This window comes from Mustela nigripes, chromosome 10 (assembly GCF_022355385.1).
Source record: "Mustela nigripes isolate SB6536 chromosome 10, MUSNIG.SB6536, whole genome shotgun sequence".
NCBI lineage: Eukaryota > Metazoa > Chordata > Mammalia > Carnivora > Mustelidae > Mustela > Mustela nigripes.
In genome coordinates, this window is record NC_081566.1 from 43227593 (window position 1) to 43298326 (window position 70734).

At 47.0% G+C, this 70734-nt stretch overlaps 2 protein-coding genes and 1 long non-coding RNA gene across 5 annotated transcripts; 2 read left to right on the forward strand and 1 right to left on the reverse strand.

The window, feature by feature from the left end:
- Positions 1–4115: 4115 nt before the first annotated feature.
- On the forward strand, positions 4116–21889 carry RHEX (regulator of hemoglobinization and erythroid cell expansion). Of its 2 annotated transcripts, XM_059414095.1 has the most exons (8): positions 4116–4182; positions 6068–6159; positions 14754–14859; positions 17461–17720; positions 17930–18030; positions 19100–19237; positions 20517–20587; positions 21125–21889. In XM_059414095.1, the coding sequence occupies exons 4-8, from the start codon at positions 17710–17712 to the stop codon at positions 21323–21325; spliced, it is 522 nt and encodes a 173-aa protein (XP_059270078.1). In that variant the 5' UTR covers positions 4116–4182; positions 6068–6159; positions 14754–14859; positions 17461–17709; the 3' UTR covers positions 21326–21889. The 2 variants fall into 2 exon arrangements, with proteins under 2 accessions (XP_059270078.1, XP_059270079.1); XM_059414096.1 differs by lacking the exon at positions 14754–14859.
- Positions 21890–28248: 6359 nt separating this feature from the next.
- Positions 28249–33175, reverse strand: AVPR1B (arginine vasopressin receptor 1B). The gene is made up of 2 exons (XM_059414097.1): positions 32236–33175; positions 28249–28575 (listed from the first exon to the last, which is right to left on the reverse strand). Exons 1-2 carry the CDS (start codon positions 33173–33175, stop codon positions 28250–28252), a joined length of 1266 nt encoding a protein of 421 aa, XP_059270080.1. The 3' UTR covers position 28249.
- On the forward strand, positions 32845–50255 carry LOC132026181 (uncharacterized). Of its 2 annotated transcripts, XR_009406816.1 has the most exons (4): positions 32845–32935; positions 40275–40338; positions 45560–45716; positions 49593–50255. It is a non-coding gene; the product is annotated as an uncharacterized LOC132026181 (long non-coding RNA). The 2 variants fall into 2 exon arrangements; XR_009406817.1 differs by lacking the exon at positions 40275–40338 and having other exon boundaries at positions 32852–32935.
- Positions 50256–70734: the final 20479 nt, after the last annotated feature.

The window sequence follows — 70734 nt, forward strand, 5'->3', positions numbered from 1 at the left end:
GAAACCTGGTTCTGCTTCTTACAACAGTCCTGAAGTTGAGAGCCTCCCCAGTTTTCAGTTTCTTTATTTTAAAACGGGATCCTCCGTGTAAGTTTGTTGTGAGGATTAAATGAATTCATGTATGGGAAGCAACTGGTACAGTTGCTGGCGCTCAATAAATACCAAAACATTTTATTACTAGTGGTGAGAAGATTTGAAAAAAATAAAACCCTTGTGGCAGGAACACTATCATTACTGAAAAATGATAATTCATTGCTCTCCAGATTGTAGATAAATGGACACGCTCAAATATTGCTAGTGGAACTTATCTTCTAAAAGCAGAAGGTCAATATGATGCAAGAACTGTAAGCACTTTCCTTGGACTTAGATATTCACTTCCAGAACTTAATCCTAAGGAAATAGTCTGAACTAAGGGGGGGGGAAATGTCTGTGTGTACAAAGTTATCCATGACGGTGATGGTGTTATCTGCACTAGTAAAAACACTGGAAACAACTGAGTAGATGACCCAGGGGATGGTTTGAGATTTAGGGTTAGACCAGCAAGGTGGGCTATTAGGTAGCCATTAAAAATGCAGTGAAGGGGCGCCTGGGTGGCTCAGTGATCTCTCTGCCTTCGGCTCAGATCATGAAATCAGGGTCCTGGGATCGAGCCCCGCATTGGGCTCTCTGCTCGTCAGGGAGCCTGCCTCTCCTCTCTCTGTGCCTGCCTCTCTGCCTACTTGTGATTTCTGTCTGTCAAATAAATAAATAAAATCTTTTTTTAAAAAATGCGGTGAAGGGGCACCTGGTTGCCTCAGTTGGTAAGCATGCAACTCTTGATCTCAGGGTTGTGAGTTCAAGCCCCACACTGGGTGTAGAGATTACTTAAAAATAAAATCATTTTTTAAAAAATAGCACAAATACCATTTAGTCACCGAGGAACTCCCTTAAGCAGACACCCTGAGGATAGAGGGGTCCTCGAAGAGGGTAAAAAGAGAAAAGCGAGAAAATATCCAAATATACAGCTTTAAAAGAGTAGGCAGCTGCCTGACAGTGCGAGCCTTATAGATCTTGTTCAAGATCTTGGATTTCATCCTACGTGTGGTGGGAAGCCGCAGGAGAGTTTTAGCAGAGGATGACATAACCAGAACTGTGGATTTTGAAAGCTCTTTTGTTATAATGTGGGAAACAATTTGGAAAAGTATTTTTTAAAAGCAAGTAAGGGGCGCCTGGGTGGCTCAGTGGGTTAAAGCCTCTGCCTTTGGCTCGGGTCATGATCCCAAGGTCCTGGGATCGAGCCCCACATCGGGATCTCTGCTCAGCAGGGAGCCTGCTTCCCCCTCTCTCTGCCTGTCTCTCAGCCTACTTGTGATCTCTACCTGTCAAATAAATAAATAAAATCTTAAAAAAAAAAAAAAAAGCAAGTAGGCAGGGGGAGTAGTAGGGGAAAATCTATTAGGGTGATTGCCTAGCGAGCAAGGTGTTTTCCCTTTGCCAGAACATCCCTACTCCTGTTGACACACCATTTTCCTCCCTTCAAGATGGAGAGAGAAAACAGTTTCTCCTGCAGAGAGTAGCTGTGTTCTCTGGGACACCCTGCATCCCGCAGCCGTTGGAGGCATTGCATGGGGAAAGGGCTTTGGAAGGGATGCGGTCTTATGAACCCCGGGGAGGGTAGGGGAAAGTGTGTTATCGACGTCCATCAGCCACTCCAGCAGGTGATAAACTATCAAAAATAGCTTCCTGTTGCTGTTACAGATGTTATGACTTCTTTATCACCGTTCTGATCTCCCCTCAGATCCTGCCTTTGGGGCTGGAGTCCGTCGAGCTCAAAGTAGAAAGAGGAGGGCCATATCATGTGGGGTTTAGCAAATGCTCCCTGGACGGGGGACCATGTGAGGAACCCATTCCCAGTGGCCTCGGGCAGGAGCAGGCTAAGTGCCCTTGTGGGTGAATCCTCAGCTTCTCTTCGGCAGGTGTCTGCCGTCAGGTTAGGGGGTGTGTGAGCCCGGGGTGTATCCCGGGCACGTGTAACAGAGCACTTGGCTTTAGTCCCTCTCTTTCCATGCCACCAACCTACTAAAGCATAGGGGCAGAAGGAGTTCTGGCCGCCCAGGACACAGAGACCCTCAATAATTCGTACTTGGCTCCGTAAAGCCCAGTCATGGGTGATCTAGTCAAAACTCCCTCCAATTCTGTATGAGAAAAATGCAGTCCAGAGAAGTCAAATGCCTCGAATCTCTAGGGCACTAACTTCCAAGTCAAGTGGATTTTCTATGGTTGCTTCACTGTCTAGTGAAAATGCACACACAAAAGACCCCGAATACGACCCGTTCAAACAAAGATCCTTAATAACGACACGGCACTCTGAGCCTCAGAGTGGTATCATGGAAGGTTCTGGTCCAAAAGTGGTCCACACAGAAGCACAGAGCTGCGTGAAGCTTACACAGCTCTGGCTGCCGCCATAGCTACACCAGGTTCACGTCCAAGGGTAATCGCAGAGTTGAGACTCCCTTTGATCCCCGTAAGTTAACTGTAGCTCAAGTTCATTACTTAGAGGTCACGGCAGAGACGGGAGAGGAGAGGAGTGTTTTTGACACTGGCAGGTGAACTGGGAGGGTGTGGAGAGCCTCATTAGGAAATCACTCTTGTGGGCTCTTCAATCTTGACTGATAACAGGGCTCGATGTTCTTAACACAACTCATGCGAAAGGGAAGAAACGGCAGCTCCAGCCACAGATGTATTTCCATGGTGAGCCAAGGACACATCAAGGACCACGGTGAGCCAAGGACACATCAAGGACCATAAAACACTGAGCAGGACTCAGCCTAAGGGAAGGCTTTCTAACGTCTTTAGAGAATATAAAGATAGATCACTGCCATTTGTTGTTTACCCCAGAAAGGAGCTTCTGTTAAGTGTTTTGCCTATTTATTTGTATTCTTTAACTTTAAACAAACTTATGAGGTTTTTTTTTCCCAAAAAATTGGGTATATATATATATATATATATTAAAAGATTTTATTTACTTATTTGACAGAGATCACAAGTAGGCAGAGAGGCAGGCAGAGAAAGAGGAAAGGAAGTAGACTCCCTGCTGAGCAGAGAGCCCGATGGGGGACTTGATCCCAGGACCCTGGGATCATGACCTGAGCTTTAACCCACTGAGCCACCCTGGCACCCCAATTGGGTATATATTATTAACCCAATTTTACAAGTGAAAAAACTGAGGATCAGAGAGGTTAAACAACTTTCCTCAAGTCACACAGCTACCAAGTAGTGTAGCAGGGTTTACATCTGAATATATCTGATTCTGAAGCCATGATTCTACGGTGATTAATCTGTCGTGAACGGGGAGGTGACATCCCAGAGACCTATAAAATTCTGCTTTCTTTGTTTGACAGTTTAAGATCATTTCACCCTCATGTCTTCTCCACTACCATATCTCAAGGGTTTTAGGTTGTGACCTGCCAAAAGCCTGCGGTTGACCTTCCTTGCCTTCCTGGTATGATCACAGAAACCGCAACAAGCGTCTTAGGTTGGTGTCATTTAAGGCTTAACAGCAAAGAAATTGTCCTTGCAAAATGGTCCTCATTCATTGACCTCTATCCTATCCACAATCCCTTAATCTAGGGCCACATCACACACAGATTCAAAGATGGGCCAGGCTGGAAGGGACCTTTGCCAATATTTAGAGACCTGCTTCTTCATTTTCTAGAGGAAGAGCAGGAGTTACCTGATGGGAACGTGGGTTGTCAGAACTCATGCAGCAAGTGAAAGCTCGAGGTGGGACTCGAACCCAGGCCTGTGGACTACCCTACCAGTGCTCTTTCCATGCTAGCAGGCCTCGTGCGTATTTGTGGTATTTAAATACGAGTTCACATGGAGATAAAGAAACTACTAATCTCCTCCATCTACGTAAACCGTCTGCAGAGAGGAGCAGGGTAGAGCCCTGCAGAGAAAGATAGAAGGTGCTATCTGCTGCTTCACTCCGCTCTCCGCAACTGAGCTAGATGATAATCTCTGAGCAGCGTGCCCCTGCCCGGCTGGAAATGGTGAAACATTTGTGACTGACCTCCAATGACCAAGAAGCTTCTGGGTGGGGCTGGCGCACGAGGTGGGGGGGCGGGGGTTGGTGGGGACGCTGTTTCCATTAGGACGGTGCCGAAACACAAGCTGGGGTCAGACGTTGCTTGTTGTCCTGCGGTAAGTAGCCTCTGGGGAGGTGGATTTTTAAATTAGTTGGAAGAGTGTGTGTCTGTGAACATAGAGTGCGGAGGTCTCGGAGGGGATTCTCTGCCTGTGTGCTGGGATTGCAGAGTGTGGAATTCACTTGTATTTGTCTTGGAGTGGACCTAAGATTGAACGGTTTGTACTAGATGGACATTAGTCTCTTGTTCCCGAGACCTAAGATGCGTGTGCAGTAACAGCTGTGGCAATCAGAGCTCCAGCTAGAAGCTGCGTAGACCTTGGATCCAGTCAGAGCTAGATCCAAGGAACTCTGCTAAACCTGTGTAAGCCTCAGTTTCTCCATCTGTAAAATGGATGTACAACCACCTACCTTCCACCATTGCTCTGAGGATAACAGACAAGTCGTACATTTGATGCCTAGTGAAGCAGTCACTCAATAATAGCTATTAATTAATCATTCTTGTTAAGTCAATGGGGAACTCAATCCCAGAGAATGTCGCCCTGTGGGAGAACTGTCTTTAAGATTTGTTCCAAGTTGCAAAAGACTGCCATATGTGGAGGGAAGGGACTGGGGTGGCAATTTGAACACGTTATGAGTGGGAGTCAGAGACTGCACACCGTCACAAGGAAAGTTGTGGAACAACGGCAAAGAGTGATACGTGACCCTTACGTAGAGTTTATCCTGCACCCAAAACCATCCTAAGAGCTTTACATGGACTAATTCATTTTGTCCACAGAGCAGCCCTGAAGATGCTGGTGCTATTAACAGCTTCTCTTACAGTTAAGGCAACTGAGGCACAGAGGAGTTAAGTGACTTGACTGAAGTCAAACAGGGAAAGAAAAGCTTCTGGAGAACATTAGCGCCCAAGAGCGTGCTTAGAGCCGTCCTCTGGGAGTTCAGGAGGTGCAGCGCTCACGAGTGCCCATGAGGCTCTCACAGAGGACTTGTTGATGGGACAATCTGTTTCTCACTCTGTATAGTGACCTTGTTGTTTGAGCTGTGGCAACTCTGCTCAAAACGATACAGTGAGTGGAATAGGCTGTGCAATTGGCGGGACCCAGGGCAAATGAAAATCTGGGGTTCCTTGTTAAAAAATGATTAAGGATCTAGAGATGGCAAGAGCAGAGTCATAAACCAATCCAGGGACCCTCGCCCAGCTAGACTCCATAGGTGGCAGGCCCTGAGACCCAACTGTGAGGCAGAGACAGTGGAAGCTTCCACAGTCTCACCCGCTGTGATAAACTCTAGGAGGGAGACATTTGACTTCCCAATTAGCAGGGGGGAAACTGAGACTCAGGGACGTTGCGTGGCTCCTCCAAGGTTAAATAGTGTTTCTTCTAGATAAATGGCTTGAATTGCAGTGTGTACAGAATGTGACAAAACGCGACAGAATGATTTGGCCCTTTCACTTTACCAGGAGCTTCGTGGGGTCAGCAAAACAAATCTATGAATACTGCTGAAGTTGCTTGCGAATCCCCGGGTACTTGCTGATTTAGGCTTAGAACTAAGTCGCATTCAGGTTGCATTGATCTCAAGTCATTGCTGATAGAAAATGCCTTCCCCCAGACTACGAATTTGAGATTTTGAGTAATCTGTTTTCCTTCTTAAAACTTGGCTGTGCCTGTCCCTATAAATGTGTACTACCAGAGATGCGGCAAATCTGGTGAAACTCAGACTTGCTATTTCTGGTTGACTTGAGTCTCTCATCATTGATGTCCGTGTTACACTCAGGGAATTCTAGAACAACAACACATCGGAACTGGATCTATTTAGCACACCACCCCCCTCGGTTTTAGACCGAGAAACTGAGGCTCAGAAAGAAGTGACATGCCCAAGGCGGCTGAATTGGCAAAGTCACCAAGCTGGACAGTTGGTTGGGGTTTTCCTTTCTCGTTCCAGATTATGTCCCAGCCTCCTGGGGTGAGCCCCCTGCCATGGTAACCAGCGCTGGAGGGAATCCAGAAAAGATCTTTCTGATGCCCAGGACAAAGGTGATGCCCTTACTCTCTGTTGTCCCCTTCCCCACGGTGTCTTGCAGACCTCACTCCTCCCTTCTCCCTGTTGGGTACTTTGGCCTTCTCTGTCCGCTGGTGCATGGACACGGCAATAGTCATGGGAGTAGGGACTGTTTAGGACTAAGGACTTCCCAGGACCATATGGCTTTGTATCTTCGGTTGCTTATAACTCTCATTTAAAAATCATGGCTGAAGGGCGCCTGGGTGGCTCAGTCGGCTAAAGCCTCTGCCTTCAGCTCAGGTCATGATCCCAGGGTCCTGGCATCAAGCCCCGCATTGGGCTCTGTGCTCAGCATGGAGCCTGCTTCTACTCACCCCCCGCACCTGCCTCTCTGCCTACTTGTGATCTCTAATAAATAAATAAAATCTCTAAAAAAAAATTTTTAAAAAGTAAAAATCATGGGGGAGCCCTGTTTTCTTACAGGGCCTATTAAAAATGGGTGCATTGTAATAGGTAAGCCGGTGTGTGTTCAAACCTCTGTTTGGCTCTGAGGATCCCTCCCTGTTGAGCACCTCTACATGCAGCACTTGACTAACCTTCTTAAATATTGCGTGCAGTATGGTAAAGGCTCTGGCCCCAAAATAGGGTTTGAATTCTGTCCTCTCCGTGGGGGATGAAAGTCCGGTTTTCTCATATGTAAAATTGGGACAACAACAGTTGCTACCTTGTAAGTTTGTTATCCTGATGTTTAAGCAAGATAATTTATAGGGCCATCTGGCTGGCTCATCTGGCTGGCTCGTGACTCTCAATCTGGGGTCCTGAGTTCGAGCCCCACATTGGGCACAGAGCCTCCTTTACAAAAATTCAAAAAATAAAAAACAGTAAGATAATTTATGCCAAGTGTTTTGCATGATGCTAGCATATAACAAGCCCCCATAACGTGTGTGAGTTAAGAAAATGAAGCAGGTGCTGTCCCCATTTTTCAGATAGAACACTGAGGCCCAGGGAGAGAAAGCAGTTCATAGCCAGGAAGGTCAGAGCTTAAATTCCAAACCGAAGCCATCTAGCCACCAAGTCCCTACTCCTCACCGTCTGCCTGTACCTACCCTTGCAGTGCATCCAGCTTCCTCCCACAGTATCTTATTTACGTGCGGCCAAATCTGTGTGGAAGCCTGCCGAAGACAGTGGCTTCCCCTGCAGTCAGGGCTGACAGACGCATTTCGCTGGACTGCTCCGTCCCTACTTCTCCATCATCCATTGCCTGTTCTTCGAAGTTCCCCCTTGGCCTCCTCTCTGAGTGTTCTGTGCAGGGGGGATCAATTTCTCCTCCAAGACAGTACATATTACAGACATCATGCCTTCCTCCAACTTTGTTGTGACGTCTCTTCTGCTTTTCGATTTTTTTTGTATGTTAATGTCTTGGTTTTTCAGGTACAATGAGAGCTTTTGAATGTTCAGATGGCATTCTCCCGTTCATCCTGTCCGTCAGACTACTTCACACAGAGCCACACACCTAGACCACTCACTATATATTTAATTGGAACTCACACATGGAGCTGATCTCTCAATGTTTTATTAACACAGTAAGACACAACTTATGTAAATAAACTTTTTATGTAGATAAATTTAGTACTAGGCTAATTGAGGGACTCAGAGTTTCTGGGCTTATTTCAATATTTTTAAAGTGGTTTTTTTTCCTGGGGCACCTCAGTGGCTCAGCCGTTAAGCGTATGCCTCAGGGTCATGATCTCAGGGTCCTGGGATTGAACCCCACTTCCGGCTCCCTGCTTAGCAGGAAGCCTGCTTCTCCCTCTCCCACTCCCCCTGCTTGTGTTCCCTCTCTCGCTGTGTCTCTCTCTGTCAAATAAATAAATGTAAGTAAAATCTTTTTTTAAAAAGTATTCTTTTTCTGATTAGAAAAAAGATACGTTAACTACCGAAAACTTTGACAGTGACAGATAGTATAAAGAGTTAAATAAAACACCACCCACAATACCCAGTTTTGTTAACATTTAAGTATATTTTCTTCTACTTCCCCTTTTCAAACAAAGTACATTTAAATGAAATCCATGATTCAATTTCCATAAGTTTATATTTGTGAACAAATCTATATTTGATATGCAAAATTACTGTCAATGAACTATTCTGGATTTGATGAACCGAATCAGGTGACTGGGGGCTATTACTAAACTAATGTAAAAGACAAAAGAGTTGAATGACCCCAAATGTTCTTTTTTGTACAAGGTTTTATTCTTTTAATATTTTTAATATGTTTTGTATGTAGCTAAATATAAGTGCATGATATATCTTCATGGAATGGACTCCTTCCCCAGATTAATTTTTTCTCAATGTAATTTTAAATGTTGATGTAACATTCCATTCTGTACCTTCACCGTGATTTATTTAATCTTTGTTTTTCAATGAAATAGTTTCCCATTTTCACTTTTATAATTGGTAGTGGTAAGACTACCTTGTAATAGCAGCTTTGGTCCCATTCCGGATTGTTTGTAAATTGTTCCATGCCTTTTACCCATGTACCAATTGGGGGTTTAAGGGTTTTTCTTAAGAATTTTTGGGAAGAGGGGCGCCTGGGTGGCTCAGTGGGTTAAGCCGCTGCCTTCGGCTCAGGTCATGATCTCAGAGTCCTGGGATCAAGTCCCGCATCGGGCTCTCTGCTCAGCAGAGAGCCTGCTTCCCTCTCTCTCTCTCTGCCTGCCTCTCCATCTACTTGTGATTTCTCTCTGTCAAATAAATAAATAAAAATCTTTAAAAAAAAAAAAAGAATTTTTGGGAAGAAAAATCTGAAACCTTTTAAAGTTATACATAGTACACGCTCGTTCTAGTGTTTTTATCTATTTGCCTTTAAATTTTATTTGACTTAAACATATGAAGTCTTAATATTTTCGAGTCAAATCTATTTTTCCTGTTGCTTTGTGATTTCTTCCATTGCATATAAGCTGAGAAAGTTTTCTCTCATGTAGGATTTAAGAACTATTACTGAATTTGTGAACATCCAACCTACTTCCTTCTACTTAATGTCTACTTGAAAATATTAACTTCTTTAATTCCTTTGGAATTATTTTGTTACATCCCATCTGGATGCAAGCTATTTTTTGTTTTTCTTATAGGTAGCGAATTCAGTATTCTGTGCGTGACATTTCTAAATGACGCTTTCCTTTCACGGCTTTGTGAGCCACCTTTGTGATTTATTTATTATACATCCTAGCCAATTTTTTTCAAGTCTATACCACCCTTTAAAAGTGGTATGTTAGGGGCACCTGGGTGACTCAGTGGGTTAGGCCGCTGCCTTCAGCCTGCCTCTCTATCTACTTGTGATCTCTCTCTCTGTCAAATAAATAAATAAATAATCTTTAAAAAAAAAAAATAAAAGGTGGTATGTTAGGAGGTTCCTGGGTGGCTCAGGCCTTAGGCATCGGTCTTCGGCTCAGGTCATGATCCCAGGGTACTGGGATAGAGCCCCGTGTCGGGCTCCGTGCTCAGTGTGAAGCCTCCTCTGTCTCTCCCACTCCTTCTACTTCTGTTCCCTCTCTTGCTATCTCTCTCTCTGTGTCAGATAAATAAATAAAATCTTTAAAAAATAAAAAAAAAGATTTTTTTTAAGTGGTATGTCACGGGGCACCCGGGAGATGCAGTCGACTGAACGACCAGCTCTTGGTTTGGGCTCAGGTCGTGATCTCAGGGTGGCGAGATGGAGCTCCATGAGTTTCTCTCTCTCTCTCTGTTCCCCCTACGCTCTCTCCCTCTCTCTCTCTCTCTCTCACACACACTCAGATAAATAAATAAATCTTTTTTAAAAAAAAGTGGTATGTCAGGAACCTGCCTGGTCACAATTCCTTTTCACATATGTTTTAGCTCTTCTCAACTGTTATTCTTCCCCCTGGAAAAATTTGAGATTTCATTTGGAGTTGTAAAAAATTCTCACTGTAGTTTTGATTGCAGTTATTCAGAACCAACAAATTCATTTCAAAGTGATCTTTTTCAGTCTTCCAGATTCCTGATCTGAAATATCATGTGTCTATTAGTTTATGTCTTTTTAAATTTTTTATTTCTTTTTTTAAAAGATTTTATTTTTAAGTTTCTGCACCCAACGTGGGGCTCAAACTCACAACCCTGAGCTTAAGAGTTTTGTGTTCCGCTGAACGAGCCAGTCGGATGCCCCAATTTTTAGATATCTCAGTACATTTTTATTACTTTCTTCAAATTATTCTTCAAATTCTTCTCAGCTCTATCTGGTGTGATGGCTGCTGAGGCTCCTGGTTCTCGCTCCCTGCAATTCCATTTCCTAACTGGTTATGGCTGATCTAATAGGGAGAAGAACTGATAATTTTAGAATATTACCGTGCCTGGGTGTGCCTGGGTGGCTCAGCGGGTTAAAGCCTCTGCCTTTGGGTCAGGTCATGATCCCAGGGTCTTGAGATCAAGCCCCACATTGGGCTCTCTGCTCGGCGGGGAGCCTGCTTCCTCCTCTCTCTCTGCCTGTCTCTCTGCCTACTTGTGATTTGTCTGTCAAATAAATAAAATAAAATCTTTAAAAAAAAAAAAAAGAATATTACCGTGCCCTCAGGACTTTCTCAAGTACTCTCATCAATTCCACTACTTTTTCAATCAGTTCTTTGGGGATTTCTAGGTATATAATCACGTCTTTTGCAAATAAGGATGCATTTGACTTGCCTTTGCCCCAAACCATGACTTTATTGCTTTCATGTATCAGTTAATAGCTCAGCTCCAGCACGAGCCTGCCTGGGCACCAAGCCCTGTTACCTCTTCTTATAGTCTTGAGCAAGTTATTTAACCTCTCCTTGTCTTCATTTTGCCCTCTGTAAAACGGAAATAATAATTATACCTGAATTTTTTAAAAAAGAAAAGGAAAAGGAAAAAATAGTACCTTCCTCTTTGGTGGCTGTGAGAATTAGACGAATGATATATAGAAAAGTGTCCCCAAGCCTGCCCCGTAACTATTCCAGACCCTTATGATTATTGGAGGTTGGAGGCTGGAAGGACTTCCTACTTCCCAGAGTTATAATTGCGAAGATTAATTTTTTTAAATGGTTACAGCAGACATCCTCGTTCTCAAATAACCGCTAAAACATTTTACCGCTTGGTAAGATGTTGATTATTGGTATAGAAGAGATAGTCTTTATTATGGCAAGAAATAAGTCTCATATTCTTATTTTATCAACTTATGAAAAAAGAAACGAGTATCTGACTTCATCCGACGATGGTGTTTGTATATTATGGAGATCATCATTGCAAAAACTCCATTTACTGATGCTCTCTTCATATTCTGTAACAGGCAGTTCCCTGTAATGACTGAGAGCTGAGCTTGGTTTGCTGTTTGGCTCTTCCAGCAGCGGGGGAGGGGGTGTGAGGAAGGGGGGTGGGGACCAGCGAAAATTGCTCACCCTTCCCAAGCCTTTTATGGTCCCACTAGGAAATCGGGATCATGTCTATTCTTGCAGAGCGAGAGCTCAAAAGAGCATGGTAAATACTCAACACCAGTTTTCATTATTGTCATAGTTGACTTCCTGGATGTCCCTGGAGTAACTTCTTAATATTATCTTATATTTACTTCTGTATTCATAAGTGACATGATCCGGCAGAGTCTTCCATCTTTTTCTGTGCCCTGGATCTGTATAATAGCACGGAAATTACATGTTCCTTAGAAGTTTAAAATAACTCTGGGGCACCTGGGTGGCTCAGTGGGTTAAGGCCTCTGCCTTCAGCTCAGGTCATGATCTCAAGGTCCTGGGATTGAGTCCTGCATCGGGCTTTCTGCTCAGTGGGGGGAGCTTGCTTCCCGCCCGCCCCTGCCTGCCTCTCTGCCTACTTGTGATCTCTATCTAATAAATAGATAAAATCTTTAAAAAATAAAAAAGAAGTTTAAAATAACTTATTTTCTAATACTATTTGGACACAAATTTTGAGTCGATTAATTGCAATAATGCTTTTATTTTCTAGAGTCATTTATTGCATGCTTATTATTATTATGTGACAAAAGCTATAATAAGTACTTCACATAGCTCCTCTTGTCATCCTCAGAAGTATCATTTATATTTGTCTTACTGAAACCTGGGAACTAGTTATTATTGGTCCCATGATACAGATAAGAAAACTGAGGCTTTGAAGAGTTCAAGAACTAGACCAAGTTCATGCAGGAATGAGCGGGGATGTGAACCCAAGCTGACTGCCGTTCTGTGCTTTTTGTGGCTAAATAGCACGCTGCCTCCAGAAGTCTTTCTTGTTACTTTGTTTTGATTTTGGTCTCTAAGTTTCCTGTGCCTTATGGAATCAATTTTTCTAATTTATATTTTTCTAGGAAATCATTATTTTTATTGATATTTCATTTTTAAAAAACACCTTAGTAACCTCAAAATCTTAGATCTCCTCTGTTTCTGTGGCTTTATTCATTATGAGTTTGGCTTATATATGTTACCTCCTTTTCTTGATTATTCCAAAGTGCATTTTAAGTTAGGGGATTAAAGTCTAGTAATGTGAAGGAGAATGGATGATATTATAAAATGGAAACAGATTTTTTTCTTTTAAAATATCCCATTTCTATCCAAATTTGTTTCTCTTCCCCGCTTCCTTACTTCAGTCTTTTTTTTTTTTTTTTTAAGATTTCATTAACTTATTTGACAGATAGAACACAAGGAAGGAGCGTGGCAGGCAAAGTGAGAAGCAGGCTCCCCACTGAGCAGGGAGGCTAATGTGGGGCTCAATCCCAGGACCCTGGAATCATGATCTGAGCTGAAGGCAGACGCTTAACTGACTGAGCCACCCAGGCACCCCTTACTTCAGTCTTTAAAAAAACAGAATACTTGGATCTCAAAAGAGCCCGAGGAGCACTTTCGAGTGTCCGGCCGTTCATTCACCAGGGCCTAGAAAGAACGTCTACTTGTCTCAGCTCCACAGTGAGGGAGCGGCAGGGCTGGGAGAAGCAGCTCGGCTCTCATCTCTTTGGCTTTGTTCTCTCTCCACACCATTCAGCTATGCTATGGCTCAAAATTTTAATTTTAAAAATAAGCTAATGAAGATTGCAGAAAAAGTCTTTTTAAGGGATGCCTGGGTGGGTCAGTCAGTTAAGTGTCTGCCTTTTGCTCTGGTCATGATCCCAGGATCCTGGGATCGAGTCCCCGGGCATTGGGCTCTGCTCAGTGGAGACACTGCTTCCTCCTCTCCCTCTGCCTGTTGCTTCCCCTGCTTCTGCTCACTCTCTCTCTCTGTCAAAAAAAAAAAAAAAAAAAAAAAATCAATAAAGCCCTAACTATATTGATAGCAATTATTGATTATTGCAATCTGTGTGGTTTTCATAGAAATCTTCTATTGTGCTCTTGTTTTAAACCACTCTTCATAGAGTGACTCTCTCCAAAGAAAGCATGTCAGGCAGGAACGCAGTGTGTCCCTACTATTTCACGTCAATGTTGGGTTGTACCAACTAAAGGCTCCTCTATCATTAGAAAGGGGAAGCAGAAAGATGGGATCCAGGTGTACTCGGAAGTCTTGGGATTTCCAGGCGGGCCTGAAGTGGACAGAAGAAATGCTTCCAGCACTCTTCTGGACTGTGGTGGGCAGGTCCTTGGCTGGAGGCTGCATTAGTGTTGGTTCATGTGTCAAAACTCAGCAGGTCAAAGAGGGCAAGACAGTCCCAATCTTGATGATGGGATGAGCCAGTGGCAAACTCTCTCATGGTCCAGGCACTGTTTTTCACAACCTAATTACCCTAATTTGCTCATTTCCTGGTTATTTGGTATGTGTGTGTGTGGGGGGAGGTGCAAATGAGCAGATGCTTTTGCCCACTGTCTGATCAGCAAATCTGCAATTAGACCCCAAGGAACAACCTGTTCATTGTGGTTAGGGGCCATTAGCCACTTAAATAATGACATCTGTCATCATTTTTGTACCTCATCCTGTCCCAGTTCTTATCTTCAAACTATACTCAACATGAGTGCCTGAGTTTCCTCAAATAGACCGGCTCAATTCTAATAGCTCTACTCTAGGCGCCATCTTGGTGAAGTGTTTCAGATCTTCCTCCATTTACAATGGGGTTAGGTCCCGATAATCCCACTGCAAATTGAAAGCGTTTGAAGCCTGAACTGCATTTACTCTACCTAACCTACCAAACATGGCTTCGCCTAGCCCATCTTAAACAAGCTCAGAACACTATGGTTGGGCAAAGATCATCCAACACAGAGCCTATTATATAATAAAGTGTTGAATATCTCATGTAGCTTATTGAACCCAGCACTGAAAGCAAACAACAGAATGCGTATGGGGGTGTGGAAGGGTCGTGAGTGTATCGGTTGTTGACCCTTGTGATGGCACAGCTGACTGGGAGCTGCCCAGCATCAGACAGGGTACCGCACCGTGCCTGGCCAGCCCGCAAACAGATCCAGATGCAAAATTCCAAGCATGATTTCTACTGAATGGGTGTCTTTTCCACCACTGTCACGTCTAAAAGCCAAGTCAAATTGTCAAGAGTGCCCAACCGTAATTACTGAGTGCTTCCCCCATGCCTGGCATTGTATACCGGTCTTTAGAAATAGCATAACACACCGAGCACACACAAGAACTCGGTGAGGCAGAGGCTGTCATTCTCCCCATCTCACAGGTACAGAGGCTGAGGTACTGAGAAGTTTAATAATTCCCAGTTGGAAGGGAAGAGAACTTGGACTCTATCCGACATCTGTTGGACTTTAGGCTTGATCCTCGCACAGGTACAGTGTGTCATTTGGCTGGTAAGATGTTTGTAATATATGAAAACGATGGAAGGAAGTAGAGGCACTATAATTTAATATAAAGAGCCAAAAGAAGGTATCGGTTTTAAAACAAGGGGGCATTGATTTAATGCAGTGATTCTCAACTGGGGGCAAGAATTGCTGCCTCGGGGTGAGGCTTTTGGAAATGTGTAGGGCCTTTCTCAGTCATTTTGGTTGTCCCATTAACCTATTAGGATGGTGGTCTCCTGGGATGTCGAAATGTGCAGCACAGAGGAAAAGAGTTCTAGACAACAATGAAAGATCTGTTGGAGCTAGATCTCAGAAAAAGTGCTCAGAAATACTGATAAAGAGGAATAGTAGTAACTCACAATGAAGCCATCGAACTCAAGAGTAGCACACTCAAATGGCTCAGGGGTCAGTCAGGGCCTCCAAATCCAACTCTTGAAAAAACCTCATCAAACAGAATCACCGAGGCACCAAATTTGGTCTGTGGGCCTCCAGTTTGGAGCTTTGTAATGGAGGTTTTTCTGATCTGGAAACATGTTTACGATACGTTCAGTGACGAGGAAAAGCTGCCGATCAGTACGATGCCGTGTTTAGAAAAGACTGTATACGTGTACACATGTATTTACACGTGTACACAGAAAGAGTACCTATAGTTATGAGAATATGTAGAAAATGTTACAGAATAAAATGCGGGTGATTTTGTGAAATGTTTTGCTTATTTGCATTTTAAATTCCACCACAAATGTCCGTTGGTTGTTTAATTTTTAATAAATAAGGAGAGAAAGGAGCCTTAAAAAAATATTAAAATTCGAGTGTGGTTTCAGAACACAGCCCTTAGTGGCTTTCTGGCCATTCCCTCTGATGAAAGAAAGAGAATAATTTCTGTGATTAAGGACAAATGAGACATTGAAGATGAGGTAATCAATACTAAAGCACTAGAGCGCCTTTGAAACTGGAACAACACTGCTGGTTTCCCAGACACACTGGTTTGGCTTCTAGCTCCTTCCTGTGATGTTCACGTCTTTTGTGATTCAATAAAGCTCTTCTGTCAAAGTCCAATCTCCCTTTTGCCACTGCCCCAGAAATCAATACTGGAATTGGCTTCAGGAAATCAATACCTGTCAAAATTTTAGGCGGGCTTATCCAAAATAAGTCAAGAGCAAGGCATTAAAACTCTCATCTGTGCCTTTTTTCAAATCAAGTTGCCCCCACCTCTTGAAGATCATTGTTTTTTCCTGAAAAACCCCCATTTTGCTTCATCTCCATCATTTTTGTGTTTTGTGGTTTTGTTTTTTTCCAGCTCTGTAAATTTTATTTTGTGCACAAGTCACTTTTAACTGAGCTTTCTTTCTGGAGTTTGCTGATCACTGGGGGCAGGGGGTGGGGGCGATACTGGATTTTCTACGCACTTGTCTATGGACTTTGGGAACTGCCTGGAGTGTTTTCTCACCTGCCCTTCTGGGTTGTGTCTACTTCCCGCTCCCCTGAACCCCTTCTAACCAGCGCATGATACTCATAAGGCAACCCACCACGTTCAACTTGAAAAGCAAAGGGTAATATTAGGTGCTTTTGGGAGAAGTAGCTAGAACTTATTATATAGGAAACAGGATGGGTTAAGGACGTAGGATGAATAAATTGGATATGTGTTGTTTCCAACATTTTGATCTTGTAAAGTCACGGCCAAGGACTAGCTTGATACTGTGTGAAAGAAGATGGTGGTATTTTTCTCTCTGGAAACTTCCAACTGGCCAACACCTACAGCCCTGGAGAGGCCTTCATGGCAAACCCCACACATCTTCCTGCCCAACACGGCCTTCTCTCTCTTTTGACTCTTGGTCCCAGTTCTGATCTTAGAAAGCCCCTGTGTGAGAACCACAATCAAAACAAAAGTTTTCAGGACTTTCCACAGCACCCTTAGCCCTTGGAAATCTTAATGACAGTAAAAGTCTTATAAAGGTTTACAGTGTACAGCAGGACAACTGGGGGGGTGTGCCCCTCATCTCAGGACAGTGTAAGTAAGTATCCTTTCAAAAGTTTTGAAGTTGTCCTGCCTTTGTCTTAGAGTAAACACCATATTCAGCAAAATGCTGATGAAATCCATACGCTGATTTTTTAAAATCCGCATATCTGTGGGCATACATTCAGATTCTTGGTCCTAAAACCCCACGAAGCCACACCCGGTGTGCGTGTGGGTGTGTGTGCGTATGTGTGTGTATTTAAGATTTGGGTTTCTTCCATGACTCCCTCTTGTTGCATTTGCTTGAGTGGAACCCTTGGCACTTCCAGCGGCAGGCTCCCCGGGAGCCGGGACCAGTGGTGGGACTTGTAGGCTTGAGTTTAGAGCCCAAAGCTAGGCCCGGCCGCGTACTGGCTGCGTGACCTCAGCTGTGTCCCTCTGCTCTCTGAATCCCACAAGTTTGTTATTGGGGGGGGGGGTGTCTCACAATCTCTCAGCCCTGGGCCGCGGGAAAGCGGTAGGAGGGGCTCAGCACTATGGCCGGCATCGAGTGGCTGCCCCATGACCTCCACCCCGCTGCCCACTGTTGGGTACAAATACCTAACGACCAGTTACTCCTTCTTTTGTATATTCAGAAACTGCAATCTGGGGAGAGGAAAGCCAGTGCCCCCCCACCCCCAGCAGCCAAGTTTGCCTGAGTGGAGCTGGGGGTAGAGCCCCTGAGTCCTAGCAGCCGCCTTGCCTCCTGTGTTTCTCCTGGACGATCCTGAGGGTGCCCTGCGTGCAGACCAGGTGCCCAGCCTGGTGCCCCGCACGTCTCCTCCTCCTGCCCCTGGAAGAGCCCGAGCCTCACTGGCGACCCGCGGCCGCCCTGCAAGCTCATCATGCTGACAGAGTGAGTGGGGTTTTCCAATCAGACTCACAGGCGTAGCTGACTTCGGAGCACGCACACCACCCTCCCTGGCTGCCCAGAGAGGCAAAGGCACTGGCTCTGAGACACACAGCATCAACCGATGGCTGTCTCTGGCTGGGGGCCGGGATGGGTGTGTGGCTCTATGAGAATCTCTGCAGCCTCTGACTCCGACCCTTCTCCTGTCCCAACAGAGACATGAAGCTCTGGCACGGCTTAGTGATTGCAGCGGTTTCCCTCATCCTACAGGCCTGCCTCTTTGCGGCCATCAGCTACCTGCTCAGCAGGCACATGGGTAGGTGGCCTTGCATTCCCTTCTCTCCTAGCCACTTGCAGGGACCATACCCAAGCCTCCAGCAAGACAAGCCCCTGAACACCCCTGGAATACCTACTTGAGAATCCACTGGCCAGATCACCCCTTACTGGGGAATCCCCACTCTGACCCGACCTGTTTCTGGTTGGGGATGGCGGCCCACAGTCCTTCCACTATCCAGACCTTCTACCCAGAGACCAGCTCCTGCAGTGCTCTCGGGGGTGGGCGCATTCAGCCGGGGTCTGACTCATCTTCTTCATCGCCGCGGAAGGACTCAAGGGCGAAGACATGGCTCTGGGTATGACTGGACTAAGAGACTGGCTTGCATTCTTGAAGTGATTGTCGATGGAAAATAGAGAAATTCTGTTCTGGGATGGCATTATAATTAGGGAAAGTAAAATAAAGGCAGTCTAAAATAAAGAAATAAAGGAAGTAAATAATGAAAGGCTTTTCAAGCCATCCATCCCAGCCAGCCAGCCAGCCATTCGTTCATTCATCACAACAGGGAACAAAACAAAATTCCCCGTCCTTCTATAACTTGCATTCATGGGGGGAACAGACAACAAACCAGATAAACAGGTAATACACACGCGTGTTGGATTATGGTGAATGCTAGGGAAGAAGACGATGAAGCAAGGCCAGGAGATAGGACAGGGATGATGGCCAGCATCACTGACACTGACATGCCGACATTTGCATATAAATCTCTGGAAGTGAGGGATCGAGATGCATCTGCAAAGGCCCTGAGACAGCGAGATGCATCTGCAAAGGCCCTGAGGCAGAAACGTGTTTGATAGCGAACAGCAGGAGCAGAGAGGCCAAGGTGGCCGGAACTGAGAGGGATAGTGACGCCATGGAGGTCCTTGGAGGCTGGGACTTCAGCTTGTACTCTGAGCTAGGCGAGGGCTGCTGCAGGGTTTTGAATGGAGGCCTGAGCTTTGAAGAGGTCCCTCCAAATGTTTTTGCCCTATTGAGGGCAGTGCTCAGAGACAGTGTGTGCTTGCTTGACCTAGAGAGCTGCCACTGTTGACCCTTGCCTTGTCCCCTTTAGCCAAGGAGAGTGAGCGGCTACTGAAAGGGACCAGGCTCCAGGCCCCGAACCCCAGCCCTGCCCACCATCAGCCACTTGCTGCCAAGGAGGAGACTCCCAGCACTTCTGTGTCTGAGCCCCATTACAGGCGTTATAGGCGTGAGTAATGGGGAGGAAGAAGCGGGGATGGGAGGGAGCGAACTTGTCCTAAAGCTTCTTCTGCTCTGTCTGGGCGCCCAGGGAGCCACCCTACAGTGGCTCTGCTCTGTCCCCGTCTGCCCGACCCCCAGCTGGAGGATTTCTTGCACCCACATCAGGGAAGGCCTTGCCAAGCCTACCTTTTGCAGTAAGCTGCTCTTCCTATCACACGGGGCGCATCTCGCTGGGTTTGTGTGGATCTGGGTTTGGTCCAGTGTAAGCCACTGCAGAAGGGGTTTGGGGCTGTCTCTGTTCTGTCTCTGTAATACTATGGCGCCGGTCAGTGGGGCGGCCAAGATATCAACTGCCTCTGGCCATGGGATCTGGGTGCTTTAATAAACACGAGTCTTGGTGATGGTTCAAATCCCCATTCCCCATGGGCAAGTGAACCAACAGGGACACCACCCTCTTGCTTTCTCTCAGGGCTGGGGAGATGCACCAGGCCACCGTTCACACAGTGGAAATGGCTGCTTCCACAGCAAGACCACAGCCCCGCTCTACTCACTCCCCAGAGATCACACTGTTTCTTATGGTTTATCGCTTGGCTGATTTGCATTTGCTCCATCTAATTTTAGTTTTTCAGTTGGAGGGATCTGGTGGTCAGGCTTCCCCCCGGCGCTGAGATAAGAGCCTGTGGGGACCAGAAGAGAGCACTCATGTGAACTGAGTGTTTCTGTGGGAGCGGAGGGGCCCTGGTGTCGCTGGGACCCTGGCCGGAGAGCTTCACTGGAGCCCTGGCCAGAGACTCAGCGACGCTTTGGCTCTCAGGGACCTGAGAGGAGTCATCCAACCCTCTTGCTTCACAGGAAGCAAAACCAGACACAAAGAGGGATGTCACCTGCCTAGCTAGAGCTAGGCGGGTCTAGATCAAAGCCTGAGCCGGTGAGGTCACCACGGAGGCCCCCGAGCTGTTTGCCAGGGGCTGCTCTGTGTCCGCATGTCTCTGCTTGCCCCTCCCGACACAGCCCAGCCCTGGGGTGTCAGCTACTGGTTTTAGATGGAACTGGACAGAGCAGTGGTGCCGGGACTCCTGGGCGCATTCCTGACTATTTTGGGGGACCCTTTCTCCTCCCCCTTTCTTCAGTTCCTTTTTTCTCTTTTAGGGGGGCTCTGTATTTCTCTTCCCCGCCTGGCTTCGCGAGGCTGGCTCTGCCTTTGTTTCCTTCTCCCTTCCATTGTGTCCATCCCCCCCCAACACTCCCTGGATCTCCCTGGAAGAACAGTTTCTATTTCTCCCTAGACGACAGCAACACATCCTCCGGTAGCTCTGACAGCTCGAACGGCTCAGGCAGCTCGTCTCCAACCTGCCAGGTAACAGACGCCCCCAGCAAGCCCAGCCCATCCTATGCCATTAGGGTCCTTGTTGCACAAGACTTAGCACCACCCAGGCTGCCCCAGCTACAGAGATGGGAGCAGGGCAGGCAGGCTTCTTGAATCTTTACAGCATCCTTAGGGGATGGGTGGGGGGGTGCGGGCAGGCTTACAGCAACGCAGATCTTCCACACAAAAGGGGGTCTGAGTGGGTTGTAAAAAGGCAAGTGCGAATGGGTCACCTCCTCCTCCCCGTACCCCAGTCACTGAGCCAAAGTCCCCTTTGAGTCCTGACCTCACTGGGATTCAGTCTCCACATCTTTGCTTAAACCCATGAATCCCCTACAGGCAGGAGGCACGAGCGGGCAGACCTCCCCAACTCCCCCTTCCCTGCTCTCCAACCCCGCGCCTTTCCCTTCCAGCTTGAGCTTGGGGAGCCAAGCCTCCTTGAGTGAGAGTTCTGTCCTGGGGTTCTCCCCTCCTCTGACCCTAGTAGGAATCTTGACCCCCATGCCTCTGCTTTTTCTCCCCTCTAAGGCCACGAAGAATATGAATTATGCACAAGTGGTCTTTTCCGCCACGAAAGGACTAAAAAGTGAATCTTCCCTGGACTATGAGAACATCAAGGAAACCACAGATTATGTGAACGTCAATCCAAAAAGCCACAAACCCAATTTCTGGACTTTTGCGAAGCCTGATGACTCTGAGCCGGTTGAGTACACGCAGGTGGCCCTGTGAGGTCTAGGTCTTTAAGGGGGTGCTGTTCTCTAGAAATTCTCACACTCACCTTGCAGGGGAATGACTATTTTTTAGCTCACTCAGCAAGAAAGAGCCAGCTATCAGGAAGAACTTCCACGATCAGTATGAACGAGGGGAGATAACAGTAGAGAAAGCAGGAACGTCTTTCTCCATTGAAAAGTGTGAAAAAAAAATTTTTTTTAATCAACTGTAATGGAGTTCTGTTTGGCAATCTTACCATTAAATGACTCTTGGAGCTCTTTACTGTTTGGCAACAAGCAACTTCCTTAAAAGTTTTAAATAAAATGGTCTTGGTTTCCTCTTGCCCAACCCGGGGAGCTGCCCCCTTCCAGAGCTGCATCTTGCTGAGTCGTGCTACCCTGCCCTCAGCACTTTAAAGTAGGTCACTTAGAAAGCTCCCCATCATTCAACCTTTGAATTCCCCGTTTCTTAGGAACGAAAGCTGACAGGGCCTTGGTAAATACCAACTAGCAGCCCAATCTGTGATTCCAGGGGACAAAAAAATCTCCCCCAATTCAACCCAATAAAGTGCAATCTTCTTTTCTGGTTTGTTGTTTTTGTTTGTATTAAAACAATGAGGAATAAAAAGGCACTTTCTTAACTGCATGAAGCCCAGCTTGTCTCAAATCAGCCGACGCCGTGGTATTTATGGGTAAGGTCCTAGACACAGTTTGACTGAGTCATGAATGGAGTAAAAGTGTCCACAAGCCTGTCATTTCCTTCCTCTGACACTGCCTAGAAGTTCTCATCGGTGAAACATCAGAGTCAACAAAAATAAGGACTATCCCTGTTGGAAAGAAGGATAAAATTCGTCATCATTTGTAGCTACAAAACCTCAGAGGATTTACCTCACAGGTTCTAAAATTGATGATAAGATACACATACAATATACTTTTTCCAACAGGCAATTAAGCCACGAAGTGAATTTTTTTTTTTTTTTTTGCTCACAACAGTTAAACATCTCAAACAGTGGACGCCCCAGGACCTCCCCTAACCAAATTCACAAACCCCAGAGGAGGGGCATGCAGGACTTCGAGAGGACTCTAGCGTTACCTGTGCTCCACCTGCTGGCAGCAAACGACCCTTTGCGTCGTGGCACGCTTTCATCTTCCCAGGCTCCTGGTCCCCAAGATGATCTGAAGACGGGGTTCTGGTTTGCGTTTCTGGGGCTGCGCAGTTCTGCCTGTTCATACATCCCTCCACCTCTTGGCTCTCATTGTGGTTCCTCTCCCGCTCCAATTCGGATGTCTGTGCCCCCTTAAATTCCTATGTCGAAATCGTAACCCCCACTGTGGTGGCATTAAGGGTGAGGCCTCTGGGTACGATTAGATGGGGAGGGTGGTGCTCTCCTGGATGGAATTAGTGCTTTTGTCAAAAAAAGACCCTGTAGAACTCCTTAGCTCCTTTTGCTTTGTGAGAATACAACCCACGTGACGGCTTCCACCCAGAAGACAGTCCTCACTCTGCCTCGCTGACACCCTGATTTTGGACTTCCAGCCTCCAAAGCTGAGAGAAAGAAAGTTCTGTTCTTTATAAGCCCCCCAGTTTGTGGCATTTTTTTTATGGTAACCGGAATGGACGAAGACATCTGCTTAGAGCGCTTTTCTTAGTGGGAAAAAGAATTTTTATTGATCAGAGGGGCAGAATGAGGAAGAAACACCAACAACATCACCACCAGCAACACTGTCTTTGTATCTAGAACTGAAACTCCACTTCTTATTGATCTCTTTTTTAAAAATAAAAAAAAGAGAGAGAGAGAGAGAATTTAAGGGTGTGCTGAAGAGGTTCAGATGAGTTATCATACACCCAAGGGAGGCTGGGCAGGCCCACCGCGGAGACAGGTCCCACACCAGGAGAGGGGACAAATGAAATAGTTGCAGGTAGAGGGTCTCCTTTCTGCAGGATTCTGGAAGGGCCCCGGAATCCAGAGAACCACACATTAAAAGAACACTTGAACATCTGGGTGGGTGAAGTCAAGGCACTTAGACCCAGCTGTGGGGACAGGTAAGAGCTTGTACCAAACATGTGACAGAAGGAAATGAACACAGAGCAATGAAAACAGACCTTATAAATGTTTGGGCAGATTGGGTAAGGAATGTTGAGACCTGACATCATCAGCAAAAATATCCCAGAGAAGGGTGACTTCTGACCTCAGTTTAGAATGAAGGCTGAAAAGTCAATTGAAGGGAGAAGAGGCAGAAGGAAAGGGAGCAGGCCTGCCCAGCGCTGGCTCTCCATAAATGCTCCAGGAACTGACCTGTCCTGAACCACAGGAGTCTGTGCCAGGGCTGCCTGGAGCGGGGAGCTGATGTCAGTGAACACAGAGATTTGAATGCCACTGACCATCTCATTAAGGTCTGTAAGGAACTCTGTTATGACTGGCTTCCAAGGTATGATACTTGTAGCAAATAAATATATCCTGGAGGTTAATTAGCCCCCGCCCCCATTGCTGGTCCATTCTCGGAGGGGCCTGTCTCTAACTAGGGTGGAACGTGCGACTGCCCAGTGACTAATGAAAATTGGTACCCATCGATGGTGCAGATGATTTCTCACATGCCCTGATAAGGGAAGAGGAGGGCTGATTTCCCGTCCTAAGGAGTTTGGGCCAACAAGCTGATGGCTGAGGCCAGCTAACAATGTGAAGTGACCCACAAGTTCATTACACCATGTTGCTGGAAAGACAGTGTCCTTTTTACCCCCGTGAACTTGGAAGGTCAGCTATGTAAATGTGTACGAACGGTCGCCTGTATGAGTAATCACCTTTTGAGGAGCTCAGTATTCAGCAAAACGAAGTCACTTTCTCCCATGTCATACACTAGCCATCGGGACATCCAAGAACGACCATACCGCCCCACTCTGGATTCCCCCGCAAGTGTGGACCGAATTAAAAATCTCTTCAACTTTATCTTACAAGATACAGAGAAACTGATCTGCTACCGGCAACGAGTGGTTGATGACATGCCAGTTATGAACTGGGACTCTCTAGTGGACCAGAATTAACATGACCTGTCATCAACGGAGTCTTGGTCTAACGGAGCTAGCATCCTAATGCCCACTACGACCACAGCCGAACTCCAGGAGCGATGCTGTGCTCCTGGCCAACGAGACCCACTAGAGTGAGGAGGTGTTTTGTGCCCACCATCAGTGGGCTTTTTGCTCCTGGGATCAGGATGCATTTCTGGGCCCAGGGGGCTCTCAAAAGGCCTCCTACCCCAAGCCCCAGCCTCTAAACTGAGGACATTATAATAACTTCAGTTCCTCTGTGTTTTTGAGGTCCTGTTCGCTCTCTCAAACACTCATCTTTTCAGGCAACAGTCTCTACACTCAGTCCCTCCCCTTGACCTTGTTCTTCGTCCTTTCTTTTTGTTGTTGTTGTTTAGAAGATTTTATTTATTTATTTACTTACTTATTTATTTAATAGAGAGAGCATGCAAGGAGAGAGGTCAGCGGGAGAAGCAGAATCCCGGCTGAGCAGGGAGCCCGATGTCGGCCTCTATGTCCGACTCGATCCGGGGACTCCAGGATCATGCCCTGAGCCAAAGGCAGTCGCTTAACCAACTGAGTCACCCAGGCGCCCTTCTTTGTGCTTTCTTGACAAATACATCCTCCATGAGTTTGACAGAGAGAAGCATGTGTCCAGGTTATCTCCGGAAAACTGGGTGAAATGGAGGAGACAGAACTCCGGAACTTGTATGGAAAGGTAGCGGGTGTGAGAGCGGAGAGGCGGGCTTCCCTGTGGGTCGGGTCAGCTTCGGACGCACTTTCAGCTCCATACTGCCACCTTGTGATCCACAGGGCAAATCCCGAGACACTCTTGTTTTCCTCTTTTTTTTTTTAAGATTTTATTTATTTATTTGTCAGGGAGAGAGGGAGAGAGAGAGAGTGAGCACAGGCAGACAGAGAGGCAGGCAGAGGCAGAGGGAGAAGCAGGCTCCCTGCCGAGCAAGGAGCCCAATGTGGGACCCGATCCCAGGACGCTGGGATCATGACCCGAGCGACTCTTGTTTTCCTCTTAAGTGGGTGAAGTTCCCTCCCCAGCCCCTCAAACTCTCTTCCCCATCGCCACCCCACTCAAGGGGAGCAAATCTTATTTCAGCTTGAATATCCCGTTGTCCCCGCTCCTAGGAAACAAACACGCCCAGAAACATCCTGGTTATGGAGTTTCATGGGCCACTTGTAACCCCATCTCCAGATTCCTGACCCAGCAGTAAGCTACTGCAGCCTGGGCTGAGTCTAGAGCCCCTTGATAAACAAAAGATCCATTTACATACAAAACACAGACCTGGACATCCGGAAACTCACTGGCCTATAAAAAAACCCATTCTGAGAAACCTTCAATCAACCAATTCCCTCTTGCCATTCTCTGCCCTGACCACCCCTTACCCCCCTGCTCCCATGCAGGTTCTCTGGGACTGAGCACTGTACTCCAGAGTCCACAGGAAGGCATAAACACTTCATCAAAGTGCCCAGCCCAGAGACAGCATGGTTCCATCTCTCCCGGGGTTTGCTGTCAAAGTGAGACTAACCCCAGACAACAGAGACCCTCTTTCATGCTTCCCACAGGAGGTTACTCACCAGGAGCAATCTGGAGCTGGGCCGTCATTATCTCCCCTATAGAGTCTTCTACGGTCTACTGTCTTACAGCCCACCTTCCCCTCCCCCAGAAAGGTAGGCATTGTTGTTTCTAGTTGATATGGAACCTGTGGCTCAGAGAGATTTGAGGACCTGCCCAAGATCATACAGATAGAAGAGGGACAAGAGCAGGACTCGAACCCAGGTCTTTGGAGTACAAAGGTGGTGTCCCTCCTACCTCCCAGTCATCACGATAAGCAACAGTTTACCCGGTACTGACTTGGGCACGAGGGACCGGACCTGTGGTGTGAAGAGGGGGGTGGCTTACACACACAGGCAGGAGAAACTTCTGCTGCACTTGCTGGTGTGGGAGGCTCCTAAGCCCAGCTCCACCAGGACAGTTGGACAAGGAAGAAGAGGCTGGGTGTCAGGGACTGACATGCGTGACAGAACGTGGTGAAGAGAGACTGTGGGCCCTCACCTCTGCCTTGAGCCTTGGTCCCATTAGGTTTAGGTCCCATTAGGTCTAGGTCCCACTGCCCGGTTGTTTAGTACTGAAGGCTAGGGACACTTTGCTCATTTACAACACAGTTCAGGGTCTTTTTAAGGAAGCCGAAGGAAGCTTCTCAGAGCTGAGAGACCCCTTAAAGCTCAAAGTTACAGCCATTTCCTGCAGTTCCATAGGAATAGAGGGCAGTCGACCTGGTCGCTGGGGCTGTTCTCAGAAGCTTTTCATTGCATCAGCAGCCCTGTCTTCTAGCAGAGAGCTCCTGGGTCTACCAACCACGTTTACACCCACAGTCCTATTTGACCCTCATAACAGAGATGGAGGATTAATCAGCATTCTCCCCACGGTGGCCATCAGTGGTGGCAGAACCGAGACACGATTCTCCTGACTTTCCATCTGATGCTCTTTCCATCACCAGGTCCATCTCTTAGATTAGAACTGAAATTTGGGAGGGGAAGTCACCCTGGGGTCTCAATCCCACTGGAGATAATGAGGAGGAACAGGGCAAAGCCCCAGAGTCCATGTGCTTGGCTGCCGCTCCTAGTTTCAACATCACAGAACTGAGAGCAAAAGTAGACAGCACAGCCACTGCAGGACCCACAGTCACCAGAATTGAGTCATTGTCATGAAAATCCAGCAATTCTTCTTCTAGAGCCTGTTGGTTAGAAAAGGCTCTACTGTAGCCCCAAGCCCAGTCTTGCAAAGTCATGACAGGGTAGAGATGGAAAAGATGAAGGCACATGATGATGCAAGTTGATCATCTCTGTCCTAACAGGTGAAAAGACAGAGGCCCAGAGAAGGGAGGGGTCTGCCCGGGGACACACAGGCACCTGAAGGCAGAGCTGAGTCTCAAACCCTGGGCTCCCAACTTCATCATGGCAGGCATGGCTCGCAGTAAAGCTGTGAAAAGCCTCAAGGAAATCCAGAGCATAGATCCAGCCAGACTTTCTGTAAGGATGTCTCCTCTGGGTGTCCCAGAGGAAGGCGCCGTGTGGGTCCGTTGGGGGAGGAAGGAGAGCCAACAAGCCATGCTGCCTCAGAGAAACTTCGTCCACTCTCTTACTGGGCTCATTTTTATCTTCTTTCCTCCCTCTCTCACCGGCTCTCTCCCAGCGTGCACCACCCCTGAGGGTCTGCTTTGCCCTGGCACCCATCCTATAAAGGTGAATGATGGGGGGCGGGGAGAGAAACACTAGCATCCATGGATTTTTTCTAGCTACAGGTGCTGCACTAAGCCCCCCATCCCCCTTCAGCAGACAGGCTGGCGCAGCGGGCAAGGCTGGTGCACCTGCCGTACCCATCTTCCTCATTGGTTTCCTTCCTGAAAGAAGCCTCCCCGTAGAAAACAAACAAATCCAGGATCTGGGTAGAGAAATAGGACCCTTCTCCGGGGTTTTCACTTCTCCCCACTCCTGGTTGCACCAAGTGTGCTCTTCAGGGTAGGATGGAGACAAACGGTCAAGGCGGGAGACCAGCCAAAGTCCCTGCCCCCTGCTGGACCCCCCCTTGCCGTCCTAAGCCTGCCTGAGACCTGGGGCACCACATGGACCACATGGGTGGGTTCCCAGGCACGCTGTGAATGCGCAGGGTCAGGGAAGCAGAAGCTTTGACTCTCCCCGATTCCCAAGGTGTGAGACTGGGAGCAAACGAGCGTCCGCCCGCATACCAGAGGCACCAGTAACGCCAAAGGTAGGGAAGCCATTCTGGCCCCCTGACCCTGCCTCAAAGTGGGCTCCCCCTAACTCCAACCCGGGCCCTCCTAGCTTTTACAGCCAGTGCTGACACAGGCAGAGATCCTCGCTAGCCCCGCGGGCGACGGTTCCCTAAAAGGCGATGGTCTCAGTGGAGGCTTTGCCATGCACCTGCACTGAGCCCTTCCGGGAGCCTTCGGACCCGGGGCCCCCACGGAGCCTGGGGCTGAGGATGAGGGTGGGCAGGCCGCTGGAGCAGGTCAGCAGCGTGGTGTGGCGGCCCGAGGGGCTGTCGCTGGAGAGCTGCGGGCAGGGCCGGGGCCGGGGTCCGCAGCAGGCCAGGCGGCGCAGGGGGCGTGGTCGCAGGTGGCTGTTGAAACCCATGTAGACCCAGGGGTTGCAACAGCTGCTCAGGTTGCCCAGGAGCATGGAGATGGTGAAGGCCACGTTGGTTGAATCTGCAGAAGGAGAAACACAAGAAGCCTGAGAATTACCAAGCTGGGTGGGACGTGGGACACATTCCAAGCCCCCACTGCACAGAACTGAGCTCCCAGAGGGGAGAAAGGACTCCCTCGGGTTCTGGAAGCAGAAAGGAGCACAGCGGGACTTGGAGCTGGGACTCCAGCTCCAGACGCAGATGTCACTGGATCTCATCTGCGACCACAGGGTAAGGGTATGAGCTAAGGTTGCTCCAAGGTTGACTTTTGAGGTGTACACAGAGTCAGGGACAGGACTAGTCCAAACAGGAGACGGTGTCATTGTTCCAAAACCCAGAAGTTGCCTCACTTAATGGAAAATAACTATGATTTTAGAGCAAGTTCAGGCCCCTTGGACCCACATTCTCATTTATGTTGAAGATATGGGTGCACACTGTCCAGCGCTGTTCATCCTGCCATTCAGGAGTAGGGCATGGGAGCCCTGACAGTGCCAGGCCTCTGCTGGGGGCCTGGGAGGGCAATCAACCCCATGGGCCGCTGTGCAGGTCCCACGGCCTCATCTCTAACTGCAGTGGAGGGGCAGCTGCTAGGAACGGGGCCCCCAAGCATCCCGTTCCAGACGAATACTTGCTTGGATCCTCAGGAGTTGTACCCAAGGAATGCACTGTCCTGCAGGGAAAAACTCATTTCTCTCTTGGACAGTCAAAATGGGAGCATGCATACTGATAAGATCTCTCCCAGACACGAAATTCGTTCTGATGACCACATGGAGCCCCACAGGCCAGTGGGACGGCTTCCAGGAGGGGCTCTGACCGCCTGCGGGTTGCCCTACGTCCTGACCGTGGCACAGGTTGCACACTGCGGAACCCTCTGCAGAGGCTATGGAATCACTGAAAGCAAGGTCAAAGCTCTACAGAATCTTAGGGGTTGTGGCACAGATGTGAAGCCGGCCCCACCAACTCCAAGGCAGCCAACCTGCACTCTTGTGCAGTTTCAGCCAACAAACTCAAAGGCAAAACTCAACTGCCTACTCTGTAAAGCACGATGAGACCTTCAGAGACTCTGGTTCCTTGGGCACCTGGCCCATAGCTGTGTTCCGGGGTATGGCCCCAGCAAAGGGAAGGTGCCGGGTCAGGACGCTGGGGTGAAGACATAAAGCACAATGGTGAGAAGCTAAAGGCATCTGGGCCTGGACTGACCCATGTAGGGCAGAGAGTCAAGGGCAGCAGGGAGCACCTAGACGTGCAGGAGGGACCAACAATGAACGAGCCTCCTTCATTTTCCCTACATTGGGGCCTGCTCCCCGGCTTACAACACCAGAAGCTGCAGAAGATGTGGGAAGCTGCTTTGGCTAAGGGGGTGGTGTTCACCCTATCCCTGCCCTCTTTGAGAACAGGGACTGAGGGTTTCCATGAGTGCCTTCGCCTGGGAAACATCTGTTTGACTGGGCCCCCTCGGAGCCAGGCCCAGTGCAGGGGCTGGAAATGGGGCCCGAGCGCCAGGGTCTGCAGAGCATCCACCACTCAGGCCTAGAGGGCAGACCCGGACTGACCCGGACTGCTTCCTGGCAGGACCTCAGCAGACAGTCGGGGGCAGAGCAAGGGCAAGCAGACGGGCTCCAACCAGAGACTCACAGACAGGAGGCCAGGAAGCCGGAAGGCTATAGAAAGGAACTGGGTGTCCTGGAAAGTATGTTTAAAGTAAGGGCGGATCTCAGCCCAACTAGAAGGGCCTCAAAGGGTTTCCAGTTTCCAGAGAGAGCACGTTGCCTTGTAAGGTAACACACTGTTCCTGCCCTCCCTGCTCAGAGCAACTCTGGGTTAGTGGTTAAGTCACTAGGCAGGTGAGGCGTGTAGGGACGTACTGAGGGGCAGGCTCAGGGGTAGGGACATGGGGGACAAGCAGGGAAGCCCACACCGACGGGGTGGCAGGGTCTCCATCTTCTGGGAGGTTCTTCGATGAAGGGACAAATGACTCTCCACCGCACCCACACCCCCACTGCCATTGGCTAAGCTGAATTGTTGGAAGTCAAGCCAGGTCTTGGCTAATGCTCGGACCATAATGACCTTGGTTCGGGTCCTGGCACCATGTCTTACTAGCAGTGGCACTATGGACGAGTTATTTTACCTCCTTGAGTCTCAGGTTACTCAGACATAAAGCAGAGAAGGCCTCTGGTAAGCACCGAGGACCAAATGTGTTTGGCACTATTCTTCTTTCTTCTATTCTGTGCTTGACTAGAGCGGGGGTGGGTGGGTTTCCTATGGTCAGTTAGAATCAATGCATTCATTGCTTAAAGGGTAATTTGCAAATAGCCTCCTGTCTGGAGGGATGTCCAAAAGAGGGGACATATTGGGACCGTAATAGTTGGTGTTGTTCTCACACTTCTCTTGCGGGCTTGTGTTTAATTCTTGAACAGTCTGGCCCTTATTTAGTCTCTCCAGAAAAACAAAGTATTTTTCTTGAGTGTGTCCTAAGATGAGCAAAATGAGATTAGAAACAAAAGCACACCGCAATGGGGATCCACTGGGAGCTGGTAGGAATTGGTAGCGTGGGTCTGCTGGTCAGCAAACTCTCAGGAAGCTTCCGGAAGAACCTGTGCTTATGACCTCTCTCGGGAGGGTTACATTTGCACCCATTATACATCCCAGGCCATGCACATGACTTGCACTGCATAGAACCCAGACACCCCCATTCACAAACACGCAGACGAGTTAACTTGCTCTTGTCCCCACATCCCACTCTTCTTAGGGGAGCAGGAAGGGACGTCTTTGAACACTGTCTTCAACATTTAAGCTGCCCACACACAGTCCTACCTCCCAGAGTACACACTCATCCTCAGAAGGCTGGACTGTCCTGCAGTGTCTAAAGCTCAGGAGGTTTCCCTCGACCTCACGCCAGAAAAATGACAGTAGCAAGGCCTCCTTTGTGCTCACCAGAACATGGTCTTCATGAAAGATCCCAGGATCCCATTTTGTTTTTCACGTAGGAAGAAGTCCTCGCTGCTCGCCATGTCCAGATCCAGGATTATGAGCAGAGCAGGAGGTGAGGGAAAAAAGACACAAGGGGATAGCAGGCCTACTTTCAACTTTTCACTTTGCTACCCCATGGCTATGTCCTGGGGGGTCCTGTGTCCCGGGCAAGTCACCTTTCCCCTCTGAGCTTCTCTGCCCTTTAGCAAAATGAAAGGGTTGAACTTGAAATTTCAGAGTTGCCATGTGCCAACAGGATAATTAATTGGAAGCGGTTGCTCAGAAGGAGTTCAAAGTCATGCCCAGGCTCAGGAGGGGAGAGTGCTAAGAGACACAGCTCTCGGCCGTGGTCGCCAATCGTCATCTCAGACAATTTGAAAATTTCAACCCGGTGATTCTATGATTCTAATGCTCTTCTGTGAAACTGGAGGTACTTGGTTGGCCAAATCTGCCAACAGTCAGATTTTGCTAAGACCACGTAATATTTTTAAATGTTTAAATAGGTTCCCAAAATTTAAACTATGGAAATTTTACATAAAAGATATTCACAGACATCCGAGGGCTGGATGGGAGTTGTAGCCGCCCCTTTGCGCAGGGGACAGGCATCACCTTTGATAATTCCTTCGCTCCTTCGTTACCGGCCAGGCCCTGGGAAGCCGTTCTCCCTTCCCTGTTCTTTTCCACTCCCCCTCCCCCACCAACACACACTTGCCTTCATCAGGGGCATTCTTGTCCCACACGGACCACATCTGGACGCTGAAGAAGGGCGCCCAGCAGGCGATGTATGCCAGCACGATGACAAAAGTCATTTTCACGGTTTGGATCTTGGCCCTGGAGATGGTGTTGATGCTGCTGACTCGGGATGGCAGCCCCCGTGTGGCCACAGCTGGGCCAGAAGGTGAGGTCCTGTCCCACGTCCTCCAGCCCCTTCCTTCCACCTTCCGGGCCTGTGTCTTGACTTTGAGGTTCTTACAGATCTCACGATAGATGAGGCTGTAGCAGGCCGTGAGCATGGCCACGGGCAGGACAAAGATGGCCAGGGTGGTCCAGGTGATGTAGACGCGAGGCCCCCAAGGGACGTGGAAGTGTGCCCAGCAGTCCAGCACCCCGGTGCCCTGGATCACCTCTCGCAGAGAAAAGATGAAGACTTGAGGCAGGCTGAAGACGGCAGCCAGCAGCCAGGGGGCAGCAATGAGTGGGTAAGCGGACTGGCTGGGCTGCTGGAGGCTGCGCAGTGGGTGACAAACCGCCAGGTAGCGGTCCAGCGTCATGGCCAGCAGCATGTAGGTGGAGGCAAACATGCTGAGCACCTGCAGGTACTTGACGGCCCGGCAGAGGAGGTCGGGGCCCTGGAAGCGGTAGGTGATGTCCCACAGCAGCTGGGGCAGCACCTGGAAGAGCGCCACGCCCAGGTCGGTCAGGGCCAGGTGCAGAACAAACAGGTGCATGCGGGAGCGCTTGCGGCTTCGCTGTCCCAGGGTCAGCAGCACGGTCAGATTGCCCCCTGTCGCCAGCACCAGGATGGTGGCCAGGACTCCGATCTCCGCCTTGGCCAGCTCCTCATCCCGGCCCAGCCAGGGTGTGGTGGCATTGGGGGCAGACAAGGTGCCCTGGGGAGTGGGGTTGGCAGCCCAGGCAGGCCCAGAATCCATGGTTGACTTTGCTGGGAGGGACGGGGAGGGGGAGAGGGAGGGGTGGACAGTGTGGGGGCAAGTGGAGGGGCTTGATGGGTGAAATGGAGTGGGAAGGGGAAGGTTTCCGTTGGCGAGAAAGCAGAAGGGGGAATGACAGGGAGAAGGGGACAATAGGGAGAAATAGAGACAGGGAGGGAGAAAGAGATAAGGAAGGAGAAGATGTTGATCACACAATGGGGGGAAGCTTAGGAGCAAAGGGCAAGAGGGCTCAGGGAGGGAGACAGGCTGTCAGGAAATGAGGCTGTGTGCAGTGTGAGACTTGGGGAAGGGAAGGAGCTGCCACCGCTGCCCAATCCACCCCAAATTCACTTTCTCCCAACTTTTCTGGAAGCGGAAAGTAATGTCCCTAAGCCTGCTTGGAGGCTAGGTCGAGGCCAGCGGCGCCGCCCTCTGGACTGCAAGCTCCAGGGAAAACCGCGCCTGGTCAGGCACCCTGACCGGTGGAGAAGGGAGCGCAGCGGCTGGAGCCAAGCGGGTTTTATGCGCTTGCCCGGGGAGCCCCGCGGCCCCTCCGCGCTGGTTGGCTCCTGCAGAGGAGGGCGGAGTGAGGATCCCCGGCACTCAGCCAGCAGGAGGACCGAGAGGCTGGGAAGAGGGGCGGGGCTGGGGCGACAGAAGGGACAGCGAGGCAGCGACAGAGCGAGAGAAGCAGAAGACAAGCACTCACAGGCCTGCCAGACCCTCCGGCCGCAGAGACTTTGCTTGCACCCCGGAGACCCTCGGACAGGTGCACACGCAGCGAGGGGGGGGGGGTCACTCCCGGAGGCCGGGCCCTAAGGCTGGCAGCGCTGTTAGAGGTGTCCCCTGACCCAGGCTTCCTGTTAGCTCACGAAGGGTCCAGAATCTGCAGGGGTGGACGGGTGGGCGAGTTGGCATCCCTAGACGGAGCCCTCAAGCCCTTGGCCGGAGGTCTGACCGCAGCCACTGGTGGGAAACTTGGAGCCATAAGGCAGAAAGTAAAAGGGAGGACGCGTGTGGAGAGGGAGGGAGCGCTGATGTGGATAGGACAGGGGCGCCGGGTGAAGGGGCTGGACCTGGAGGCCTGGGGCGCTGGGTGGGAGCAGCCCACGGAAGGAATTCCTGTGTGTGTCCGCAGAAGTCTTTTTTTTTTTTTTTTAAGATTTTATTTATTTGAGAGACAGTGAGAGAGCATGAGCAAGGAGAAGGTCAGAGAGAGAAGCAGACTCCCCGTGGAGCCGGGAGCCCTATGCGGAACTCGATCCCAGGACTCCAGGATCATGACCTGAGCCGAAGGCAGTCGTCCAACCAACTGAGCCACCCAGGCGTCCCTGTCCCCAGAAGTCTTAACCCGCGGCTTCCCCCACAGTGCTTCATGGGCAAAATCACAAACGCAGTTAACCACCCTGAGGGGGAAGAAAACAGGCCTAGAGAAGCGGTGGGACTTGCTCTAGAAGGTCCCGGAGCCAGAAGATCACAGAGGCAGGACTAACCCGAGCCCTGTGCCTTTCCCAGAGTGGACCTAACACCCAGTATGTGACAGGCACTGGTGCCCAGGGACAAATACACGAGGTAGATTATCGGGATTCTCTCTGGAACAGATTCCAAGTTCTTTGGGAGTGACAGCAGCATAGTCTGCCACCCTCCGAGAGCACGGGGTCCATCCTTGGTCAGAGGTCCTCTTGTCCCTCTCTTGAATCAAACCAGATGCCCTTTTAGAGTGTCACCCACCCACGCAGTTAGCATCACCTCTTAAAGACCCCCCCCCAGACACCTACAAACTCATCTCCACTTCGCCCCATTGCCATTGCTCAAACGCCATCTCTCCCCAAAATACTGTGGGGTTCTCTCGTGGACTTCAGCCCAGGATCCACCTTCTCCAGGATTTTGCTCTCTGTGAATGATAATTTTAAGTCTCTCTACTGGTTCGTTTCTGTCTGCAGACAAACAAGCTCTAGTGTTCATTAAAAAACAAGTCATAGGGTGCCTGGGTGGCTCAGTTGGTTAAGCGACTGCCTTCAGCTCAGGTCATGATCCCAGAGTGCTGGGATCGAGTCCTGCGTCAAGCTCCCTGCTCCATGGGGAGTCTGCTCCCTCTGACCTTCTCCCCTCTCATGCTCTCTCTCACTGTCTCTCTCTCAAATAAATAAATAAAATCTTAAAAAAAAAAGTCATAACCCTCCTCAGACACTATACCCCCACCCCTCGCTATAACTGTCTTTCCCCTTCACAGCAAAATTTTTATAAAGGGCTGCCTAGCTGGTCTCCATTTTCTTGTTCCCATTTATTCTTTGATGTATGCATTGATGTTACATATATTTACACGTTTTTAAAACATTATGTATTATATAAGTGATACCATACTAGAAATACCACTCTAGAACACACTTTTTAAATTCTAGTTGATTTTTGAGATCTGTCCATGATCATACATAGGACAGATCTAGTTCATTCGGCTTAATTACTGCATGGTATTCAAGCACGTGAACTTAATACATTTTATTTATCCTGAACCCCATTTTTATCATTGAGTTTCATTCCAGCTTTTTTTTTTTTTGCAATTTTTTTTTACAATATGTGTATTTATTTTTTTACAGATTTTATTTATTTTTTCAACAGAAAGAGATCACAAGTAGGCAGAGAGGCAGGCAGAGAGAGGGGGGAGCAGGCTCTCTGCTGAGCAGAGAGCCCGATGCAGGGCTCGATCCCAGGACCCTGGAATCATGACCTGAGCCAAAGGCAGAGGCTTTAACCCACTAAGCCACCCAGGCGCCCCTTTTTGCAATTTTTTAAAATGCTACAATGAATATTCTTATGTATGCCTCCTTGTATCCATATATGAGAATTTTCTGGGGTGTACTTCCAGAAGTGTATGCTGGGCATTGGTAGTCTTGGGTCATACAAAGTATGCATTTTCAATTAGGTGAGATATATCCTAACTTTTATCTCTAAATTCATTGTATTGATTTATTCTCCCACTGCCTACACACAGCTTTCCTGACAGACTCACAGTCAGACTTCTTCATTTTCACGAATCTGATTGGTGTAAAATAGAATCTCATTTTGCTTTTATTTTTTCTCTGATTCCTGATTATTGGAGTGTCTTTCCATATATTTATTTGCAGTTTGGGTTTCCTCTTCTGTGAATTGTTCTTATTCTCTGCATCATTTTTGACCAGGATATTTTTCATACTTATGTGCAGGACATTTACACATTCTGATATGAACTCTTATGTATTCTGATAAGTCACAGATATTTTCTTCTATTTGCCATTTATCTTTTAACTTTGTTTATGAGGACATTTGTGACCCAGAAAATTTAGATTTTAATGTCATCAATACTTTCTTTTTTTTTTTTAAGATTTTATTTATTTATTTGACAGAGAGAAATTACAAGTACACTGAGAGGCAGGCAGAGAGAGAGAGAAGGAAGCAGGCTCCCTGCTGAGCAGAGAGCCTGATTCGGGACTCAATCCCAGGACCCTGAGATCATGACCTGAGCCGAAGGCAGTGGCTTAACCCACTGAGCCACCCAGGCGCCCCTCATCAATACTTTCTTTAATCTTTACTGGTTTGTGTTCCCTATCTTGAGAACAGAGATATGCCCTCTATATTTCTTTCTAACATGTTTAACATTTGTTTTTCATATTTAGGTCTTTAATCCACCAGGCACTTATTTTTGTGTATGTGTCAGGTAAAAACCCAACTTCATTTTTTCCCCCACATGGCAAAGCGATTTCTTCATTGATTGAGTTGTACATCATTTCTCAATTATTACCTGTATAATAAATATATCGAGTTCAAAATATGTGTGAGCTTATCTCTGGGATCTCTGTTCTGTGCCATTGGTTTATTTTTTATCCCTGCTCTAATATTTCTTTCTTTTATTACTAAGGCTTTATAATAAACCTTAATATATGATAAAAACAAGCCTTCCTCTTTTTCTTATTTTCAAAATTCTTTTCACGGTCTTAAAAGCTGTGAAATTGATATCAGTTTTTCTAGTTCCACAAAAAGTTCTGTGAAGCTTTTGGTTGGAAGTATTGAGTTTAGAGAATAATTTCGGGAGAATTCACGTTTTTTATTTTAATCAGATCTATTACTATGTCCTTCTGTAATGTTTCATAATTTTCTTCGTAGATGTCCCATCTTTTGATAGAGCTCTTTCTCTATACCTAACAGTTTCTGTTGCCATTATATACAGAGTTTTGTTTTATCACATTTTCTGATTAGTTATGGGAACAATACTGATATTTGTCTCTTGCTCTTATATTCAGCAATTTTGTTACACACTTTTATAAGTAAATTATTTTGAATTATCTGTGCATTTAATATTGTCTGTAAACAATGATCATTCTTTGTCTTTTATTTCCAGTCCATTTCCTTTTCTTGTCTTATTGTGATGGCTAAGGCTCTACTACAAAGTTGAAAAGCAGGCATCATTGATATTTCTGACTTTAATGAGACTGCTTTTAAAGTTTCACCATTAAGTATTGTGTTCATGGTAGTCTTCTTCACTTTTAATTTTTAAATATACTTATTTTTACACATACATAGTATAAAGAGTCAAATAATTCTACAGTGGTTATGAAAAAAAGCAATCCCCCCAGAACTACTCTATTTTTTAACTCCTAGAGGTAGTAATTCTCTATTTTTAAAGATTTTTATTAAAAAATTTTTAACCATATACAAAAGTAGAGAGAATAGAGCTTCACAGGAGAACATAGTTGTTCCTCTTTCCTTTTTGCAATTGCTTGTCACTCCAATTTGTGGATTTACCAAACTCTAGGCATTGAATCCCCTTTGATGGGGATTTTTGTTGAATCCAGTTTTGCTATTACAAATAGTGCTTCAATAAATTGCCTTGTATATTTCCTTCTATACTTTGCCAGTATACCTTTGTTGTAGGCTTCTAGAAATGAGATTGCTGGGTTAAAGGGTATTTACATTAACAGTTTTACTATATATTGTCAAATTCTATTCTCTAGGAGGTGGACCAGTTGCATTCTCACTAGGAATGTATGAGGGTACCCATTTCCCCATAGTGTTGCCAACACTGTGTTCTTAAATTTTGGATTTTTTGACAATCTGGTAAGATAAAAACAGTATCTCAGTATTTTGTGTGCCTTTTATTATGAGTGAAGTTGAGTGTCTTAATGTCAAGAGCAATGCTTTTGTTAAGATTTGTTTTATTTTAAAAAGGGAAAGACAGAGAGAGAGAGAGAGTGAGCATGGACAAGCAAGGGGAAAGGACAGAGGGAGAAGGAGAGAAGCAGGCTCCCCACTGCCTCACAACTCTGAGATCACGACCTGTGCCGAAATCAAGAGTTAGATGCACCACTGACTGAGCCACCAAGGTGTCCCTGTCAAGAGCCATTCTTATTTCTTTTTCTAATGGTTATTGATATCTCTAGTGACTTTTTCTGTGATTGTTGATCTTTTTATTTTCTCTTTTGGAAACTTTATATACTTTGGTAATGAACCCTTGTCTGACATTCAAATTGCAAATATTTTTTCATGTTTTGTCATTGATTTTTTTTACTTGATTAATGGTGTTTCTTGACAGAGGTCACCTTTTATTTTATGTTTTGTTTTGTTTTGCTTTATTAATTATTTTTATTAACATATAATGTTTTATTTGCCCCAGGGGTACAGGTCTGTGAATCGTCAGGCTTACACATTTCACAGCACTCACCATAGCACATAGCCTCCCCAATGTCCATCACCGAACCTCCCTCTCCCTTTCTCCCTCCCCCCAGCAACCCTCAGTTTATTTTGTGAGATTAAGAGTCTCTTATGGTTTGTCTCCCTCCCAATCCCATCTTGTAGAGGCCACCTTTAAAAACTCATCATTAGCTCTATTTGCTATCAACCTCCATATTTCTAAGTAACAAACATACATTGCAATTTTTTCAGTTTTGCTTTTTAAGCATTACCTTCTGGCCTTCTGTTTGGTAGGTGAGCATATAGTAATCTCTCAAAACAGACCTACCACCCACCTACATACTTCCTGTATCCTCATCTTCCCAATGTAGTAATGGGAACAGTGACTTATGGGTCCCCACTGGAAACTGACCTTGTATAAATTGAAAGTTGAATCTTTAGGGAATAATAAAGATTTGTAAAACCTTTCACCAAAAATATTTTAAAATTTGAAAAAGAGATGACTTCTCAAATAATTAAATCTAATCCTTTACAAAAGGATTTGCTTCCTAGGATTTAAATGTCAGTTTCTACATTACTGACTAGTAGACTAAGATGCAGAGAAATCAGAATCAAAATTGATAGGTGCCACTTCAATTAAAGAAGAAAGAAATGTTCCATTTCCACACATTCAACTTAAACACAGTGTTTTCAGGAATAGAGCTATCATGAAAAATGAACATTTTCTTTATATATTTAACTATATTTCTTCTCTTAATAATCTTCCATTTTGGCCAAAAGGGTGAACTCAAAATCCTTCCTGCATTATTACTAGCCAGCAAAGAGAGGAGTGTATGTCTCTCTTACACCACACCATAACCTGAATGGAAGAAAGTGGATAAGGACATTTTTCTCTCACAACCTCTGGGTGCCTGGCCTGCAGAGGTCTCTTCTTGGTTGGGACTCAGAACACATTGAGTTAATTGCTAGAGCTGGGATTTCTCAGAGAGGCCTGGTCCCTTCTTGTCCTACTCATCATCCATCAGGCACTGGCATTTCTGCCTACCTGGGTAACCCTTGATTCACAGTCTCATAAATGTCTAGATGGAGGAAGCGGTCTGGGGAAGATGGGCCATTACTGGGACTAATGCATCTTTTACAGCCGGGAACGGGCCTTGCTGTTGCCACTGTCTTCTGTTAAGTTGGTTTAACTCCAAGATTTATGGAAAGCCAATGAGTAAAAGGGGCGGATGTAGAGGACAGGAGCGTAGACTAATCAGTGTTGATTTCAGGGACTCCCAGAAAGTCTCTATTTATTCCCCTTGCCGTAAAATAGCTGGTATAGTCACAGAATGTTGGTGTTGAAAGGGACTTCTTCTTTTGGTTCAGACCAAGAGGCTGAGGAGCAATGGAAAGGACCTCAGGGACAATCAAGTTCCATTCTCTCATTTTCCAGAAGGAAGTTCAACCTGAAAACCAAAGACACAAATGAGGTTCTCAACATCACATGGATATCGGAGGTGAGAGTCAGGACCCAAGCCCACCCATGTACGCTTTTCCCCAGCACCCTTTCAGGGCAGTGGCTCTCCACTCCGGCCGTACGTGGGAATCTCCCGATCAAAGTGTAAATGCTCAGGGCTCATCCCAAAGATCTCATCCACTGCTGAGAGGCAAAAGATCCAGCCCTGAAGCTGATAAGTCCAACTCGGTGTTTGGTGTATAAGAGAAGCTCAATAAACTTTTGTCAAATGTGAATCACAATTTAATGGGCACAAATGAGTGAATGAAATATCCCTGCTGGTTAATGTTCCTTCATTTTTTTTTCAACTTTATTGCAGAAAATTTGAAATATTCCCAAGAGTAGAAAAAGGAGTATAAATGATGTGCATAGTATATAATCTGCCTTTTGACGTTTTCTGGAGAGTAGACAGAAGGAGTGACTCTAATGCCACTAAGAATTCCAACAGCCCCACTAGGCCAGGCTCTTTGGGAACCTCTCAGACCACATCTCCCTGAACATGTCGCTGTGCAAAGTACAGGTGAGGACATCCAGTGTCCAGACATCCGGGTACCAAGAAACATAGCAGGCAGCTAAAAATGAGTGACCCTTCATAAGGTCTGGGTGTTCCCTTTGCCCAGCCCCAGGGCGGAGCACAGCTCCAAGTTAGTGCTGGACAGTGTCACTGGTGCTGGGATTAAGTCTCCAAGGCCTGCTTAGCTCTCTGGCATGGCTTCTTAGAACAGGAGATGACTCTATTACACTCAAATAACACCACCGTTGACTCCCTCTGCAGGACGGTTGAAACTTCTCCTATTTGTTATCATGAGTTCATGAGAAAATTTTAGCTTTTCTTTTAAGCTCATTGTAGCTATCAGATCTCATTAAGTGTTCTTGAAATTTAATAAAATGATGGCAATGTGGCAATGACTCCCAGAGAATCAAGTGCACAACATAGCCTCCTAGTTTCTGGGAAAGCTGGTCCCCCGCTGACTTAGTGGGCTTGAGTGTTTGAGGCTAGGAGCTGTGGAGAGAGTGGCCCTGGGGTGGGGACAAAAGTTAGGAGGGACACAGCTGCTGAGCCCGAGGTGGAGGATGGTGGGGGACAACTGTCAAGTGCCATTTTCTCCTCCAGGGATCCCCTTCCCCACCCCCAGAGAAGTAGTTTCAAGATGAATCCTTAGGAAGGCCCGTGTACCTGCCCACCACCTGCTTCATCTTATATGCAAGGTGTGGGGCCAGGGCGGAGGTTGTTCTCAGGGCCCTCACAAGCCTGTTTCCAGAGATCTGCCCTCTTTTTCTCTTCCTTCTTGCCTCACCCCCCCCTACATCCCAGTGTACTAACGTCATACCTGGCAGCCCAGGGACCCCCACGGCTTTATTGCCCAGGTTGGGCTGGTGGATGGGTAGACAGTAGTACGCATTAGAGACACTCCTCTCCATTTATCTTCTCATTCATCAACACGTCCCTATTCTGTGCCCCACTGGTAGGTGGGCAATGGAGAGAGCTCATTCATCTTTCCAACGTGTACAGGTAGGCAGCACGAAATGACCAAAGGGGTCTATTTCTCGCCCTCGATAATAGCATCCCCAGCTCTTACCATGGTTCTTGGCACATGGTGGGTTCTCCATAAACACTTGTTGGAAAGATGGATCAAGAAAGATCACTGGCTCTGAAGCTGGGAAACCCACTCTTCCCTCGTTAGCATCAGTAGTTCGGTGTGTCCGTGATGAGGTCCCCTCTTCACTCTGGCCTCAACTTCCTCTCATGTAAGCCGAGGTGGTTGGACTGGTTGAGCTCTCAGATACCTGTAGTGCCTCTTTTATGATTCCCTGGTGGAACAACTGCTCCCTATCCTGACCCATGTTAAGCCATTAAAGCCAAGTGCTACCCCTCTTGGGAGGTAGCTTATATTTGAAACAGGCCACCTGAGAAAGAGGACCTAACCCAAGAAATAGCTCTGATTCTGAACATTCAGAGTCAAGAGGGCTAAGAAATTCAAAGTCATGGGACCAGATTAGCCTCAGTCCCAATCAGTGGCTGGTCTTGGCAGCTGACCCTCAGAGGACATCAGCATGTCACACGAGGGACGAGACCGCAGGGTATTGTGGGAACGTGAGGTGATAGAGCTCATCCTGAAAGGCCATGCCCGTCTGTAAGACACCTCCCACCCTGGCTCTCACCCATATCCCCTGCCCAGGGTCAGACCTAAATTCACGCCTGGACTGAACATATTTTATTTTGGTCACCATGGAGGCCGAGCTGAAGACGTGCAATGAGCTCTGGGCCAGAACTCCACCATGAAGCCAGGCTGCCCGGGGTTGAGCAAGGGCTTCTGGACGTCACACAGTGTGTGGGCTCAGCATTCAGGCAACCTTCTCCAGACCCCGAGGAGCACATGCTTCTGCTGCTCACAAACTAAGTACAGAAGCCCCGAGCAGATCTCTTGGCCTCTGAAGGCCCCTCAAATGACCCCATGTTTTCTGCTGCCTGATTTCCTATCCCACTGTTCCCATCACAACCCTTCCCTGTGCATGTAGCCACATGGTTTTCTGCCTTTTAAAAAAAAATTTTTTTATTATTTATTTGATAGACAGAGATCACAAGTAGGCAGAGAGGCAGGCAGAGAGAGAGGAGGAAGCAGGCTCCCCGCTGGGCAGAGAGCCTGATGCGGGGCTCAATCCCAGGACCCTGGGATCATGACCTGAGCTGAAGGCAGAGGCTTTAACCCACTAAGCCACCCAGGCACCCTGGTTTTCTGCTGATTAAGTCACATGAAATTTCTTAAGCCTGGCCTCTGACACTATTGTTCACGAAGTTTCTGCTTTCCCCAGGCTGGCCTCCCATGGCTCTCCTGTCCACATGGCTGCCTTCATCCCCACGCCTTTGCTCTGATGCTTTCCTTACCTGAAAACGCTGTCTCCCTGCCCCCCGACTTATCCGAGCCCTACCAGCTTTCAAGGCTCCCCTCATCCCCAGCCGTGAACTGCAGAAAAGTCTCTCCTTTTCAGCCGAACCATGCAGGTTAACGGGTCTTGCCGGGAAATTGGTCCTGCTCGGTTGCCCATGCCTCCCCACCCAAGCAGTAAATGCCGCAGTAGCTGCAAAGAGCTGCTGATAGCTGTCTTGTGTGGCTTAACTAACTAAAGGCCACATGTCCCAGGCTTTCTGAGACATACTCAAATTCAAATGGTCTGCTTCTTAGATCACGCATCCTAATTTAGGATTCAGAGAACATAGGCTGTGTGCTAGCAGTGCAACTCAGTAAGTATACAGCAAGGGACACATTTGTATGCCCATGACCAATCTGGGCTGAGTGGCCTGGGTGTGGAATGGTAGGCTGGAGGCTCTGTTTGCTGGGGACCTTCACGGAGCGTTAATGGCTAGACCCACTGGGACTGATGGCTATTTGCAAGACTCAGACCCCGAGATGCTGGGGATCGATGACCTTTCCCAAGCTCCCAGACATTGTCCCCCATGGGAAGGAACTCCTCAAAGGAGGAAAGAGTGGCAGTCAATGCATGTGTATGAGCCTCTCGGAGCAGCACAGCAGAGTGGGCCCCAAAGCCAGCTGGGCAGGGAACCTCGGGAGATGAATATTTATGAAATCAAAGAGTAAGTTAAATGGAAGAGCCCTACCGCCAGACACGCTAGAGAACACAGAGCAGAGGCCACTCTGGCTGGGCACCTCGTGACAGATCCTAGCACTCAGGGGGTCACTCTGGAAGCCAAACAGGGAAGTGAACATGTCCACTTGGAAGCAGGAGTGACATCCTTGTCGTGCAACCGAGCATGTCAGTCCTGTGACAGGAGAGCCCAGGGTGGGGTGAGGCATGGAGGGGAGAAGGAGTGGGAAGGGTGGGAGGAGACACCAGGAAGCATCTGGGAGCCACCAGGTGAGTATGGGGAACCCCAGAGAGCGAACCTCACCAGGGGGCCAGAAAGACGACAACTCAGAAGTGTAGGTGAGGAAGACGCCCCAAGAGGAGCAGAGATTTCAAGCCTGGGGTGACAGCAATTCTGCGGATGGCTGGTCTGAGCCAGAGAGGTATTTTTATTCCTGAGATACAGAACCTTGATTGGTTAAATGGAATCAGGGCCTGAAGCAGGGCCAGTACCTTTAATAACTCGTCTTTCGCTGGTGATAAACAGAACAGATTATAGAGCCCCCAACGCGTCCACGCCTTTTGGGGGATATGGGTACATATGCAAGAAAAAGTCAGTCAGTGAACACTTAGGAACAGAAGGGCCATTTCCTATCTGTTTAGGAAGTGCCTTGAGACTGAGTTTTCCCTCCCTCTTTTGGCCCTTTCCTTTTGGAGCTTCATGACAGACGTGCCTAAGGGTTGACTCTGGAATACGAGGATATGTCTTTATGCCGTTTTTTTTGTTTGTTTGTTTTTTGGGTTTGTTTTTTTTTTTTTTTTTCCTAACTGCCCTTGCTTGAGTCATTGTGATGTCGTGGAAGGTAAGCAGGCAGTTTCTTTATCTATGCAATGGGGACACTTAATACCCCCTTGCAAGTTATTGTGAAGATTAAAGATTATGCGTGCGCAGGTGCTTACCAGAGCGTAGTACATAGTAAGTCCTCAGTGAAAATGCCCAGTGCTGCTCTCTGCAGTTCCTTCTGGCTCTGGCTTTCTTTTCTCTTTTTAAAAAGTGAACATTCGGATGGAAGATTAGGGCCTAAAACATATTTCCACAAACTATAGCTACTTTTGGAATTGTGCAGTGGAGGGACAAATGGTGACGGGGCAAGCAGAGACGGGAGGGACTTACAGCTGGAGGTCACAGATGATACCATGTGTCTCCTCACTACACCGCAGGGGTGCAGGGAAAGCCACGGAGATCCCCCCTCCTCCTCTTCCCTTCTCCGAATATTTTAAAAACTCACTTCAGCACGAGACTAATCAACACTCTACCAGATGCTGGGGAGAAGGAAATGGGGACAAATAATCCTTTTCAGGCTCCTGGGTGGCTCAGTTGGTTGAGCTGCCTTCCGGCTCAGGTCATGATCTCAGGGTCCTGGGATCGAGCCCCGCATCCGGCTCTCTGCTGAGTGGCTGCTCCCTCTGCCCTTCCTCTAGCTTGTGCTTTTCTCTCTCTCTCTCTCTCTCTCTCTCTGTGTGTCTCATAAATAAGTATTTTAAGAAAGGAAATAAAATCTTTTCAGGGCAGATAAAGTGAATTAATTTCAGAACAACTCAACTCAACTTCTATCCATTACCTATGTCCTGACCAGATTTCCAAGAAAACAGTTCTCAGCTTGTAGTCCATAGACCGCCAGCACCACGACTGCTGCAGGTACCAGCCTGGAAATCGAAGGCAGTGTCCCGACTTCAGCCTGGTCTCATCCGCCGAGCGTCTCTGGAGACGAGAACCAGGTGGTCACATTTGAAGTAAGCTCCCCTCTGAAGTCTGAGAGTCACCAGGATCTTGGAAACACAGAGAAGTGTAGCTTATGTCTTAGGCAGCCTGCCACGCAGGTGGAAATGACCCCAAAGCAGGAAGGTAATATAATTACTGTGTGTTTTAGGAAGATGACTCGGGCAGCTGTGCCCAGGATGGCCTCGCGAGGGACGCTGGGAACAGGAGGTCATTCAGAGGTGTTGGCACTACGCCTAGCTGGAGGTAAGGGTAGGGACGCCACACGGGAGGGACAGATGCCACATGGCAGTCCCCGTCATAGATGTGCTTTCTTTTATGGGAGGCTGTCACCAATTCCTTGTGGACGCTGGAAAGCTGTAGATGACAAACAAATAAAAATAGTCCAAAAATAACGATTCCATTTACACTGGCAGAGGCCCCAAGCCCTGAAAAGAAGATGGATGGTCTGCCTTCTCCGCGTATAATCTAAAATAAACAACACTGAAGGTTCATGTGGATGTTGACGTTTAAAAAACTTCTTTCCAGATTCTACAGTTGAAGTTTTCGGGATACGTTCACCAGAGCTGTGCTTTCCTTATCTTTTTGGTTTCTGCGTTGTGGGGCCCTCAGTATGGGCTTAGCCTTTCTGGGAGGTTATCAGAACCAGCGAGTGAGGCAGGGCGGGTGGAAGGAAGTCAGGAGGTGCTTTGGGAGGGGTTGGGGGTGATGAGATTTGAGGCAGATTTGACATGGGATGATGAACTTGGGATAAAAGCAAGAAGGAAGGAAGTCCTTGTGGGAGGGAAGACTGACTGGGGAAAAGGAACTGCAGCTTCTGGATGGAGACGAATTGTTCTAGAATCTAAAAAATTGAGCTGGGTAAGAAATGGGAGCATCCCTCCAGAATGGGGACAGGCTGTCTCTGACCTTGAGTTCCAATGCTGTCAGCATGCGTGCATAGCCTCTGAGACGTCAGAAAAATGTACCCCTTGACTCCGGGGAGAGGTCAGAAAGAGCCAGAGACCAACATGAAGCCAGAAGAGCAAACGTAAGTGGACACTCTTGGCCATCTTTAGACACTCATTTTGGACAATGCAGTGAGGCTGAGTTGGAGAGCCAAATAGACATCAGTACCTATCAGTATTTACCTATCTTATCAATATCTAAAAGGTCCTGTTAAGTTCTTTAAAAAAATTTTTTTTAAAGATTTTATTTATTTATTTGAGAGCCAGAGAGAGCCAGAACATGAGCAGGGGGTGAGTGGCAGAGAGAGAAGCAGACTCCGTGCTGAGCAGGGAGCCCACACAGGGCTCAATCCCAGGATCCCAGGAACCAAGACCCAAGCTGAAGGCAGAAGCTTAACCGACGAAGCTCCCCACGTGAAGGGCCCTGTGAAGTCCTATCATGAAACACCATCAAAAATCTGCTTGGTTTTTGCTGCTTATTTTACTTTTTTAAGCCAGCACTTTCTAAAACATGTCATCGTGGGATGACATGAGGCCACACGAGGCCCAAGTTTCAACTTAACTGACTGACAGAATCTAGCCCGGGCACGCTTACGGCAAAGTTGTAACCTTTCCAAAGGCTGTTATGTGGCTAACAAATGAATAGGTGTTCAGAAAGAAACTTTATCATGAAAAAAGTCGGCTCGAGGTGTTCTAGGTGTGGGGGGGCCTGAGCGGGGCTCTTCCTCTGTCTCTCCACTGCCGGAGTAAAACCTCCTTCTCCATCCGCCCCCTCTTTGGGCTGATTCTGGGCTCACCAAGCAACATCCTGGTTATAAATTCCATTCCGGCAAATGGGTGTCTCGGAAGGCAGGTGTGAATATCCTGGTTACCGGCCAGCCGCGCTCCTTTGTTACTCAGTTGCAAATTGGCCTCCTGCACCCCTGCTTCTTGGGAGGTGTGAGTCGCCTGTATCCCCAGAGACCTGAGCTCCTGACCTTGGACAGCTATGGAGCGGGATATTGACAAGCGGAATCCTCACCGAAGGGCAGAGTCACCTACCAGCCCCCAGCTCACCCCGCAGGGAGATGGGCCCGTCTGGGGTGGCACCAGCCAGCCGCAGGGAGACGTGCCTGCCGGGGGTGTCACCTATCAGCTGCAGGTCTACAGCTGGAGGCCAGGGCTTCTAAGTGTCCCTGGTTGCAGGAAGTCACTTGGGCGTTTCCTCCTGAGTTCTCACTGTCCCTGGGAGATACTACTGGCCTCTGACCCTGGGGAGCGCCCTGTGCTGTGCCCGACACAGAGAAACACCCTCTAAATGTCTGTGGGAAGGATTTCAAAAGGAAACATTTTGGCGGAAGTCGATGAAGCTGGGTGAATCCCGCGCCCCCCCAGCCCCCATCAGCGACATCCTGGGGGGACTCTTGCTCTGCTTGGGAAGCTGTATTTCTTGCTTCCACAAGGCCCTTTCCTCTCAGGCTCTACAAGTCGCCTCCTAGGCTGACGACAGCAGAGTGCGGGGCGAGGAGAATCGGGAATAGCGCTGGCTCCGGCCGGCGGCCGTCCAAAAGGAGTCTCTGAAGGGAAAGGGCAGTCTGGTCCCAGCAGACCTCTGGAAGCTTCCTGGTGACAAGAGCTGCTCTCCTTGGATCCCTGGATACCCAGGAGATGAAGAAAAGCCACACGGTGATCACGCAGCTCTCCTGTCAGTTCTCAGATGCCTGGTGAGAGCAGGGCACCCAGGGGCTCCTGCCGACTCAGAGGAGACAGGCAGGAGAGGCCCACGACCAGCAAGGACGCTCCTGGGGCTCAGCACTTCGTGTTATCCAATGCTGTGCATCCTTTACCTCAGGAGAGCTTCAGGGCGTCGTCTGGTGCCCTGCCAACACTGCGGGCAGTGAGTGGCTGGAGGGGATGCCAGACAACCGCTCCCCCCACCCCACATGGCCTCTGGGCACTGCTCTGCTCCTGGCCTCTGAGGCCTCAGAGGAGAACTCTGTGGGTAACCTCTTCCTTCCTTCTGTGATGCCTATGTCTGCCATAGCCAAAAAGATCGCTTTCGTGTTTTTCAGAAAGAATATTATGATAGTACCACCTGGTTGTAACATTATTTTCATGTTTCCACGTTTACTTCTTCTTTATGCAAACCCCAGACATCATGGGATAGGAATCTTTAAAAAAATAAGGACATTTTTCCCATAACTAGGATACCAATGACTTTCTCACAAAGCCATACCACCGTATCGTACCCAAGACAACGAGCAGTAAGTCCTTTGTTTCATCTAAGCCCCAGTCTACATCCCAGTTTCCCTGATGGTCGCACAAATGAGTCTGTGTGGTTGGTTTGTTGGCAGCAGAGCCTTTTCAACGTGTTCCCAGCGTCCTCGGGCTTCTGCCCAAATGTCTCAGAGACCAGCCCCAGCAAAGTAAGCCTGAGGAGGAAGGGCCAGGCCCCCTTGCCTGTTTTGGCCAGAGCAGATTTTATTATTAGGAACAAAAGGGGTTTTCTGTTAAGACAAAAAACAAAAAAAAATTTTTTTGAAAATCATTTCCATGAGGTATCACTTCTCTTGTACATTCAAGGAGAATGCCTATTGCCATAATTGCCTTAAATCAAAGGGACATTGGACACCCCAGGGGTGGGATCGTGGGAACTCAGGATTGGGGCAGGGAGGTTTGGCAGAGTCAAACAGTTATAGAAGGAGAGAGATTTTATTCCCATTGGACATGAACCTGGACTCACAACGTGGAATTTTCCAGAACCTGGAATACATTGTGTCCACTTGGTCGTTTCTCCCCTAGGTACTCACACACCTAACACTGTCACTCTTTCCTATCCAGGTACCTAGATCCTGCTCTGTGCACCCCACCTCATTCTGGCTTATTCCTAGGGCAGACTGGCCTGTTCAGAGCCAATGAATTTTGAAACCTCCCCTGCTCAGGTCATACTTCTGCTTGTTCTAGGTGAACTCTAAAGCACATGACCTCAGAGGAATGGCCTTCCAGAATTTTCATCATTACAGTTTGGCATTACCAGAACAAGAGGACCACAGGCAGCTGCACCACAGCCCTGTCGGTAGCAAAGCAAGAGCCGTTCTGACCCAGACGCAGCCTATGTGCAAGCAGAAGACGCTTTGTCACACGAGCCTGAGCAGCGCAAGCCCATGTAAGGAGAGGGGTGAGAAGCACTAGGACCTTTTCATGGAACCTTAATCATCATAGCTATCGAGAATAGCTTGAGCCCTTTCTCCTCTTCCAGGACAGGAGCCCAGATGAACCTGCCAAAATGTGCTTTTGAGTTCTTGAAGTTATTCTCCAAATGAGGATATTTGTCTGTATTGTCTGTCCTGCTCGACTGCAGAATCGTAATCTCCACGCAGAGGGGAGGGGATATACACAAATACCTGCAAGTGCATGTTTATCCACTAATATGTGAATCAGACACAAATAAACCTAGTTTGGGTAGAGGAAAACTAAGGAACATTTGAAAGGAGTCATCCTTGGAGTTCCTGGTGGCTCAGTGGGTTAAAGCCTCTGCCTTCAGCTCAGGTCATAATCCCAGAGTCCTGGGATCAAGCCCCGCATCCGGCTCTCTGCTCAGCATCCCTTCCTCTCTCTCTGCCTGTCTCTCTGCCTACTTGTGATCTCTTTCTGTCAAATAAATAAATAAAATCTTAAAAAAAAAAAAAGCAGTCATCCTTTCCCACCACTAATATCTTTTAATTTTTCAGTTAAAGTCTTTTAATATCTTAGCTTGCCTTTGAATCCAACTAATATTTATGGCTATCTACTAAGTACCAAGTTCCCCAGGGCACCTGAGTGGTGCAGTCGATGAGCATCCAACTCTTGGTTTCAGCTCAGATTGTGATCTCAGGGTGATGAGATCAAGCCCCACGGTGGGCTCCACACTCAGTGTGGAGTCTGCTTCAGTTTTTCTGTTCCTCTCCTTCTGCCTCTCTCTCTCTCTCTCGTGCTCTCTCTCCCTCTCTAAAATACATAAATAAATCTTTTTTTAAAACTACCTTAGTTACCTTTGAATATAAGAGATGCATGAACCAAAGCCCCCTCCCTAGGATGTTCGCGATTCAGTTGGTGACACAAACTTGCCCATCAGAAAGACGAAACCATGTAGGACAGTGGACACTCTCCCCTCCTTGCCTGTTCAACACGGTCCTGCCCAGTCACCATGTTCAGATCAAATCTTCCCCTCACACTAAGCATTCCTCTACTCAGCCAGCCTCTATGCAGGACCTACTGATGGTCAAGAACAGTATTGAAACCAGAGGTAGAGCAGTGAAGGAAACAGCTGCGCCTCCTAGTCTAGGACTTAAACCGATCTTGAAAAGTGACCTGTCACATAGGTAGGCACACTTGTTACTATCCCAGTGGTTAGCTCCCACAGGGTGACGATGCTATCATCCACCCTTCTGTCATCCCCTCACTAGTTAGAATTTGGTCACAGAATTTACTAAATAAAGTTTGAAAGGTTGGGTTGTACAGAATTCTCAGGAAACATGAAAAGCTATAAATCAATAGCAAAATCTTAACGCAGGGGAATTGCAAAACACTAAGAACTTCCACTCACCCTTTAAAACACAGCTCTGAAGTTACCTCCTCCATGACGCCTTCCTTCACTTACTCAGGAGGACTTAATTCCTAATTTCTCTCTGAGTCCGTACTACTTGGTGAAGACCTCTATAGATAAAATTCAGCGTAGTAACCGTAAGTATAAGTTTACCTGGTCTCCCCTGAGACAAGCACCTGAGTGTGTTGGGGAAGGGGAAGGAGAGCCCATACCCTGTCCAGAGAGACCGCTCCTCCGTGTCTCGGCGGATGGAGGGAGCCTAGAGGATACACGGCTCTGGCAGGCGTTTTCCTGACAGGATGACAGATGTGCAAATAAACATTTGCAAACTTCCCCCCCCACGTAAATATGTCACAGTCCTGCCGTCTCTCTTTCCTGAGAATATAAAGAAGAGGCGTTCTGAGGGGAAAGGAACTGGGAGGTAAGCGGTCAAGTGTACCGAGTTTCAGCTACGCAAGATGAAGGAGACCTAGAGATCTACTTACAGCATTGAGAAGAGAGTTAGCAAGACTGTGTTGGAGACCTCAACTTTGGCCAAGAGGGTAGGTCTTAGAGAAGTATAATATAATAAGAGTAATAACAATGATACTAATAAAGAGGGTGGGAGGGAACTTTTGGAGAAGATATACTTCATTGTATCTCAATGAAGTGGTTTAAAGAAGAAGGGGGGGGGAGGGGGAGGAGCAGGAGAAGAAGAAGAAGCAGAAAAGAGTTCCAGGCCTTTGAAAGAGAGAAAAAAAGAGATGATCTAACCAGAGGCTGTAGATTTTGAGGTTGTGCTCACCCAACCAGAATGAAGGAAGGACACTTGGGACAGTGCTTACTCAGTTTTTCCAAAACAAGGAAGATGGTGGTAGCAAATAACACTGGCTGTCGCGAGAAGGGGGTGACATCTCCAGAGAATCTGATAGTAAGGGCCCGGGGAAAATTTTACCTGAGAAGGTGGGTGTCTGAGCAGGAGAGGTCTGGGAGCCACAGACATTGGTTTAGGGGACAGAGCCTGGGGAGGGGGAGGGGAGGCCATGGGCTGAGGGTCAGTCAGGAGATAGAGGCAGGGACTTCCTTTTAACTTGGAGTTAAAAGGAAGCTTGAGATTCTCTCTTTCACTTCCTTGGACATTGAGGTTTTAAACTCATTTGTAAATGTTGGTTTGAGAGGAAATCTGGACTAGATGATGATCACAGGCTTGTGACTTTCACCTGAAGCCAAATTTCAAGGTTTTCTTGTACCCTGCCCAGTTAACTGGAAAATTTGAAAGTAAATACATTTTGAAGAGAGAAAAAAAAAAAAAAAGATGTGAGCTGTGAGCTCCCACTGCTTCCTAGGAAGGCTTTGGAACCTGGGAGTAATGTCATTGTTTTGTTGCCTGTGAGAGAGCTGGATGGAAAGTTCTGTTTCCACCTTTTCCCAAAGCATTTATGTGTCCAGGAAGGTGGTAGTGGGTCTCCAGGAATTGTTTCTTAACCGCCTTGGTGCCCTCCTTTGGAAAATGAAGGCACATTATCCAAGTAGAGCACTCAGCAAGGTGGCTCTGGGCACCGCCCCACAGTGTTTGCTTTCTACGGACATCAGGAGTGGGAGTCATGGTGACCGGGCATTTCTGACAGTCACACGTCTATGCCCCAGGACCTAGGGAGCCATCACATGGGTGCTGGATCAAATGAACATTTCAAAGCCCGCTAATGCACTCATCACAACGTATCCAACTTGTCTGACGGATCTGGTGTTTGAGTCGAAGGGGAGGGGACGCCTGCCCTACGGTTGGAACTGAGGGATTTCCTGGGATGTGGGAGTAAAACCAGAATAGTATCCCACAAACTGGGCTGGTGGCCACCCTACTATAGAGCACCCCTCTTTCCTACCGTCAATGCCAAGAGAAGACCCAATGGAAGAGGAGAGACGCATATCCCTGCTCCTGTCAGACGGGAGCGTTTCTGGAGAGACAGCGCCAGGCCAGCCCGGCCAGCCACCCCGAGCAGGGCCTTCCAGGCCCTGGGCACGAGCTAGGGTCGTCATCCAAGTACAGTGGCAAGCCACTGGGGCGGGGGGACATTACTGTTTGCATTTTTATATATGTTTAAAATATTTTGATGACTGTTGTGTGGAAATGGAGGTAGAAAGCCTCTGGCTCAGGTCCTTCACCAAGGACACGTGAGAGTGAAGGGTTCAGGCGCTGAGAAATCACGAGAACGTGTCCCCCACGGGCAGCTGAGGCTCCGGAGGGGCTGCAGCTCTGTGCGGAGGGGGGATGTCACCACCCATCACACGGAGTCAAGGTGGCTGGGCTCGCATCTCCTTTGTGCCCCGCGTGGGCTAATTCCCCAGATATTGGGTTACGTACATCGGTTTCACACCTCTCTGCCTCTTCTCGGTGTGGACTGGGGCTAGAGGCCGTTCTAATGAGGGGGCAGCTTTGCAGTTCCCTGCTAGATGAGCTGGGCAGTCTGGGGCCGCCTGCCAAGCAGGGAAGTCCAAAGCCAGGCCCCGTGGCCCGGGGGTCCCAGGTGCACGGCCATCTGCCGTCGCCCTTGGCCTTGTGTGGGGATTTGTCATCTATTGCCCAGATGGAGGGTTGCGTGAAATGGTTCTGGCAGGTATCCAGAGACCTGAGGTGGGGGGGAGCAGCAACATGGACAATCTGTGGAAAAGCCTGTCCTGAACCAGCAGGTGCCGATGCCCTCAGGGCAAGAGAAGGTGGCCGTCTCTCGATGCACCCATTTACTCTTTGTCACTCGAAAATCATTGCAGAATGTATATGAGCTGAGAGTAATGTTTCTTCTTCTTCTTCTTCTTCAGTAAATGAATATACCTCATGTGGCCTTCCGTGGCCAAAACCTTAACCTTGTCTTTGTGGACTAAACCGGGATAGTGTCCCACATGCAAAGGAAGGAGAGAAGTCAGAGGCTGGCTCCGAGGAGGGCAGGCCTGCTTAGGCTTGCAGAGCAAGAGCTGAGATCAGGGGCCCGGGCTGCCCGTCCCCGGCACACTGCTTCCCTCTTGATGATGGGTCTATAAGGGAGGACTTTGTGCTAGGGGCTCCACCCGGGAACACTTCGGGGCCTGAAGGAGGCAGGACTGGGGTGAAATGTGTGAAGATGGGTCCCGGTGAGGTATTCAGTAAACATTTACTGGCGGTACTGGGGTAGGTGCTGGGAACAAGAGAAGCCCTGCCCCCTGCAAGGGAAAGAGATGCATTACCTACTTGCATTGCCTCAACGGGAGACTCGGCCTCCACCTCTGGGAAGAAAGGTATGAGGTCCAGTAGGTGACATGATGGGGGCGCCTGGGTGGATTAAGCATCAGACTCTTGCTTTCGGCTCAGGTCATGACCTCTGGGCCCCCACGGTGGGTTCTGTGCTCAGCAGGGGGTCTGCTTGAAGATTCTTTCCCTCTGCCCCCCGCCCCCATGTGCCGTCTTGCTCTCTAAAATAAATATCTTTGGGGGAAAAAAAAGAATAAGGGAGATGATGACGATTTGGGGAAGAAAAAAAAGAGAGGTGAGGATAAAGGAAAAAAATGCAGAAACTCAGGAGGGAAAAAACCTAGAGAAAATGTAATCAGAGCACATTCCATGTCCTGGGGTCAGCAATCTTTCAGGGTCATAAAAACCTAACACTATGACAGAAGCCAGAGAGAAGCTGGGAATGTGTAAGTGTGGGAAAGACCCATCTACCACCGCCAGAAATATATCATGTCCAAGTATGGAAGTTCCTCAAAAAAATAAAACTAGAATTATCATAGATCCAGTAATCTCACTACTGGGTATTTACCCAAAGAAAACACTAATTCAACCTATATTTACTGCAGCATTACTGACAATACCCAAACTGTGGAAGCAGCCCAAGGGTCCATTGATAGGTGAATAGATAAAGAAGATGGGGCAGATATATACAATAAAGTACTATTCAGCCATAAAAAAGAATGAAATCCTGCTGTTTGCAACAACATGGATGGAGTTGGAGAGTCTAATGCTAAGCAAAATAAGCCAGTCAGAGAAAGATACTCCTATGTGGAATTTAAGAAACAAAACAGGGCGCCTGGGTGGCTCAGTGGGTTAAGTCTCTGCCTTCGGCTCAGGTCATGATCCCAGGGTCCTGGGATCGAGCCCCGCATTGGGCTCTCTGCACAGCGGGGAGCCTGCTTCCCCCTCTCTCTCTGCTTGCCTTATGATCTCTCTCTTTGTGTCGAATAAATAAATAAAATCTTTGAGAAAAAAAAAAGAAACAAAACAAATGAACAAAGGGGGAAAGAAAAAAAGAGACAAACCAAAACCAAAAACCAAAAAATCCTCCCCCCCAAACCAGGCTGTTAATTATAGAGAACAAACAGATGTTTGTCAGAGGGGAGGCAGGGTGAGGGTGGGGGGGAGACCTGAACCAGGTGATGGGGACTAAGAACACATTTATCTTGATGAACACTGGGGAATATATGGGATTGCATCACTGTATTTTGCACCTGAAATGAATACAACACTGTATGTTAACACACCGGGATTCATTTTTTAAAAAGAAGACGTCTAAAATTGAAAAATCCACACAAAGCATCAGACATTTATTTTTCAGATATATGAAGGACAAAGAGTTCAAATTGGCTGCCCTTGGGGAAAAGGACAGGAGATGCTCTAAAGAGGTCCTCCAGCCCTGGGTTAGTCAACCGGGCCTGCGACCCTCCTCTGCTCAGACCCAGGCAGCAGCCGGGTCTGAGTCCCCTGGCAACCAAGCCCTGTTACTGAAACAGAAGAGGCAAGAGCAGAGCTGTAAAACGGAGAACAAGGCAGGCCTTTGACTAGGAAGAGATCTTGAGGCACCCCAGGCAGCTGCAAGGCTAACTTCCAAAGCCGAGGCCTGTTAAAATGATATTTGATTTTCTAGGTTGAATGGAAAACGTCAAGTAAAAAAAATATATATCTTCCTTGGGTAACAGCTGAAATAAGGGAGGAAGCCACAGGAGGTAGAAGGGGTCGGGTCATGTTCAAAGCCAGTCTTCAGGTTGCTCCTCGCTCAGATGGCCCAGTTTGCCCCGGATTAATTGGGCCTCACAGAGCTTGAAGACAAGGGGAAGAGGCTCTTATTAGACCGAAGCACAAAATGGGGGCAGGGAAGAGAACGCCAGGGCTGGAACCGTCTCTGCGACCATCTTTGCATGAAATGGAGGGTGGGAACATTCCGTGGTTGAGCGATCGCCAAGGACACAGAGGCAGATGGGCAGAGCCGCTGACACTGGGTGTTCTGACCCTTGTCTAGTTCTCTTTTCCTTTCCACACCACCGCAGCGAGAGCACTGTAAGCAAAACGATGGTCTGGTGCAGCGAGCCCTGCCTGGAAATCTGCAGACTTGGGCTCGAGGTGCGGATCCAACGAAAACCAATTGCTAAAACTTGGGCAAGCCGCTTAACTTTGAGCCTGGATTTTCTCATTTGTGGACTAGATGACATTTTATGAGGTTCTGGTTTCACTCCCAGGTCAATTTCTAGCTTGGAGAGAGATGGTCCATACTCATGTCAAGCCTGGAAAGTCTAATTCCATATCTAGCGGGCCTCTACGCATCCAGGCCCAGATCCCACAACGAGAGAGCCAGATTCTAGGCCTGTAAGACAAGAATTCACATCGGGAGAAACTTTTCATGCCTAGAAAGTCAGATTTCATAGTTGGAGGGCCAAACTTTACGTCTACAAGGCCAGGTTTTGTGTGAAGGACCAGATCGTATGCATGAAAAGGCAGAATCCACACATTAAAAAATCTAAACCAAGACTGGAAGTTCAGATTTCCTACACAGAGCTCAGGTTCCACGCCCTTGGAACCTCCCTCCATAACTCATACACCAGCTTCCGTGTGTGGAGTGCCAGGCACCACACCTTTTAGGTCATTTTTCATGATGACACATTGATTTCCACACAAACAGTGCCAGATTACCAGCCTGTAGATTAAGATTTTGCATATCTATAATAAGATTTTGCATATCTTGCATATAGAATACCAACCTTCCTGCTAATAGGGCAAGGTTTAATTTTCTTGAGAAGCAAACTTCTATTCTTGAATTCCCATGTGTCGTACCTAAAGTGACAATAGCCCACATATATCAAGACATGTTCTGGACTTGGAGGTTCAGACTCTACCCATGGAGTGCCAGTTTCCATGTTGGTAGGGCTGTGCTCAATTTTTACAGACTAAGATCCCATACATGGATCACTAGTTTCCAGCTTTGGAGAAAAAGTTCCACATCTTGGACTTTTAAAATTTTTTAAATTTTTTATTATTTTTTTAAATCTTTTTTATTTTAGGATTTTATTTATTTGACAGGCAGAGATCACAAGTAGGCAGAGAGGCAGGCAGAGAGAGAGAGGGGGAAGCAGACTCCCTGCCCAGGGGAGAGCCCGATGCGGGGCTCAATCCCAGGACCCTGAGATCATGACCTGAGCCGAAGGCAGAGGCCCAACCCACTGAGCCACCCAGGCACCCTTAAAAGTGCTCCTTCTTAAGATTAATCTGCCTTCCAGTGCATCTGAAGTCAAGGTACCACACTAGCTTACCTGGTTTGTAATTACTATTTTCCATTTTATTGAAACAGAATGAGTGAATTGATGAATGAATGAGTGAGTGACTAACACTCCTCCTGAACTGAATTTGGAGCATTGCACTGAGGGGAATAAACTCCAGCGTAGTAGCAGAAAACTCAGCATATCGTACTTAGGGAAGGCTCCTTGATCCAAGACTGTCATCCTACCCCTAGGGCTGTGTATCTTTTTCTGTCTTATCCATATTTGTGAGGAGGGTGATAAGGGCATAGTGTAGAAAGGAGGTATTTGGGGATGTCCCAAATTCAGGTATGTTATAGAATGAAGTGGCAGGAAGGACAGCAAGTTTTCTTTGATGATCTTGCCTTTTCCACCACTTGGTTGTTGTCAAAGAAGGCAATCCTACTAGAGTTCTAAGAGAGCAAAACTGAGAGGGTCAAACTATTGAACTTACCAGAGCCTTTTCATTCAGGTAACAAACTCATGGCAAGGCGATCCCCCCCCCCCCCCCCCCCCCCCCCCCGTCCCCTCTTCCTAACTCTTGTCTGTCTTCCTATGCATCTTAGAATTAAGACATCAGAATGTATTTCTCCAGCTACGTTGGAGAACAGGCGTATGCGGCAGTGTATGCGGCAAAATGTCACCAGCATTCGCCCACACCTTAGCTGAACACTTTGTGTCCTTTCCAAGAGGAGAAGACGAGAAGCCTCACATTCACTTTCCATGTGTCAGCATTAGATCTTCAAGTTGGGAAAGGACTGGAAATTAAGTAGAGGCACTCCATATTCCCTTAAACACTCAGTGAGACTTGTGGAAAAATTTTTTTTTATTTATTTTGGCCAAAAGATTACTGATATCATAGACCCACGTTCCGCTTTCACTTGGGTGAAAAATCTCCCACTATCCCTTATCAACCACTGCTCTGCTGGGCCAGGCGTCTGGACTATGTAAGAATTGGACTTAGATGAACTTGATGGAGATACATTGTGAATTCAACTGTAAATAATGCACTTAAAATAAGAATTAGTATGTCTTTTGTAAGCACCACGCTTATCAGTGGCTTAAAACCTTCTTTTCCTTTTGCTGTTTATTTCCGTGAGGTAGATTAGCCTGCACTCTTAACAGCAGAATGTTTACTTATGTAGAATAAAACGTTCCTAAAATGCATCTAACATGTAATGACCTGAGCACTTTAAAAAACCAGCTTCATTACATTTATTTTGGAAGTACATAAATTAAAATACTTAAAGACCATTACCTTAGAGACTATGAGGTCCTTTGCTTAGTCTCAAGGAGAAAAAGAGAGAGATAGGAAACCAAGCTCAGAGTGTGGGCAACCAGAACTTATCTTGCTGCTGTTGTCCCCACCACTGGACAGGCCGAATGCCGGGCAGTGACAGGCTCCCAAACCCCTGCATCTACTTGGTCTGGAGGCCTGATGTCTCTGCCACCCCTACCCTCTCTCCTGCATGGGTCCCCCTCTTGGCCCCATCTTCATGGCATTGTCTTCCACACTGAAGTCCCACACAGGAGCACCGATGCGGGGAGCCTGTGCCCATGCCTACAGGTTGCTTTAAGGGAAGCTGGGGAAACTTGGCCTCTATTTTCTTTTTTTTAAGACTTTATTTATTTATTTGACAGATAGAGATCACAAGTAGGCAGAGAGAGAGAGAGAGAGAGATGGGGAAGCAGGCTTCCTGCTGAGCAGACAGCCCAATGTGGGGCTCGATCCTAGGACCCTGAGATCATGACCTGAGCGGAAGGCAGAGGCTTTAACCCACTGAGCCACCCAGGCACCTCAATTGGCTTCTATTTTCAAAAAACGGACTTACTACATGGGAGAGTTCCCAAGTATAGAGTTCCCAAAGCATGTAGATGCCTGAAAGGAATGATATATGTTACTACTCAAAGTATGTAATAACGACATGATTTTAAATACGAGTATTTAAATCAGCACATGATTGAGGATTGCAATTTAATGTTCATTTTACTACAACGCTTTATTGTAACAATGTCCTGCTTTTCCTCATTCCACAAATGATGCGTGCTTCTTAATTTACTTTAAATTAATTGCAGTAAAGGGAATGATTAGTCAACAAAGAAATCTTTAAACAAAGACCTGCTTTATAGTGTGTGGTCTGGGGCGTGCATGTTAAAATACACATGGAAATTCAAGGCTTACAATTTTATTCCCCCATTCTACATTTGAGAAACTCATCAACCTTTACAGAATTTTTTAAAAAATGAAGTTGATACCAATCCCACTTTAAGTATGGAAAGCCCTTGGGAGTACATAACGAACCTGGCAGGTGTCAGAAGCCACTGGTCAGGAAACACTGCTTTGCTCTTCTCTGGATGATGCATGAATTTTAACCTCTCAGAGCGTCCTGAATCGGCCTGTGACATCATCACAACTGGAATGGTGATAGCTAATCCCAGACCCACCCGCTCCTGAGATCCAGCTAAGTCACGCTTCCACCCCGTCTTCGCTTGCTTGATGTTTAAATCCCATCACATGCTTGAACTGACCAACCAATGGATGGCCGGGTTCGTGTTGAGTGGCTGCCTTCTAACCCCCTCTCCCCCAAAACAACATGAAATGACCCAAACCAAGAAACCAGAGGCCTCTGCTGATGAAGAAATCCAGAGTGGACTAGAGAGCCCCCCACAGCCTGGAAATGGAACCTTAGAGCCTGTCCTGCAGGGTCATGGGCAAGCAGTCCTGGGTGGACCTTACGATAGCCTATCCTATTTGGCTTTTCATTTCCTGGGAATGAAGACTCTTTACACCCAGGACGTGTTATTTGCTGAAAAGTACTTATAAATAGCAGCCTGTCATCTTTCCTCATATTTGTTCATTTAGAAACAAAACGGTTGGGGCCTTATCTTTAGCTAATGCATATGGTATTCCGGTTGTAACCAGCGACCTTTTAGTTAAAAGAAAGTGACAGCAGCTTTTGCTTTCAACCAACCCATAAAACAGAGATGAGGAAACAGATTAAATGTTAGAACAGGGGCCTCATCCCTTAGCAGCCCGGTGGGAGTGAGAACGGAGACGTTCACTATGGAATAGACAGACCCCTCTTGGAAGTCACGCAAAACCCATGTTAGCAAGAATCCCATCTTATGGGCCACTTCTCCTTGAAGGGCCCCCAGCCCAGAGTAGCCAGAGCCTGTGGTCGTATAGACAGTGCCTAGAGAAGTGTGCCCTGAGCCTTCCATCCAGAGCCCAGCGCAAGTGTGGCTCCAGGATCTCTGAAGGCTTCCGGGCTATGCCCGTCTATGTTGTGCTCACCTCTTACAATTCCTGCTTACCAGCCAGATCCACCATTCTGCCTTCATCAATGTGCCTTGTGCCATAGATTGCGTCTCCTGTGTATGTCTCACGTCTCTTTAAGAGCGGTGTATGGTTGCTCTATTATGCTGATTATTGTCTCATTAAATGATTGTCCTGCTGTGCACTGGTAATGGGTGGGTACTGGTTAAAAAGAAAAGCCACAGGCCCTGGGGCTCCTGGCTGGCTCAGGTGGTAGAGCATGTGACTCCAGATGTCGGGGTCGTGGGTTCGAGCCCCAATCTGGGTGTGAAGATTACTAAAAAGAAACCTAAACCACAGACCCAAGAGGGTGTCACATCAGCCAAGTTTCAACTCCTGCCCCCCTGAAATGCAGTCTTAACCGGGTCGGTCAGGAATCGTCTGATTAGCATGTATCGGTCTCGCATGATCTAGAGTCTTCCTACCTTTCTGGTTTTATCTTCTGCAGCTGCAACCACGATGCAGCAACCATTGATTCACGGTGAGCTTTTTCGAATCTCATCTGAGGTGTACGGCTACTCCTCCCTGGGACAAACTCATCCTTAGGCTTCAGGTTATAGTTTATGTTGCCTCTTCAAGGAAAATGTCCATGAGAACATCTCAGTTTTCATTTCCTGCCCTTCCTCTGGGGTCCCATCGTCCTAAGCTTCCCTCTTCATGACACTTACCACTCTGGGCTATAAACACCCGTTTGGCCGCCTGCCTCCCTCACTGGACTGGAAGCGTCTAGAGGCAGAACCAGCAGGTTTTTATCCTGTTATCCTTCTCAAGCCTCGGACAGTGCCTGGGATGCACAATGGGAACTCAGGTATCATCTGCTGGCTGGAAGATTGAATGAATGATGCATGAGATTTCTGAATGGAGCCCGAGGCAGGCAATTTTGGGGTCTTTATAACACCTGGGCCGGAAGAAGACCAAGAGAAAAGTGCGGGTGTGGTGCACTGTGTTTCCCCATGGCCTGGGGAGACAGGGTTGCCAGCTGGCTGGCCAGCTTGGGGGGCGGCAGGCCTCTTTCACAGAACAGCCTGTGAAAACTGGAGTGAGTACTTGGCCTGAGGCCCCCGAGACTTTGCACATCCTGCTGTGGGGAGTTGACCTCAACTCCCTTTAGGTCCTGTTTCATAGATAAAATTCATGAAGTCACTTCTTCAGGGTTTGCTTAACAGGATCCCATTGGGGAACCAGATTCAAAAGGTTACAAAGAATATGGGGCATTGGGCTTCTTTAGCACTTCTTTGCTGGGTGACCCTGGGCAAGTCACCTAAACTCTCCGGACTTCAATGTCCCCATGTACATGTCAGCCGAGTGTCCCTGGGCTTCCCACGCATGGGTACCCGTGAGGTCACATTAACATCAGTGCTAGAACATGCTGACCTCTTGGTTCCAGCCATTTAACATCAGAGCCCGAGTGCCATGTTTTCCATTGCCTTCGTTATTTCTGGAGTCAAGAGGAAATCTCTCCCATATGTTCATGCTCTGCTGACAAATTATCTGCGGAGGATCCTTGGCCACTGTCACTGCTGCCAGGCCTGAGCTCTGATTTAAAAAGCAAGAAGTTTGGGGGCTCCTGGGTGGCTCAGTCGGTGAAGCATCTGCCTTCAGCTTGGGTTATGGTCTCAGGGTCCTGGGATGGAGTCCCGCATTGGGCTCTCTGCTCAGTGGGGAGTCTGCTTCTCTTTCTCCCTCTGCTCCTCCCTACTACCATCCTCTCTCTCTCAAATAAATAAGTAAAATCTTTAAAAATAAATAAATAAAAAATAAAAAGTTTGTATGAACTTTTCTTATTGACAAAACTTCAGAGAAACCCTCTTATGATGCATTTTCAAGGGACCAGACAAGATGTAGAAAACATGAAAACAGGGTCACCAAGAAGACACCTAAACCTATAAGCATAGCCCCAGGGAAACTCTTGTGAGGACTGGAACTCTTGCCTGCTGAACCATGTTCAAAATGAGGCCTCATCTTTCCCAAAGTTGTTTCTGGCTTAAGGACAGCAGGTGGCAGCAAAATCAAGCTTTTTGGTAGCAGAAACTTCTGGAGCTTCAACGGGTTCTCAGAAGGAGGAGCCGTTGCTTTCAGTGAAAACCTTTCATCTAAGAATCTACATTCAGCACAAGAACAAAAGCAAAACAGAGAGAAAGGGCCGCAATCAGCCTTAGTCTCTTCAGATCCCAAAGTCATTCCCTGCCGGCCACCCACAGAGCCACACCTTGTCCCTCCAAGGAATTCTGGGATGTCTGTGGACGCTGGCCTGGAGAGGAGCCCCAGGGTCCATCTCTCCTGGACTAGATATTCCATAGGATTCCAGTCCTGATGGTGCCCTTGTCATATGTTGAAGCTGGTTCACCAGGAAACAGACTGTGGTCAGGGTTGGGCTCCCTGGAGAGGTCAGCCCAAATTCAGAACTAATTTGTGTGTGAAGGAAGGTGTGTTTTTGTTTTTGCTTTTGTTTTTGTTTTTTAAGAAATTCTGTAGGCAATACAAAGAAATAAAGTAAAGAGAATGTGCTACAACATGGATGAACCCCAAAGGCATACATCATGCCAAGTGAGAAAGACAGTCGTAGAAGACCGCACAGTGCATGATGCCATTTAGAGGAAATGTCCACAATAGGCAAATCTAGAGAGAAAAAATAGATTAGTGGTTGTCTAGGGCTGGGAAGGTGGTGCTTGCAGAATGACTTCTCATGAGGACAAGGTTTCTTTTGGGGGTGTTGAAAGTGTTCTGAAATTAAGATATGGTGATGATTGCATAAATCACCAAAAATATACTATCAAATTATACACTTTAAATGGGTAAATTTTATGGGATATAAATGATCTCAGTAGAACTGCTTAAAAAAAGAAGAGGAAGGGGAAGTATACTTTGATCACTTATATATTTCAAGTGAAAATAAGCCTCAACTCACTATCCAAGACTCCGAGAATGGAAAATTAGGTCAATAATAATATCAGGAGGAGGGCTCCCCTCTCCCTGGCTTCCTGAAGCACAAGACCAGAGTGAGTTAGATGTCACTAACCTGGACAACAACAGTGGGATGGAAACACTGCCCCCACCAACAATAACACTACAGGTTTCAAGTTAGAGAATTTAAGGCATTATTGTCAAAAATATATCTAAAATGATGGAATATTAGGATAAGATGTCAACGTGTTAGCCAGCATTGTGCTTTAAATTCATGTAAGTTATTAACTCCTCAGGCTTCTGACTAATTGGGGGTGGGCACGGTAAATTACACTGTTCATGGCATAATGGATAAGAAACTGGGCTTAGATCCCAGGCTGCGTCATTTCAAAACTTGGCTCTGTCTTCTGTGAAACCAGGTCAATTGAGGGAATAATCTTACCTACCTTCGAAGGTTTTTGTAAGGATTCTACATATTAATGTAAAGTGCTTGGCACATAGTAAGCACTCACTAAATTCATTCATTCAACAAATGTTTATTGAATACAGTGGAGGTTTAATACGTGACACTGCGTTAGATGTTGGGAACCCTCAGACCAATAAGACAGATTCAGTCCTTGTTCTCATGGAGCTTACTTCCTGGTGGGAAGTGGCAAGCAGGAACAAACATTACATATATATTGCTATGGACTGAATTGTGTCTTCTTCCCCAATTCATATGTTGAAGCTCTAACCCACTGTGCAATGGTATTTACATGAGAAGCCTCTGGGAAGTAGTTATGGTTAGATGAGGTCATGAGGTTAGGGCCCTTATGGTAGCATTAGTGCCCTTGTAAGAAAAGGAAGAGATACCAGAGTGCTCTTTCCATCACATGAGGACACAACAAGACGGTGGCCATCTATAAAATAAGAAGAGAGTCTTACCAGGAGCCAAATCTGCTGCCATCTTGATCCTGGACTTCCAACCTCCATGAAGAAAATAAATCTCCATGAGAAATAAATATCCATTGTTTAACCATCCAGTCTATGTTATTTTGTTATAGCAGCCTGAGCGGACTCATACAGATGTGTATATTAATATATATTTGATATAGAAACCTTGTATGAGGGTGTGACTGGTTTTACTGATAGAAAGAGCCATATACTGACCCATGGTGAGGGCCCTGCTTTCCCATTTTAGCAATGACACCTTCTTTCTACAGTGTAGCCTTGGAGAAGGCACTGAGTGGCTCCTACGTCAGATTCCTGCTTCTATATGTTGATGAACTGAAGGATCCTTGAAATGTTTGGTCCTGTCCATGTCGCAGTTGGAATAACAATTCACCCTTTAGGCAAATCACACACCCGGGTATGCCAATACTCGGAGTGACAGAGAGGGTGCCTTTAGATTCAAATTGTACTCTTTAGTGGGAAGATTAATTAAATCCCTAAATTTGGATTTGACTTCCTAGTTAACAATGTTTCCTTTCTGGAAAATAAATAGCGTGTGTCAGACAGAACAGCTCCTTGGACCATTTTTCCCCTCTTCCTTGGCTTGTTGTGAGCTCTGACTGTGTCGTTCTTCTGGAGTGTCTTCCTTCCCAGATAACAGCGGAGAGAACAGAGCTCATGGTTTCCCTGACGTGTTTTTTGTTTTAATAAACGACTGACATCTGATTGATCCATTCTCATCTCACTTGTTACTTGCACGAAAAAAACTATAAGAAGTGTAATGGCACAAAAGAATCATTTTAAAGTTATTCAGACATGGGGCGTCTGCGGCTCAGGTCGAAGTGGGATTGAGCCCCACGCTGGGCTCCTTGCTTAGCGGGAAGCCTGCTTCTCCCTCTCCCTCTGCCCCTCTCCTGCTTGTGTTCTCTCTTTCTCTTGCTCTCTCTCTCAAATAAATAAATAAAATCTTCAAAAAATACTTTAAAATAGTTATAAAATTTTATTTTTCTGCTGCTCTCCCTTCTGAACACGTTCCGTGGGGTATCTTGGATGTAAAAGATTTGCTTAGATTCTTTTGCTCTTGGATAATCCAGGTTCTCGGGACAGGTGACAGCCTGTAGGAACCTTTCCAAGGAAGCATCTTATCATTTCCATCCACTGACCCCTGGGAAGCTGCCGCCACCAAATACACTGAAGGAAACCAAAGTCTTCTCCTGTTGTCGCTGGTGCAGTGGAATTGAGGGACAGTCACCAAGAATTCCGAGTATACAGGTATCCCCTGCTTTTTGAAAGTTCCTCTCACACCACTTTGCCTTTATGAAAGATCTATGTTAGTACCTGTTTTGGCCAACTAAAAGAAATCCAAAGAGGACTTTTGGTTTTATAAAAAATGCTGGAAAGTGAAAATAACATTTCACTGGGAGCCCTCACAGAGGCAGTGGGCATCCCGGAAACAGCACTGAGGGGGTCCTGGCTCACTCCTTTGCCCTGGAACGATGTTCAGCACGTCAGCGTCCAGCCATTGGAGTTCTAAACTGGGTCTGTGAGTATCCCTGCCTTATCTCCATTTGTTCTGTGCCTCTGTTAGCAAGATGTATGTCAAGGTATCAGAAAACCCTAAAGCTCATTATTTTGGGGGTCTGAAAATGCTCAAAATTTTTTCCATATGAATTAACAGTCATTACATCTTTGCTTTACCCCATTTCAGGTTACAAAAGGTTTTGTAAGAAAGCTCTGTTTCAGATAGTGGGGGAAGCCTGTTTATTTCTGCCTGTTTATTTCACAAGGTAGCTTGTGATGGCAGAAATAATTTTTTTCTGGAGATTAGGCTAAAGGATCTTTGTAAAACAAGCATATGCATTATTTTTGCTCCTGAACAATCCATTTGATCATTGACTGTTTCTGAAAAAGGAACTAGAAGTGAGATTTTTAAAATATAAAAATATGCTTAATCTCTTAAGTGCAAACAAAAATTATAAGCGGATGTTTGGTGGATTGGCAAAAAAAAAAGGGGGGGGGGATGAACAACCTCCTCTGTGGGCGTTTCCACACAAAGGTTGTGGATGTATCCTTGTGTAGGGAGGGCACTTTGACAGTATCTACTACCAAATTTTATAGTGCCCAAAGCCTTGGATTCAGTGATTCCACTTTTAGAAATTTATTCCACAGATGTTCCAGATGTGCTCAAAGATGTAGGGATAAAGTTATTTATTGCAGAATTATTTATGAGAGCAAAACAAACAATCAAGCCCATAAACAAACACAGAAAAAAAAATCCCTTCATGAAGAAGTTTGGTTAAATGAGACAGTAAGCTAGAGTGCATTCACATGATGGGATATTACTAAACAATGACCCTCCACCATGTATTGCTGAGGGGGGAAATGGTACAGAGACATTTGTTGGGAACCACATTTGTTTAATACACAGAAATTACTGGTGCAGGTTGCATATGGGGAGGGAAATTAGAAAACAGTTTTTCATTTACATCTTTATCTTTCATTTATGCCTTTTTTAGACATTTGGATTTTGTACCATTTGTATGTAGTGTATTTTCAAAGATAGTTAAAATTTCAACAGCCACAATAGTGACACAGAAATTCCATAGGAATAATATCTTACATTCATTGAATTTTGCTAGATGTCAGGTACTGATTTTCTAACACTTAGCATACATTTTTTTATTTGATTCAACCACAACCTTGTAAGGTGGATTTTATTTATTTGTTTGTTTTTTTAAGAGTGAGTGAGTGGGGAGGGGCAGAGGGAGAGGGAGAGGGAGAATCCCAAGCAGGCTCCACAACCAGTGCGGAGCCTGATGCAGGTCTGGACCTCAGGATCCTGAGATAATGATCTGAGACAAAACCAGGAGTCAGATGCTTAGCTGACTGAGCCACCCAGGCACTCCAAGTGGGTACTATTATCTGCATTTCACAGAGGAGGAAAATTGTGGTAGAGAGAGATTGAGTAACTTGCCCAAGAATTCACACCTTGTCAGTTGTTGAGCTAGGATGTGAACCCAGGCATTCTGGTTCCAGAGACCAGTCTCTTAGCCACTAGACTCCTGTATAATCTCAGACCTCCATAATGAACTCTTAATTATAGTGCAGCCAGTATAAAACTAAGATAACAAGCTCAGATGTGCAAGAAATACTCACTTCTTTATTTTCTTTGAATCAACTTACATCTGATTCTTAGTTCCCATCCACCTTTATTGGCAAAAAATATAATCTCAGTCATTCCTAGGGGCTCCTCCCTCCAAGGGTTATGCAAGGTCTTGAGGTCTTACTGGGCAGCAAGGCCTGGCAGAGACCCTGCCAGTAGTCAACCCTCAGTGATGACCCCAAAGATATCCACCAACCCAGACCAACACTCTCCAGCCACAGAATGGAGTCCTGCCCACTCTCCTGCCCAAGCTGCAAACATCTTTATATTCTCAGGAAATTGGTTCCTTTTCTTTCCCCCACAGCCTTCAAAGGCATGAAGAACACTGTCTTCAATGAGCTCAGGTTTTATCTAAAGACAGCAAGATCATTTTGCAAAACTTCTCTATGGTGACAAATTACTCAGGGCCTCTCTAACTTGCTTAGACAAAAGGGGAAGAGAAAAATTGGGAAAGAAATTCATATGTCAATAAATTATCCTGCCACAGAGTCATAATCGTGAAAAAACAATACTTTTGAATTGGGAGTTCATCTCCCTCATCATTTCCATCTTCAGGTGTTTGAACTTGTGTCGTTCTGGAATGATGACTGTGGTGGATCAATAAAACTATGTTCTCCCATTGGCACAAATTTAGACTGAGACATGGGACAGTTAGTACTCACAGTCTGAATGCAAAGGCACACAGAGTATACTTTGCAGAAGGGACAAAAACCTAAATGGAAATGAGGATAGTTCCCCTTTACACCTTGAATATCCTCAAATAAAAATTAGACAGGTTCCCAGCCTCTGCTCAGCTAACCAGCCTGTAAGTGCAAAAAAGAAGACAAGATTGGAATCCAAAGCAGGAAGTGTTAGAATCCATGGGCCTGGAATCAAAGAAACAATGTTTAAATAGAAACCAGGTTGATAGAATTTTAACAGGGTTATAGCAGGAAGGAAAAGGAAGATGTATGATCTAAGCAAAGGATCTTTTGACTTCAGGAGCCTGGGTGAGAGGTCTGCCCCAAATTCCATCTGCCACCAATGAAAGCAGAAAGGAAATGTGTAGAGAGAGAGCCAAGCCATGGGGAAAGTCTCCAAGATGGGTGTGCCTCGTGTGTGTTAAGTAATCATGTCCAACTCAGCAAATCCGAGTTTCTTTATTCTTTGGGCTACTTTCCATTTTAATGAGCAGGGAACATTTGATCTTAAGCAGTTTCCGCTACCCAGTTTTACCCTAGCCTTTGTAGAGGAGAAGAAATGGCTGCAGTGGCGGTCATATTTGCTTGTGAAGGCTCCTGGTCAGCTAATCCCTGGTCCTTTGCTCCACCTAGTGGATTTCCAGGTTAGAGAGGATTTGGAAAGAGACCACTGATTGGAAGAACATACTCTTGCTGATAAATCTGGACTTCTGTCAGGTTCTTTAGGGATGAGACCCTGTTATACCCCCCCATCTGTCCTTACTCATGTTGAATGAGCTCTTTTATTTATTTCCATTCAAGCTGTGAGTCAGCAGAATCTAATGCATTCTTTTTCTCTCTCCCATATATATATATATATATATATATATATATATATATATATAATCGTACAGCATTATAGGAACAGAAGGCTCGTCAGCACAGAAGAACATATTCTACTCATAATTATATCCCCCAATGGCCAAACTCAATCAAACCTCCACAGGGTCACTTAATTAAGTAATGGCCTACCTACTTGTTAATCCCCATGGGGTTCCTTTGAACAATAATTGGTTAAATGCTTTTTTTTTTTTTTTGAGAAGTTTCACATTCAATTATAAAAACAGACGAACGAATATTATAAAGCTTGGGAAAGTTAAAGATTTCAGATACAAAGGGAGTCAGAGCTGACTCTTTACAAAAATCCATATATGGAGACAAAGGTAAGTACACTCTGTAGACTTAAATCATTAGTGTATACAAAATAAATTCAACAATCTATACTTATTTGCTAGCCTACCCTGCCCGTCAGTCACCAGCCTTAAAATCAATCAAGCCTTTGTTCTTTATTTCTTACATATAGTTGATGTTTAATTGCTGTTATGGATCGTATTGTGTCCCCTCAAATATTCGTGTGCTGGAGTCCTAACCTCCAGTACCTGAATGTGACCTCATTTGGAGATAAAGTCTTTACAGAGGTAATCAAGTAAAAAAATGAAGCCATCAGAGTGGGCCCAATGCCAATATGACTGGTGTCCTTATGAAAGGGGGTATTTGGAGACAGACATGTATAAAAGGAAGAACACCATGTGAAAACAACGATGGCCCTCTACAAGCCAAGGAGAAAGGTCTGGAACAGATCCTTCCCTCCTGGCCCTCAGAAGGAATCAACCTTCTCAACATCTTGCTTTTGGACTTCCAGTCTCCAGAACCACGAGACAATAAATTTCTATTGTTTACGCTACACAGTTTGTGGTACCTTGTTATGGCAGACCAAGCAAACTAGTAGAATTACCTCTGATAAATGATTAAGGAGCTCTCTGCACAAAACAAACTTAATCCATAGAATGCCAGAAGCGGAAGGGATCTCTGAGAACATATTGCTTGACCCTCTTGCTCCGAAATGAGATGCCTGTGGTCACACAGCAAGTTGGTGACTGAGTCCAACTTTAGTTGGTCATGTTCTGTCAGAGCCTGCCGGCCATTTCAAAGATGGCGGCAAGATCAGCCTACGATGGTGATTGGGCTAAAGCTTT

Coding starts and splice junctions, on each gene's coding strand:
- RHEX (XM_059414095.1), top strand. Junction 18,031..19,099: donor CCTGCTCAGCAGGCACATGG/GTAGGTGGCCTT, acceptor TGTCCCCTTTAG/CCAAGGAGAGTGAGCGGCTA. Junction 19,238..20,516: donor CCATTACAGGCGTTATAGGC/GTGAGTAATGGG, acceptor ATTTCTCCCTAG/ACGACAGCAACACATCCTCC.
- AVPR1B (XM_059414097.1), bottom strand. CDS start 33,175: ATGGATTCTGGGCCTGCCTGGGCTGCCAACCCCACTCCCCAGGGCACC. Junction 28,576..32,235: donor CAAGAATGCCCCTGATGAAG/GCAAGTGTGTGT, acceptor CTCCTTCTGCAG/ATTCAACCAACGTGGCCTTC.